This window comes from Capra hircus, chromosome 7, assembly GCF_001704415.2.
Source record: "Capra hircus breed San Clemente chromosome 7, ASM170441v1, whole genome shotgun sequence".
Lineage (NCBI taxonomy): Eukaryota > Metazoa > Chordata > Mammalia > Artiodactyla > Bovidae > Capra > Capra hircus.
In genome coordinates this window covers 63004551-63075390 of record NC_030814.1, presented here as the reverse complement: position 1 = coordinate 63075390, position 70840 = coordinate 63004551, and the positions used below count along the sequence as shown (strand labels likewise).

General features: G+C 50.1%; 1 protein-coding gene across 1 annotated transcript; it reads left to right on the top strand.

Annotated features, from left to right (window-relative positions):
- On the top strand, positions 17624–50909 carry TGFBI (transforming growth factor beta induced). Its single transcript, XM_018050348.1, has 17 exons — positions 17624–17842; positions 22847–22945; positions 32599–32663; positions 33892–34052; positions 34366–34530; positions 34760–34906; positions 36949–37090; positions 40221–40433; positions 41271–41408; positions 42003–42148; positions 42970–43106; positions 43932–44062; positions 46454–46578; positions 48052–48154; positions 48735–48814; positions 49772–49796; positions 50254–50909. Exons 1-17 carry the CDS (start codon positions 17709–17711, stop codon positions 50292–50294), a joined length of 2052 nt encoding a protein of 683 aa, XP_017905837.1. The 5' UTR covers positions 17624–17708; the 3' UTR covers positions 50295–50909.

Here is a 70840-nt window from a genome sequence, read left to right as displayed (position 1 = left end):
GGGGAACAAAGCTCAGTTTCTTTCCCCCTCTGGGCTGAAGTTTCTGTGTGGAGTAGAAATTATACAGCATGCTGGAAACTTTTGTTGAAATACAGGTACTTAAAGTTGGAGGACAGCTGCCTCACCTGGCTCTGGATGAGGCTGGTAGCACAGGTCACAAGTCCCAGGATAGAAGGAGTCTTCAGAGGTCCCTTCCCCAACCCCTCCGCTCTCTGTGCTTGTCCTCAGCCAAGGGTACAAGGTGGCTGTATGCTCCTAAAGACCTCAGGACGTCTCCCAGCAGCTTTTGCAAGCTGTTCCAAGCCTAATACTCAAGAGATTCCTTTAAACACATGCTATCAATTTGCCCTGCTGTGACCTGGGGCCCTGTGGGGGTGCCTTATTACCACATGTCTAGGAAAGACACAGGGAGAGACTGACTCATTTCAATTTTTGTCAAAATTCTTCCTCAGAAACAATACTTTTCTAAAACACCTCTTGAGACCTTTGATTTGGTGCTAAGCAGATAAAAATGCAAAAAAAGTGCTAGCTCTTTTGTAAATCCTATCATACAGCCTTGTCAGTTCAAATTTGGATCTCAGAGAAAAGTGAATTTTGAATGTGACCTACACTGATATGTATCAGAACTCTTGTCTGAAAAATGGGCTGTTAGAGCCATAAGGAGAGTGGGGACCAAAGCACGAACTCAAAAATACGTCTGCACCCTCATGTTCACTGTAGCATTTTTTACAGTAGCCAAGACATGGAAATAACTTCAATGTCCATGGATGGTTGAATGGACACAGAAAATGTGATATGTACATTTATGTAATATGGTGGATTATCATTCAACCATGGAAAGGAGGGAAATCCTGCCGTTTGGGAAAGCACGCATGGACCTCAAGGGCATTATGCTAAGTGAGATAAACACAGACAAATACTGTATGATCTTGTTTATATGTGGAATCTTAAAATAAGACCAAACCAACTTCTAGAAACAGAATAGATCAGTGATTGCCAAACGTGGGGGCAGAGGTGAAAGGGGTCAAAAGGTACAAACTTCCAGTTATAAATAATAAGTCCTGGGGCTCTAATGTACACCATTATGACTATAGTTAATGATACTATTTTGCATTGGATTACTAGTTCTTTACCAGATATGTGATTGCAAATATCCTCTCACATTCTGTGAGTTTTGTTTTCACTTTCTTGATATATTTGAAAGTTGCTAAGAGAGTAGATCTGAAAAGTCCTTACCACAAGAAAAAAAGATGTAACTATGTGTGGTGATGGATGTTAACTTTACTGTGGTGATCATTTCACAGTATATATGTGTGTATATATATATGTATGTGTGTATATATATATCTCAAATCATTATATTGTACTCCTAAAGCTTATACATTGTCGTATGTCAATTATAGTTCAAAAAAAAAAAAGAGTGGGTGCTTGGCAAAGGGTGGGAAATGAGGGGAAGAAGGCCAACAACACTGAAGGAACAGAAGCTGGAACCCCAGTTCCCTGGGGAGGAAAGGCACGTGGTCAGCCCTGCTCAGAAGCACAGGGATGGCAGTGATGTGAGGTGGGGTCCCCCCGTATCCTGTTTCTAGACACTGAATATCTGGCCCTCTGCCTGAATTTTATAAGAGCAAATCGCTCAGTGATTCCCATAGCATGAAGGGAAAACAGAAGAGCAGTCCAAGCCCAAATGCTAATGCAAGTTTCTGCATTAAAAGAGCGTTTATTCAGGTCTTGAACCGAGGCCAGGCCCAGGCTGCCAGAGTGAGCTGGGCAGAAAGATGGAGGCTGTTTCTTTTGAAGTTTGGTGGTCAGCTTTCTGCTGGCTGTGGTAGTGAACGTATCTTATCCCACCAAAGTAAAGCTGTTATTTAGAAGGAAGGGAGCCCACATTTGAAGTTCTGTATTAACATTGCTACAAATGATAGAAAACTTTTTGTTTCTAGGCAACTTTTATGTTGCAGAGACCAAAGCAGCTTGCCTAATATGGGTTTTGTCCACTATCTTTACAGTAGTAATTTTAAAGAGCTTGAATTAAATGGAACAAATTGGCTCGCCAGATCATCCCCAGCTGTGATGGAGATGCCCCGCAATGCTAGAAAAGCTCTCAGGCCCAGTCTGAATTTTCCATGCTCTGGAGTTCTCCTGGGCTTGCCCTTTGCCTGGGAAAGGAGCAGGGCAGGGGGCGCAGTTGTGGACCAGAGGTTCTCATGCCGAGCCAAGAGCCAGGATAAACAAGAATGCGTGCGACCCCAATCTGCCCTTGAAGCCTTCAGCCTAAGGGGGCAGCTTGGAAAGGGGAAAGAAGATAGCTCAATGTGAATCCAAAGTAGAAAATAGTTCAGGCCATGTGAAAGCCATATAAAACATATTTGGGAGATGACCACCACACAGAGGGAGACAAGTGGAGGAGGTCTATTTCAGATGCGCCTCAAAAGATGGGCAGGATTTGGGCGAGCAATAGTACAAAGGATAGATCAAAGTGGGTGAGCATGTGGGAAACTTTGAGGTATGCCTGGGAAAGAGCAAGTCCCCAGTTTTGTTGGTAGACAGGCGATCCTTTGGAGCAAAGGCTAGGTGGAAGAGTCAAGGCCAGCTTGGGAGAGTCTGGCTTAGGGAAAGGGCTGTGGCCACCATGGTAGCCCTGGGGAGAGGAGGTGAGTGTGCAGAAGTGAGGCCCACCAGTGCATCCACGACAGTCAGTGCATTGACTCTCAGCATCAGCTGTACCCGGGGTTACCCAGGGAGCTTCGAAGCTGTGCTGGGACCGCAGGACCAGAGCTCTGGCTTAACTGGCCCCAGGCAGTAGGATTTGTGAAAAGCACCCCCTGAGCAGTGATTCAGAGATGCTGCCAAGGTGAAGAACCCCTGGCTTGTGGCAGATGGTGATTCAGTGAGGTGGGGCTGAATCCGAATCTTTGTGTAGCAAGGGTCTGTAGAACTTGGCCACACCACATCAGCAGAGCACCTGCCTGCAACTTACTCCTCCTGTGAGGAAAAAATGAGGAAACCTTTTGCCTCTTTCACCATTTTGCTCTGGGATGCTGGGTCCCTGCCGAGGAAGGATAGTCATGCTCACTGATTGGTCGTTGACCTTGAAGGGCAAATGAGGACTTTAAGCTGAAACATGCAGACCTGTGGGTCCCCAGGAAGCCCTTCAGGGGGTGTGTGGGCACATAGTGTGAGCACAATCAATTTTCTCAGCTTCCATGTGTACACTATCTGCCTGAGCACCCTCCTACACAATACTGATTCTCCCATCTGCCTCCCCGTTCCCACTGCCTTGCACATCCTCCAAATACAGTATTCTGCATCTTTGGCAGTTACTTAAACGTATGATAGAAAGAAACCTTTAAATATCAACTTCAAACTTTGGCTCTGCGACTCTGCGGTCTTGGCCCTGTCCCACCCTTTCTGAGGTTCCCTGCCTCCTCTGTAAAAACGGGGCCAACCAGCTCTGCTCTGCAGGGTGATTGAGAGATCAAATGAGGGAGCCCCAGAAGTGGCCTGGCCTGCAGCCAGCTCTGGGTGAATGGCGGATGTTATTTGCATGGTTGGCATCTGGAAAACCATCTTGGCATGTGGTCAGGGCTCCTTGAATGTGAGCGCCCTTCCCTCTTATTAATGGCTCCCAGATTTTATCCCCATGGAGCCCAGCTGTCTCATGGAGGTTGGGAGTGTGAGGCAGGAAGGTTCCAACCTCTCTGGTCTCTCCCCTTTTCCAACTTTCTCCAAGAAGACCTCACAATGCATCTCTCCCAACAGGCCTCCCCTCTAGTGAGGAAGCCTCATGATGGACCTTTCTCCTCTTTGATCATTTGGCAGGCTCACTCTAGGTACACCATAAATAAGTCAATGCATCAGTGAGTGAGTACTGGAAACAGGGGTGTGAATGAGGCAGGCATTTCCCCCGCCCTCACCAAACTCATGGTCTAAATGTCACCAGACAATTACAACGCCAATAGATGCCACAGTAGTAAAAAAAAAAAAAAAAAAAAAAAAAAATAGAGGCCATGCAAGCCCACAGAAAAGGCATGAAGGAAGGGAGGGCTTCTTGGAGGAAGTGTGGTGTAAACTAAAATCTAATGGCAAAGTGGAAGCCAGACAGCAGGCTTGTTTCTGAGCAGTGGGTTCATGGGCCCGGAGGCAAGAAAGAGCACGCCAAACTCAGAACAGAAAAGACTTCGTGAACTTGGCTGTGGAGACGAAGGCTGCCCAGCGTTTTCTTCCCTTTTTTGGTCCCCCCCATATGATGGAATGCTCTGGAAAACACAGAGAGTCTTCTACAACTTTTGTGTGTATCCCATATTTGCTCCGCTCTGCAACACCACTGCTGACACTTGAATAAATGCTCACTGGGCGCAGACATGACTAGAACAGGAGGTCTCCTGGAGCTTCTTTGGAGGTCTCCTCATACCTCCTTGAGCCTGGGTAGCAGTGCATGGAACCCAATCTAACCAGGAAATGGGCTAAAAGAGCCCCATGCACTGGCCTCTAAGACTTGAACCCCTAGGAAGCCATGCTGTGAAATATCTTTTCATGCATTATTCCAAGATAGGGATGATATAGGTACATTTCATCTTCAGGGAGTATGTACCCGCAGTGGTCCTGGGACTCAGGCCAGCAGCCTGGGCGGTGGATGAAAGGTGTGGCTTGCGTCAACTTGCCATTCATGTCAGAGACAGGGAAGGGCAGAGAGACAGCAGCAGGGACGGGGGAGCAGGATCATCCATGTAGCCTCTGGCTCCTTCCCTGGCAGGTCCGAACCCATTACCAGCAGACAGTCGCAGCCTTTCCTGCTTCCTCACACTGGCCCTGGACACACACTTTCCCCCTGCTCCCTCACACGCTTCAGGGCTTTCTCTTCAAGTCCTCACAATTTACTTCTGCTGATGACTCAGGGAAACAAGTTCTAGGTCACTGACAAATCAAAGCCAACTGAGAACAGATTATCTTTTGAGGCATGGAAGCAAGGATTTTCTATGATCTTTCGGAGGATTCCCAGTCACGGCATTTTCCTGGAAATCCACAAGTAAGTGCTACTTGCAGTTTAGAAAGCAACAAACTTCATTCCTACGGTTGTCTCCCAAGGTGGTCAACAACCACACAGTCCAGCTTACTCCCTATCTGCCTGTGGGAGAAGGCCAGTGGGATGTCAAACCAATTTATATGCTTCCAGCTTAAAATATTCAGAGTTGACTTTCCCTGTGGTTGGATGAGCAAGGTTGGCAAGTAAAAATCAACAGAAGAAGGAGGCTTTCCCCCAAAAGTCGAAGAGGACAGATGGAAACAAGATGTGAGAAGCCTGGGCTCCACTGGCCTGGCCCCACTGCCTTGGGTCTCTTGGAGCCTGACTGGTACCTTGACCATTATCTGAAGGTCCAAGGCGAAGTTCCCCGTGTGTGGAGATTGGCCACTTGGACTACGCCAGAACCTGCCATTTCCTAAGAACACCTCTTTTTGCTGCTGAAAGAGGCCCAGCTGTCCAATATGAGTCCTTCCATGAGCATGCTCTTTAGGATGTCCTCCCTGTTAAATCTCAACTGGCCTAGTCACTTCTGACTTCGTTTCATGGTGTGTGCATGCTGTGTGCTTCAGTCGTGTCTGAATCTTTGTGACCCCATAGACTGTAGCCCATCAGGCTGCTCTGCCCATGGGATTCTCCAGGCAAGAATACTGAAGTGGCTGGCCATGCCCTCCTCCAGGGGATCTTCCCAACCCAGAGATCAAACCTGCATCTCTTTACATTTCCTGCGTTGGCAGGTGGGTTCTTTACCACTAGTACCACCTGGGAAGCCCTCACCTTAGACTGTAAGCACCCTGAAATCAGGAGCAAGCCTGCTTCCTTCCCTCTCCTCTCAGTAGCTACAGAGGAAACATTTCATCGATGGTAAGGAAACAGTCCTGAGCTAACGACTACACGTATGCCATTTCCCTAGTGATGAGATGTTTGTCCCAAATCCAGCTCCCATCGTTTTCCATCATTTAGGGTACTGTGATAAGGATGCAATTCTTTCAAGAGATGCCTTGCCCTGAGGTTCTTGTGTCTGACAGGAATAAACTCCATGGTCTGTGCCCACTAAACACCCTGCAAGGGCCATACTTCCAGCCCAGCAAGTCCTCTGAAAGGAACACACTAATAGGCCATTTTGCTGGGACCAGTAGCTGCCTGCTGAGAGCTGGGGAGGAAGGGCTTTCATTAGTTACTGTCACCGAGCTGACACTATGCCAGCCCCCACATCTGGAAACAGTTACCAGGAAAGAAGAAGCACGAAAGCCCAGGCCTCATGACCCTGCAGTCTTCCTTTCTGCTGCTCTATTTATTAATTTACTGGTTTGGAATGATTAGCTTGGGTCCCCAGTATAAATTATAGGAACTGAAGTTAAAAAGAGGCCACAATTGTCTCCTCTATGAAAACAGGCCAAGGTCTTTTTATGGGGTCTTGGATGAACTTTGTATCTAAATAAAAATGTTTTGAAGTTGCGTGTTTTGTTGGACTTCAGTCATCAAGCCAAGCCTTTATAAACTCTGTCTTAAGCCTGGTGTCCCTCTCCCCAACTTGGCACAACTCGGCCACATCCGTCTCAAGGACTCCATAGGATTCGTACCTCGTGGGTCTGAACACACACAGCCCGCTGTTTGCACATCACAAAAACACACTTAGAGATTCACACTTCTTGCCCTGCCCTCTGTTCCACCCCACTGCCTTTAAAATGTAAGCAAGTAGAAGGTTTGGAAGGAGCCTGAACATGTTTGCACATCACCAGTGCCATTCGCTGCTGATGGTGCCTTGGAGGTGAAATAGAGCCCCAAAGGCCTAGGGGCCCACTCCTGTGTGTATCGGTTTTGAAATGTGAAAAGGCTCACAAAGAAGACCTGGTCTGTTTTTGAGAGGGACCAAACAGTAAGCCTTAGGATAGTTAGTTGATTTCTCAGTAACGGAGGAAAAAAACCTCAGGATGAGCTTAAATGGAATAATCAAGATGGCATTTTTCTTGGCCACTAAGAATGGGCCCACAGAAAAGCAGTTCTTTCAGGCTCTTCTGTCTCAGGACCTGGAAAGCCCTAACGAGAACCAGAAACTCAGACCAGCAAGTATGTCTCTGGTACTAACACGGTCTCCGGTTTCTGGTTTGATGAGTTGCAGTCCACCTTGGTGACTTGGCCTCTGTTTCAACCAGATGATGAATCACCTCTTCTGGGAAGAATCTCCGATCCCCTGCCACCCCTCCCGCCCTCCGCTGCCCCCGCCCCTTCTGCTGTCTGCACCCCCTCCCCCCGCCGTGTGGTTGGGTACTTCCCTTTGAAGTTCCTTCCATATAGAGCCATGTATTAAGCACTTATTTCATTGTATATGCGCCTGGCTCCCCAACCAGACTGAGTGCCTCGTGTTTAGAGAATGAATGCCTGACTCATCCGTGCCGAGCTCATAGCATGAGTTTAGGGAGTGTTCGTAGACCATGTCCAGAACTACTGTCTTAGAGCAATTTGGTTGTCCATACATTGTCAGAGGTATTTTTCTATATGATGTAAACCAGTAGGACTAACTCACACTGTAGTTCAACTGTGACTTTAGAAGTGTGCTAATTAATGTAGGCAAATCTTTTCTACAGAGCCTGGGGGTCATTTTAATTCTTTTGTCATCCTGGGATTTTGTTGTATTAAATGTTATAATAATTAAAGCGATCATAGGGCTTCCCTGGTGGTGCAGAGGTTAAAGCATCTGCCTGCAATGTGGGAGACCTGGGTTCAATTCCTGGGTCAGGAAGATCCCCTGGAGAAGGAAATGGCAACCCACTCCAGTATTCTTGCCTGGAGAATCCCATGGATGGAGGAGCTTGGTGGGCTACAGTCCACGGGTTGCAAAGAGTCGGACACGACTGAGCAACTTCACTTCCACCATTTGTTTAAAGAATTCTTGGGTACAGATAATTAATATTTTATCGGTAATTTAAAAGGGAATAAAAGGAAAGTTTTTTTTTTTTAATGTGCCCTGCCAAAGTGTTGTCACATGGAGTTGTGCCAAATTACTGGAAGAAAATTACCTTTCACTTCTCACTCTACACAATTTCAGGGTGCTTTAAGAGAAACAGTAACACCTTAGTCCACATTAGTCCACCACCAAAGTGAAATACATTAGGAAAGAAATTGACCTGTGGGCGCTTCCCTGGTTGTCCATTGCTTAAGAATCCGCCTTCCATATGTATAGCTGAATCACTTCACTGTTCACCTGAAACTATCCCAACATTGTTAATTGGCTGTGCTCAGTACAAAAGAAAACCAAAAAATGAGTCTGCCTTCCAGTGCAAGGGACTTGGGTTCAATCCCTGGTCAGAGAACTAAGATCCCACGTGACTCAGGGCAACTAAGCCAGAGACAGAGCTACTGAGCCCATGTGCTCTGGAGTCTGCATGCTGCAACAAAAAGATCTAACAGTCAAAAAATGAAAAGATGAAGAAAATGACTCATCTTGCCCACCAGAGTCAGACAGGGGTCTCTGTGGAAGCATAGAAGGCTGTAAGAGAGGTCTGGATAGTTAAGGCAGAAGGGTGGGAACTTGCCAGCTCCTGCTGCAGTAGGTTTAAGACTCCCATGTGAGCTGAGAGCATAAATGAGCCCTTGGAGCCCAGAGGAGACCTGAATGGGGTGTGGCTGGGGGGACCAGGGTCAGTGCTGCAGGCTCCCTTGGGTATCTCTAGGGTAAGACAGGGCTGCACTTCCCATACATTCAAAGAAAAGTTTCCCCTGTTGCTGAGGCTAGCTGAGGAGCGTTTGTTATCTGTTTAACTCGAATCCTAGAGACTTCATCACAGGGAGACCCTGCAACTGGATGATTTGTAGGAGCTGAAAGTCAAGGCTGCCAGAACATCAGTAGCTGGGCTCCCCACCCCCTCCCTCCTCTGTGCCTGAGAAGCACTGGCCCCTCAGATACACTGAGCGGTAGATACATGGTACTGTTTTTGCAGGCTGGGAGTGGCCGTGGCAAGATTGTTAAGGATTACTATAATAACTCTAGATGATCTGTTCCAAGGAATACTGACTTGGTGAAAATAAGTCGCGGTTCCAGCAGCTCGGCTCCCCTGCCTGTCTAGGAGAGTGGGCAGTGTCTGTGCCCACTGCTTCCCTCACCAATGCTGCCTCCTCCTCCAGAGTGCCTCCTGGGGACTTGCAGGGATTTGCTCAATGAATATCTGTGCAAGGGAGAGAAGGTTCCAGGGTTTTCCAAAAATGTGCATCTACCTGGAGAGGGGCATGATGCAGTGATGATCGGGGCAGGTGCTGGGAGCTAGGCGGTTCCCACTCAAACTCTGTCTTCTGCTTACTGTCTTCCTCACTGCTCTGGCAAGTTGCTTCACCTCTCCTGGCCTTGCCTTCCTCACCTGTACCAGGAAAAATAATGATACCCAACCCACAGGATTATTTTCAGGATGGAATGATTTAATGTATGAAAAGTACTTAGAAGAACACCTGCCATTGGTAAGCTCTAGGCTCAGATTCTTTGTGCACCTGTAGGCACGTGTCCACTCTCCTCTCTGATTGCTTCTCTGCATTACTGTCAAGCTCACAGACATTCCTAGACACAGTCCTACCTGGGGGGGAGCTCAGAGCCAGAGATCTCTGCTTTTGCTGTCCTTAAAAACAGCCATCCAAACCCCTTAATGTGTCTCCTTTGAGCACACACCCCATTCATATCGGTGAAATATCAGGAGCCCTCTGAATGTAAGAAGAAGGAGGAAAATGCTGAAAGAGGCTGGGGAAGAAGTGTTGGCACTTGCTGATGCTGAAAGGCGTGCCCTTGGGCCTGTCCTGTTAGAGGGCCTAGACCCTGCCTGCTGGGTGAGGGTGTACAGAGGGTGCAAAGGAGTTGAGGTCTGTATCATGGGACATATGTATGGGGTGTAATTTTGTCCTTTCATTCCAGGGTAAAGGAGAGTGAGTTTGTTCCAAAATGTTAAAACCAGCGGTCTCAATTGTGTGGCTGTCACCTCACAAGCTGCCCAGCCTGCACAGATTGCTTTCTGTACCGTGGATTTGAATGTCTGGGCTTTTTGGTGGGGGCCGGGTGGTGTCAGGTTAAGAGAAGTTTCTTAGGCACTTTCAGTGTGACTCTCAGAATGGCTGCTACAGAGCCAGCAGCTTCCTCTTTCTGCTCTCTGATGCTGGCGCAACTCTGCAGCTGAGGAAGCGGAGACTTTCTTGTCAACTGACATGGGGGAATGTTCTGTGAACTGGGGTACACCAGCCCCAGAGACGCTGATGCCTTACTGCTAGGGAACTGAACACCTGGCTAGGAAGGTGGGGAGATGACTCGGGACCAATGTTCTTTAAGGCCCATCAGAGTCTCTGCCCGACCCAGAGGGCCACGCAAGTCAGTCTAGCCCAGAGTGTGGGGTGGAGAATGCACCTAAGGCAATGCTAGTTTCTGTCTAGAATCCACTAGAAGAGGTGTGAACTGTACCAGCAGGGATTTAGGCTAGACCTTTCAAAACACAAATTTAATGAATCTGTAAATGTTAACTGGGCTCCTTGCTGACTTATAATGAGGTTATAAAAGAAGCACAGATGTAAATGCATGGGCCAACTTTTGATGGCAGACCCAAAGGCTAAAAGCTAGAGGTATTGGACATGGCAAAGGAGAGTCTCTGGGAAGTGAGAAGGTCATGGAAAGGCAACCAGCTGAAAGAACAGTAGCCCAGAAAGGTTAAGGAGTTTGCCTAAGGACACACAGCTTCACAGTAACAAAGCTGGTCTTGAAGGGGGAGAATTATATGGGTAAGGAGAGTAAAAGAGGAGTCCAGGGCTTTGCACAGAGGATGTAGAAAGGGGCTGTGTGAGCTGTGTGTGGGGATGCTGGAGGAATCATGCGCTCTGCAGGAGCCAGAGCTGACCCTGGGACGCAGGAGAGAGCAGGCGAGATGGATGACAAAGAGGAATTCTACCGAGGACTTAGAGGCCAGGCACAACAGGGGGAGGGCACCACATGGGAAATGTTTTGGTGGAGGGATTATGAGTAGATCAAGTTTATGCTCTCATGTAGCCTTTTCAGCATATTCTAAGCTTTGTTTAATATGTGTGTATTTCTGTTTAAATCAGAAGAAAGATGTTCATTAAAAAAAAAAGGAAAATAGAGATGTCTGGATTTTCTCTCATAAACAACAGAAACCTTTGGGAGTGTCCATGGAAAGCAGTGTTTTTGTGGAAGTGGTGTTTGGGGAAGATGAGACAGCAGTGTTGGGATAGATGGATGGCTGGGGGTCAGAGGAGGGTGGGGGCTGATGTCACGGAGACTGGCTGAGGGCTTCTGGTGGTGAGAGGCGAGGCCTTGGGGAGCTGGGGATTTGAGTGCTTTATGGGGGGACAGAAACATCTAGGAGCAATTTGGAAAGGGTTTTGCTGGCCAGTTGCACGTGGGGGTCAAGGGGCAGGGGGTCGGGGAGAGGCAAAGCTGGAGTCAAGTTTTCCAACCTCTGGCACTGCCACTAGCAAAAAGAAAGTAATGAAAGCGGCTGGACAGAGGAGGCGTGAGGATTGTTGACCTTGGGAAGGTGATGCTTCTCTGAGGCCTTTGCCCTCCATGCTGGAAAACTTGAGGGGAGCAGAGGAAAGGCACGGGTAAGCTTTGCTTCTCAAGTCAACAAGCATCTGGTCAGTTCCCTACAGTGGGCATCACTTCATGAAAGTATCTGCGGTCAGGCGATTGAAGCAACCTCAAAAGTGCCTCTGAATTCTCTCTTAAGATATGTTATATGAGCCAAATCAATGCAACTCTCTTGTGAAAAATCAATTTCCCCAGAAAATAAAGTTGGGTTCTGGCCAGCTAGTAGCACTTGGCCAGCCCTGATTAAGTAAGCCAGTGTTTAGAGAAGTTGTGAAAAATAGCAAGTCAATGAGGACAGTAAACACTGGGGCACCTGAGGCCAGTTTCAGGCTATAACAGTGGTTCTGTCTCCATTGATTGTGGAGCCTGAAACTGCAGGTTTAAGTTCTTACTGTTATAAACCTGTAGATCACACATGCCCTTTTTGAGGACTTTGAAAGGGGAGATGAATTGAAGGTGACCTGGACTGAACACAGTTTCCTTTCCCAGGTCAGTGTGTGGAAGCCACAAAGCACCCAGCAGCCGGACCTAGAGAAACAGCCACTTGCCAGCCACCCAGCCGCCTTGACTGCCATTCACAGGGTGAGCCGGGCTTCTGTGGGAACAGAGATTTCCAGCATGGTCGCTGGTACAAATTTTCATACTTTTTAAAAATTTGGTCAATGGCTATATTTCTTAAAAAGTTTTACATAAATATAATCCTATTTTAACTCATCTGAGCTTTAGCTATTTAACCAAAACCTGTAGACCTGTGCTTCTCAAACTTGGAAGTGCACACAGATGACTTAGCAACTCTTTGTGACCCCATGGACTATATAGCCCATTGGACTGCTCTGTCCATGAGGATTCTCCATGTAAGAATACTGGAGTGGGTGGCCGTTCCCTTCTCCAGGGGATCTTCCCAACCCAGGGATCGAACCCAGGTCTTCTGCATTGCAGGCGAATTCTTTACTGTCTGATCCACCAGGGAAGCCCATTTAAAATGCAGAGTCTGATTTAGTCGGGGGGACAGGAGGCAACGTCTAAGATTCCACATTACTAATAAGTTCCAGGTTGCCGCTGATGCTCCTGTTTGCAAATCACACTGAGCGGCAAGGTTATGGAAAATCCTTGAAAAGCCAAATTTGAATCCCCTATAATCATTCCTTAATTTTAGTAAGCAGGGATATTTCTTGTATTTGTTTGTTAGCTGGATAGAATAATTGCAGTGTGTAAAGTAACGTTCTTCGTGCTGTATGTTGTGCAAGGAATGAAAATTTCCCCTCAATTTTAATCTAAGTACTCTTAAAAATTGGATATCTTGTGCCAAAACTCACCCTTCTTTCTCCCTGGCAAGTAGTAGAGAACTGAATTTTAAGAGCTCTCTGATTTACTACGTGGTGGCAGGTTAGAAATGCTGAGTGTCCTCTGGAAATTATTTCAGCCATGTCATATATCTTCACTGATGCCCAACATCACCACAACTTTGGGGAGGATGGCACAAGGGAGGCCTGGAGTTGCTCAGGCTGCAAATGCCAGCTGTCCTGCCCTCAGACCCAGAAGCAATTTCTTTCCGCATTTCCTTTGTGGAGAACTTGCTGGAACTACTCACTCATCTTGAGGTTGAAGCCCTGTTGTCAAGCACAACAGGGTTATTTTCAAAAACTAAACTGTTCGTGGTGATCTTGTATGAGCCACAAGACGAGAAAGGAGTCATATTTATAAAGTGTCTGAAAAAGTCTAGTAATTATTGTTCCAGACAAGACTCTCTTTCTCTTTAGTTGGTCTAACATGGAAAGAGAAGGGAAACCTTTCCTAAATGAAAGTGAGCAAGGCTAGCCCTGGTTGGTGGCAAGCCATCTGAGATGGGGGACCCCTGTTCCTTCCCCCAGCAGCCATTTTTCTTTTGGAAAAACAACCCCCAGAAGCAGTCTTCTCTGGTGGAAGAACGTGTTTATGTTCACAGGGCTCTGCATTTTCTGCTTTTGGAGAGGGGTGAGTGGTGGGATGCAGAGGTGGAATTTTTTTTTTTTTTTTTTCAATCTAAACAGTAAACGAAGTATGACTGTAATCTCCTGAGCTCGTGGAAAAACTCAAGTCATTGAATGTTAGTTTTACAGATGAGGGAGGTTTTACAAGATTACCTGACGTGCCCGGAAGCCTGTAAGTCTTGCTAGAGGGAGAGCTGGGCTCCCAGGCTCTCACACGCAGGGGCATCTTTCCTAAAACAGTACCGCCACCAGTGCTCCATCCTCAGGGGAGACATCAAGCCTGAGCTTGAACCCCTTTGAGCTCTTCCCCATGTCCTATGCCAAACAGTCGTGTTGAAACGGAGAAATGTTTTGCTTTCATTTAAATGATTATTTTCAGACAATCACACTTCTGTAGCTGCTGACCTGTCATATCATCTCAGTGATCTTTATTAAATAATACAGGTACTGGAAGAGGTAAGCGACTCATATCTGTTGGCCACTTTCCTTGAATTATATCATGTAATCTACCCTAGAGTTCTGTGAGGTAGGTTTTAATATCAATTCTATGAGAAAACTAGCAGCTGAGGCTCAGAGGGGTGGAACAACTTGCCCGAGGCCTCACAGCTTGTAAGTAGCAGGACTAGGATTTGGTCCTTTGCCTCCAGAGCCTATACTTGGCAACTTTGTTTTACCAATGCTGCCACTCAGGCAAGGCTGGCAGTTTACTTGATGGACCCAAGCTGAAACAAAACCATCAGGCAAAGTTGCCAAAGGCTGCTTCCTCAATTCTCAGCATGTATCCTTCCCCAAAGCTTCCTTTCTTTCCTCACCCTGGTCACAATCACCTCGATTTTATAAAGTAGTTCTTTCACAGCAGCTTTGACTAGACTATTCGTGGGGGCTGCTGCATTCTTAGACCTCAGCCCGACTTCCCAGCTTATGATCTTAACAGCCACCCACCTTGACTCACTGAGGAGTCATTGTAAAGGCACCTCTTTCTTTGCACGATCAGATCACTGTCTAAGAACAAAGTCAGCAGAGAGGATTTTTGATGTGGAAATCATCAAACCAGCTTTTCCTATCCCTGGCTTTGCTTTGTGAGGCTCCAGAAAAACAGAAAATGACGATAAACCCCACAGTGAAGAAATGGACTCATAGATAAAGTGGCGCTAAATCCTGGGCGCCTGGATGCTGCACTGAAAGCCGCAAGAGAGACATCCTGCTCCCTCAGAAAGCTGTTTCCAGGGAAGTCCCCTCACTGCAGACTGAAGGATGTGTTCGACAGTCCTCATCAGCTAGCAGAATGAGCCTGTCTGAACACAGACAAGCAAAGGGAATGTCTCCCCCAAAGTGGTGGAAGTCCCAGCCAGGGGGCAGCCTCCATAGGTGGCCGGGGGAGGGACTATCCCAGTCCTCCCTCCAGGGTGGCCGGGGGAGGGACTATCCCAGTCCTCCCTCCAGGGGAGAGAGGGGAGGGGAGGAAAGAGGGCGAATGTCAGGAAAGGACCTGGTTCTCTCCAAGGTCAAATCCACCCCAGAACATCTCCTAGTCCTCAAGGAGGAAGATACATGCCGGAATTAGAATGTTCCAGAAGACATTCCATAGTCTCATGGTCTTTAGTTTCCTGAGCACCAACTGTAGCCTGGGAACCGCTCAGTGACAGGGCCCAGCTTGGACTCTGCCCCACCCAGTGGTGCTGGTGGCTCTCTGAAAGCCTCCTGTCCGGTGGCCTCTTGGGGTCTCCCTGGGCCTCCATCCTGTCAGGGTTTCTACTCTGTTTCCCCTCAGTCTCTCCAGATGGGTGCTTCCCAGGCCCTGCCGTCTCATTCTTCTCTTCTCCCACACACGTGCTCAAGGGAACCTGCCCAAGGCCAGGACTTCAGCCACCACCTGCTAGGGTGCTGACTCCAACCTGCATCCCCAGTGCTCACCCCTCTTCTGAACTCAAACCTGTGAAGACAGCTCGCTCCTGCACATCTCCCCTGGGATGGCCTGTCAAGGACATGTGAACACACCTGGAGACCCAGCTCGCTCCCCCAGGCAGCTAGTCTAGTGCGCACTTTCCCTTGGGTGCCTGTCCTGCCTCTGATCATCCCAGCTAAAGACCCTCCCCCTTTCCCCTCCTTGCTCTCAGGTTTCCCAGTCCTGCTACCCACTGTAACTGCCCTGAACCCTCACCTGTCCTCTACCATCCCCCAAGTCAGGTCCTCCATAGCTTTTACTCTCTGTACTCTGCCCCTCCTCCAGCCGCAAGCTGCTCTGCTCCAGCCCGCTCCTTGCTTCCCCTCTCCCCACTCTGATGATCTCTCTTTATTTTTCCATTGCTTTGACCCCCTTTATCCCTCCTTTCCATCAATGTCCTAACATGTCCAAGCCTCTGTGGACAGTGTCCCCTGTCTTCCACCCTGACTCTCCCCTTCCTTTCTCACACAATCTTCTTGGAAGAGTCGTCCACACTCTGCACAACCCCATCACTCCATCAAACCACCATCATCTGGCTTTGCTCCTCCTGCTTCCCACAGCCAAGTCCCCAGGGCCTGTCTGCCTCACAGCATCCACCTTCAGATCTCTCTGGTATTCAGCGGCACTCACCCCCTCTTTCTGGGGGCTCTCTGTCAGCACTCCTTCCCCTCCTTGCTGGCTGCTCTCTGCCTTGCCTCCCCTCCGTCATCTGTCATCACCCACCTCTTGCTCCCACATGCCTACCCAAAGGATCCACCCACTCCCACGGCTTCAGCTGCCTGTAGCTGAGGAAGACTCCCATGTCTGGATCTCCACCCCAGAACCCTCACTCTAGCCCCAGATCTTTATATCCGGCTGCCCACAGGACACCTGGATGAACCACAAGCACTTAAACTCAGTGTGTCCAGAACCACTTACCTTCTCCTGGTGAATCTATGCCCCCCTCCATATTTCTCATTTTAAGAATGATACCACCAGCCACCGAGATGCCCCTGCCAACAGCACCTTAGTCATCCCTGAGTCCTCCTCCTCCACACTCCCTGGGTACAGCCTCCAAGTTCTGCCAAGGCTGGAACCTCCTAGACACACCTCAGTGCGCTACCCCTCTTCATGCCCACCACCACCTCCTGCCTTGTTTTATGTCTTCCTCTCCTGGTCTGCTCCTGACACTGGCCTGCTCCTCTATCACCCCTGCAGGACTCTGAGCTCAGGCCTGTGTCCTGTGACGCCTTCCCTTCTCTGTTTCTCTGACTCCCCATGCTTCAGCCAATAGGATACCTTGAGAACCCAGAATGTCCCCATTTTGCCTGGTTCCTTCTCACCACTCCAGCCGAGAGAGGGAACAGGTGTCACTTCCTGCCCCTCCACCCAAGGCCGCAGATGCCCCTCTCCAGAGGACTTTGTAGATTGGCCCGCAGGTCTCCCAACTATGAACTTTTTAAGAAAGAACCTGGATCTCATTCACTCATCCATCTTTGTCTCCTGGGGCTAGCAGTGCCAGATAATTGGTGGATGATTAATAGGCGCTTGAGTGAATTACCTCCCTCCCAGGTGACTATTTGTTTACTTGCTCTGAGCTCCTCCAGGACAAAAATCTTTGCTATCTCTTTGCAGCATCTTTCTCGCATATAGTGCTATACAGATGTTTAATAAAACAGGCAATGAGTGTGTACTAAGGCGGCATTCCCGCTCCCCGCCCCCCGCAGTTTCCAGTTGAAGTTTAACAAAACCTGTCTTGTTTTGTTTTGTTTTGGCTTCTGTCAGTCATTAGACTTACTCCTTATCCATCTCAAAGTTAGCAGGCCTGGGGGAGAATAGGGGTGCTTGTGGAATGTAGAAGCAGGTGTGATGGATAGACTGTTGTGGAAATCAGCAAAGCCTGAGACCGGTGAGGCACCTTTGAGCTCAGGACCTTATAGACCTCGAGGAGGGAGTGAAGTAGTGAGGCCCTGTAGTCCTGGGTGCCGGGGAACAAGGGAAAGAGGGGCTAGTTGCGAACGGTCGTCGCCCGGGGGAGGGGCGGGGCGGCAGGGAGGCGGGGGCGTGGGGAGCCCGAAGCCCGCCCTCCTCCCGCTCCCCGCCCCTCCCCTCGGGCGGCTCCCCGCGCTCCGCTTACTTAACCTGCCCGCGGCCGCAGCGGCACTCGCACTCCCCCGCCACTCGCCTGCCCGTCGGTTCGGCGCGTCCTCTCTCTCCATGGCGCTCCTCGGGCGGCTGTTGCCCCTCGCTCTGGCGCTGGCTCTGGGCCCCGCTGCCACCCCAGCGGGCCCCGCCAGGTCGCCCTACCAGCTAGTGCTGCAGCACAGCCGCCTCCGGGGCCGGCAGCATGGGTAAGCGGGCGCCCAGATCGGATCGGAGGGACCCGGCTTCGGGGGGACCGTCGGAGCGGGCTGGGGGCGTAGGGGACAAAGCCCGAATCAAAAGCAGGCCGCTGTGTGGGACGCTTGGAGGGACCAGCCCTGCAGGAGATGGAGAGAGGGAGAAGGAGAGGTGGAGAAAAGTCAGCAGGAGGCCCTGTGTGGAGGAAACGGGTGGAAGAGTTGACCCGGGACCTCCACTCAGGCCGAGAGCGTGAGCGGGATCCCGGGCTTTGAGCTTCTCCAGGCAGATAGGAGTTGGCGGCTGTCTGTGCAGAATCACCGTGGGAAGGTGGCCAGCGCAGGCAGGGAGCCACCCAGCAGGGCACGGGTTCCAGCCCAGCCAGGTCCTTGTTCAGCACCTTCATATGTGACACTGGGACCACACAAGCTGGCAGCATCCGAGGCCCCCAGGCCCCTGGTCACCCAGCCAGGCCCTAAACCCACCACCTGGCACCAGATAGGGGCCTCCAGGCACAGCAAGGGCAGCGTCTGCTCCCCTGCTGGATGAAGAGAGAAGAGTGCGTGCTGGGAGTCACGCACACTGTACAGATGGGGAAACTGAGTCTGGAGCAGCCACATCACTTCCTCAGGGTCCTGCAGTGTGTATGGGAGCTGGGATAGGAACCGCTCTTAAAACACTGGCTGAGTTTGTAAATTTGGGACCTTATCATTGCATATATTCCTTTGAGACACTGAAGATGTGTTGGTTTTCTGGGGGCAAACCCAGGCAGCAGGTCTGACCTGATAAAGACCCTGGCCCAGACCCAGGCAGAGGTGGGCTTGTTTCTATATCCCAAACTCAACCATCCTGCTTGACATATAGCCAGGGTTCGCTGCCTTCCTGGGTGCACCAACTCCTCTGTGACAGTTAGGTAGAACTATATGTGGATAGGAAGGAAATGGCAACCCACTCCAATATCCTTGCCTAGAAAATCCTATGGACAGAGGAACCTGGTGGGCTACAGTTCATGGGGTCATACAACTGAAGTGACTTAGCGCATATGTGGATAGAGTTGTGTCGCAGCCCAAATGCCTTTGGGTCTGGCATTTGCTCCCAGTTGGTGCCCAGACCACCCTTTGACTGGGCAGATCTGAACTTAGATCAGAACTCAGTGTTGGAAGTGATTGGAGTTGACTTCATAGGGTTCTACAAAGCCTTGACTCCCTGCCCTTAGAAGTGGCCCCTTGTTGGGAGTAGCATCCTTGTTCCTCTGCCTGTGTGTGCCTGTGGTCGTGCTTGGCCTTTCAGATGCCCAGGGCTATGGGGAAGGGACTATGTTGGCAGTGAGTCTGGCCCCTCTGCAGAGTGAAAGCCATCCAGGCCATGCTGCAGCCTCATATCCTGCAGGAAAGAGGAGAGCATGGGGGTTGTCCCAGGGTCTTTCAGGAAGTGAGAGACTCACCTTTGACTTCTGCTGGGTACAGAAAGGTAAGGGGGGGCAGGGCAGAAAGACAAGGAGGGAATGAAGCATCAAGTCAAAATATGAGCCACTGGCATGTCCATGGTCTCTGCCCAGCTCACTGTTGGCCTTCTGCCTTTCCTGCCAATGGAGTATGTCCTGTTTGGGTGCCACAGTCCCTCCTGGGAGGTTTCTGTCCCTCTGTATCTTCTTAGGCACTCAGTCAGGAAAAGGCAACCATAGCATTCTCTGTCACCTAGAATGGTGGCTCCCGGCACTCCACAGTGAAGCTTCCCAAAGGTGCTGATGGGTCTCCAGCAGGAACCACCTCTATAACAAACCTCCTTCCCTTTGAAGCCCAGAAAAGTCACAGACCAGCTGGAAAATAGTTTGTTTTTTAATGCAAATGCTCTTTATTATAAGCTTCAGCTATTAGGTCAACTTTCTCCCTCCCCTCCCTTCCCCCACCCTGCAGGCTAATCATCTTGCAGGGCAACTGGAAAAGCCTATAGTGGTCTGTGATGGGCAGAACGGGCTAAGCAGTCCCAGGTGTGTCCCTCCCCACCCCCAGTAAAGTCTGGACACACGGGCAGGGGGACTGCGGTGAACGGTTACAGATGCAGCTGCGTCTGCTCTGATCTAATGGCCCCTGAAAACCCACAGGCTGCCTGGCTCAGCCATGGGGGTGGCACCCTGTGCAAAATGGATAACTTGTTCAAACTCCAGCCCTCTTTCAAAGTGAGAACTGGTGGGAAGGGAAAGGGAAGCTCTTTTGTTAAGGAAATGTAGTGTGTGTGCTTCACAAGACGTGAAGGAAGAAATAAGAAGTGGGTCCTGCTCACCGTTTGGCTTCCCAGGTGGCACTAGTGGTAAGGAACCCACCTGCCAATGCAGGAGACATAAGAAATATGGGTTTGATTCCTGGGTTGGGAAGATCCCCTGGAGAAGGGCATGGCAACCCACTCCTATTCTTGCCTGGAGAATCCCATGGTGAGAGGAGCCTGGCGGGCTACAGTCCATGGGGTCACAAAGAGTCAGACAGGACTGAAATGACTTAGCCAGCGTGCTCACCCTTTATCCATCACCACTTTTACTTTCATCTTCACTACAACACAGTGAGCTCTGTGGCAGCTGTTCCCATTTTACAGATAGAGAAACTGTGGCTTAGTGACGGGGAGTGACTTAGTCCAGAGACAGAAAGCTGTTGGGAGAGTAGAGACTGTGATGCTGTCTTTCGACTCCCGGCTGTTATCTGTGTTGCTATAGAGAAGGAAAGCAACAATACCGAAAGAGAAGTAAAAATGCAGTCACACTTCCAAATGTCAGCAACCAGGACTGGACTGCATTTTCTGAAGCGCTTCGTTTTCAAATCCAAGTTGAATAGCAGAGCTGTTGTGCTTGAGGCAGAAGGCCCAGAAACGGGGTGCTCATGTCAATTAAACTTCAGTATAAATTTCCTATGTACACAGCCCACCCCTCCCACCCTGATGTGAGAGGGAGTGGGTCACAGAGATCCCCAGCCTCCGCTCCTGTCTCAGAGGGCAGCAGCAGTGGAAACTCAGTCCGCGGAGGAATGTTGGAACCACATCCACCAGAGACTCTGAAGGTTCGCCAAACGCCTACGGAGAGTTGCGGAGAATTCATCGACAGTAATTATTTCCTGCTTGGTCAGATAGAACTTCTGAAATTGTACAGAAATAAACAGCACCTCCAGCTGGAGTGTGGCCAGCAGGAACTCTCTCAGGGTTATTTGGGGACTGCTGTAACCTATGAATGCCAGGCAGCATACTGAGAAACAAGGTGGCTTCTGTAAAAGTCCTCTGGAGGCTTGGTCAGATCCAGCAGGGAGTAAGGGGTCAGAGCTGTCCTCCCCCTTGGCTTGAGGCTTCCTCTCCAGCCTCCGCTGCTTTTCCCCTCAGGTCCCTACAGTAACTCACAAATATTTGCCATGCCTCCTTGGCCCACTCAGCTTTGCCTCGGGTGAGCCACAGACTGGACAAGAGGTCACATCCACATGGTGGAAGAGACGGCAGAGAATTAAAGGGTCCGTGTGCCCTCCCTCCCACCCAGTAAGCTGACTCTGAGTATTTGAGAGTTGACCAAGTTCCTGGAAAAGACCATGCATCTCAAATGATGGCTCTTGATTGTATTTGTAAAGTATCAGAGGAACTGATATTAAGAATTGATATACCTGAAGTTCTCTGGTCTCCATTGCTGCGTGCAGGCTTTCTGTGGCTGCAAACAGCGGGGAACGGTGCCTCGTTGCGGTGCATGGGCTTCTCCCTGTGGGGCTTTCCCTTGTTGCGGAGCTCAGGTTCTAGGCACACAGGCTTCAGTAGCTGCAGCAGGCAGACTTGGCTGCGAGTTCCTGGCTCTAGGGCACATGGGCTTCAGAGGTTGCGACACAGGGACTCATTAGCTGTGATTCACGCGCCCTGGAGCTCGATACTTCAGTAGTTGCAGCATGCGGGCTCAGCTGTGGCTCGAGGACTCTGAAGCCGGGCTCAGTAGTTGTGGCACGTGGACCCAGCTGCTCCTCCGGGTCATGCTGGAATCTTCCTGTACCAGGGAATGAACCCATGTTCCTTGCACTGGCAGGTACCCTGTTACCCACTGAGCCACTAGGGAGTCCTGGGAGCAGTATTTTTGACAAGGCTATTCCAAGCTCCTCTGCATCCAGCCTGGCGCTTAGCCCCACCTAGAAAATAAAAGGAACAAATCAGAACACCTGCCCCCAGGGTTCTTGGGAGGGTAGCTGAAGAGAGGTCACACATACCCTGATTAGTTTTGGGTTGTGTTCTTTACCCAGCATCAGACAAGGGCTGTATCACACACAGGACAGAAGAGTATTACCTGGGACACCGAAAGAGGGCTTTCTGGGGGGAGTGGGGCGCAAACTGGGGCCCAAGTAATAAACGACTTAGTTCAGTGAGTGACCGTCTCCTTCTGAGGTCCTGACAGCAGCTAGCTTGGCCATGCCTGCTAGTTTCCAGGGTGGGCACCCCAGATAGGCTGTGTTTGGGAGCCAGGCAGCTGCCTAGGGATGCAGAGGATGTCTGTGTGTGGATCTGCTTGGAGGGTGCTGGGCCCCGGACCATAGGACCAGCGATGCCTGCTGGGAGGCCAGGTTCAATCCTGAGGATGTTTAGGCTCAGTGCGGAGTGGGGGTACAAAGAAAGTCTGGGGGCCTCTCTCAAAGCTGCTGCTGTTCTTAGCAAACACCACTTTCTTTTTAAGCTGGTGTTTTCCATCTATATAACATGTAGCCTAAAAATTTTAAGATGTTTTTATTTATACTTAATAAATGTCAGTGTCAAAGAAGAATGTTTAAATGAAATGATGTCACTGTATGATATATACGTTAACAGTTTTTTAATTTGGGAGGATATTTTTGGGAAGGATGATGGAAGTCTGGATCACGAGGACCAGAATGTACCCCCAAACTGACCGAAATGACTGTATCTTCTCCATATCTAAAATGTTCTGGTGACCCAGGAGGGCCCACGTGGTGGGAAGGATGAGGAGGCAGGTGACATGCTGACTGTTTTGCTAACACTGCAGCTTTTGTTTTTAGCCCCAACGTGTGCGCTGTGCAGAAGCTCATTGGTACCAACAAGAAGTACTTCACCAACTGCAAGCAGTGGTACCAGAGGAAGATCTGTGGCAAATCAACGTGAGTATCTGTAACCACTGATGACCACCAGCCACCCAGGAGGCGACCCTTGGTGTGCGTGGGTTGCAGGTGCCCGCAGGCGTGGGCCAGCCTTTTGGAAGGTGGCACCGTGTGCAGAGCCATGAAGATGCATGTGTACACATGTCAGAGAACTTTGTGCTTGGGAGTGGCATTTCCAGTAAGCTGGCCGACTTTGTTTTACACTTTTAAGGCTCCTAACAAGACTTGGAAATGTTTTTTAGGGCCAACTTGGGATTGCAAGAAACTGTGTACGTGCACTTCTTAATCCTCACTAAATGATACAAATACAATGATTCAGTGTAGAAGCCACCAGCCTCTGACTCTGGGAAAGAAAACCCGTTGGTGAACTTATACAGAGTTCCTGCTCTGCGTTTCAAAGTGCGTGCATGCTAAGTCACTTCAATCATGTCCGACTCTATGCAACCCTGTGGACTGAAGCCCACCAGGCTTCTCTGTCTTAGGGATTCTCCAGGCAAGAATACTGGAGTGGGTTACCATGCCCTCCTCCAAGGGGTCTAACCGACCCAGGGATCAAACCCATATCTCTGAGGTCTCCTGCATTGGCAGGTGGGTTATTTACCACTAGCATTTCAAAGTAAATACTCCCAGAAAGACTGAGAGTGCCTAGAGATATGCACATAATGAGGCAGCATAGCATATTAAGAACACAGGCTCAGACTTTGATTCAAAGGTTGGCTCTGCCACCTACCTGGGCAGTTGGCTTCACCTTTGGAACCCTCCACTGCCTCATCCATAAAGTGAGTGTAACAGTAGGACTACGTTATGGGATTGTTCTGAGGACTGAATGAAATAATACACAGAAGAGGCTAAATTTGGAGCCCGGCACATAGTAAGTGCTCAGTAAATGCTACTTGCTGTTGTTTGCAAATCTCAGCTGCATAAACAGAAGTGAGATGCCAGGGGTTGTGGCCCCCTGTGGTTACAGTAGAGCTTTCTGGTGCCTCTAGCATCATGAATAGCACGGAGGGAGGTGGCGTTCACCATGACTGCCCTGCAGCCTGCGTGTTCTGACAGAATTCCAGGGAAGCCTAATCTGTTTTGGCACCAACCATCAAAAGATCGCAAAGCTGACTCTCTCCTACAGATGGAAAAATGTGCTGTGCAGAGCTCCCTGAGACACTTGTGAGGACCTGGCCTTCCTCTTGTCTGTATAATAAGAGGATTAAGAGATGCTGAGCCACTATCTTGAACCCTTTCCCATATTAGGGGTTTTAAAACATATTGCTTGTGACTTGCTTTGGAGCAGATGTCTCCTCTAACTGAAGGAAGGGAAAACACTCTCTCCGTGAAATGCACATGGAAATAAATATCCCAACTTGTGACACTGATTGTGTCCTAACACAGTTGTCAGTCCTCGTATGGATCAGGGAAATTATGGATCAGGCAGAGGTGGGGCAAGACCAGTAGCATCCCATGAGCCTGTCAAGGGCAGGGCAATGACAGTTGGTTCCCTGCTTGACCAAGCCCAGCCCCAAAGCCAAGAGTTAAGTGAGCTAAGAGGATCCACCTCCCAGATTTAAGGAGGGAACAAACCCCCAGCCAGAATTCTTGCTGTTGTGGACAAGAAGAGATTAGGCAAATTATATGCCACGTGTCCTTCGCTGGTACCCAAGTTAAAAAAAAAAAAATTTCAGTGCTTTTTGACTTTTCCCATGTGGGTATTTATCAACTAAAATAGACAATTAAACACAGAGCCAGGCCCCACATAATTGCATCTTGGAAAATGACCAGAGCCCTGGGTTTTAAGACGCTACCATTTTGTTTGTTCTGGTTTCCCTAAAAGTGGGAGCCACTTATAAGGTGAAGCTTACAGTGGGCTGGCATTGGCCAAGGTATTTCAGTGTGGCCCTGTGTTGAAGCATTTGCCTGACCAGTGAACAGTAGCTTGGGGACATTTTCATGATTCCCCGGCTGACGCTGCTCTGAGTCGCCTTGGCTAATTGGCTCTTGGTACCTACCTCCTTCTCCACTGATGTGTCAGGATGGGCGCAGGCAGCATGGCTGTGTGTTGGCCGAATGTTCTTGATGACGTGATGAGGCAGCACCATAGCGCATGGGGGAGCCCAGGCTCTGCAGGGGGAGAATAGACGGGAGGTGTGGGTGGGGAAACCAGAGTGCAGAGTGGGGCCCAGGGCTGAGTCCCAGCCGTAGAGTGGATCTTACAAACCCACAGGGGATAATCTGAACCTACAACGTTGCTGGGCAGCTTTAAAAAGAGGAAATGGGGATAGAAAATCATGAGTTGATTAAAAAAACCTTATGATCCAGGATAAGAAGGTCCCTCCCTGGAACATCACGTGCAGCAGCAGGAAGGTGAAGCTGACTGGGGGGACAGCCAGAGAACTTGGGGAGGGAAAGGGGAAGTGGATGGGCTCATCTCTGTTGTCCCCGAGAGAGCTGAGAAGAAGCAACCTCACCATTTGCTTGTGCCCCAGGGCTGAAAGCCGTGAAGGAGCTGCCATCCTGGGAATTCAGTGCCCCTAGGTGGTCAGCAGGGGAGGAGAGAGGGCTGTGCGGGCTGCCGACGATGTCATCCTGGTGAGAATGGGCCCTATGGTACATTTACCTGGCTGAGGACCAAGCTGTGAAGTGGGAAGCATGATGGTGGCTGGAGCAAAGAGGGCCATCTCAGCATGGGGCCAGCCTGGGCAGTGGGAATTTCTCAGGGGCAAGGCTGGAGCCAGGGGTGTGTGTTGGCGTGAAAGGGAGCCAAGTGTCACAGGAAACGGGTTGCACAGGTCCCCAGGGGACCCCAGACCCACAGGAGAATGTAAACTTGGAAGCAGATAAGTAGCACTAAGTACAGGATCAAGGCGTGAAGACTTTGCCATTTCAGGTCACACAGGGACCCAGGAGCCTGGAGCCAAGTGTCTGCCGCTGGGAGGCCCTGACTTCACCTCCGACAGAGGAGGGAGGGGCATAGCCACAGTGTGCGCTCAGCACGCCTGTTAGGCCACTGCATCTGTCGTCTGCAGACAATAGCTTGTCTGCGTTCTCCCAAAAGAGTGCTGGTGCTACTTGTCAAGCCTGATGCATGGGTTTTATTACAGGAAGTAGTTACCAGTGGGCCCCTCTTCAGTGATGCAAGTGAATTTTATTACTTAGAAACTCATTTTATGTCAGATCCTAAAGAGCACCAGTGTGATACAGCAGCTCACCAAGCAAAGAGGGTGATTTCGGGTCTCCATCTGATTAGTAACCGTAACATTTTTATGTCCAGCAGCTGAAGCAATGGTGCAGGAAATGGTGCTCAGGAAGCCCAACAGGCCACCTTTGTATAAACCCCCCTGAAAGGGAGGCCCATTTAACAGCCAAGTCAGAGCTGACATCATGGAGATGTAATAATCACAGCAGGAGCCCAGGCATCCTCGACGTGGCACAGGGAGGGCCAGCCCAGGAGCCAGCAGGTGGGGGTGGCCATTCTCCACTCCAAAAGCTTGCCACTGTGTCACAAGCAACATCATTTACAGGCAACAGTAGCCATTCTCTAGAGCCAAGATGAGCTGGCAGGACGCTCCTGTTTCCCCAGTAGCAAGCATGGCTGTGCCCAAAGGCTGAAATATTAACACTTCTTCAATACTGTATTCAGGCTTAGGCATTTCACTTCTACTGAACCCAGCCGGCGTATGGTCTAACTTTTCCATCAGTTCTGTAGAAAACAGGAGAACTGTTTCCTATAGGTCTCATTTGGGCAGGGTACCAAGGAACATCTGTGATGAAGCTGAGCAAGACTCTTCCTTTCCTTGCCCTCCTGTATCCCACAACCTTGGTCCCAGAAGGAAAAACAAGAGGATGATGAGAAGCCATCTAGGGATGGCAAGCTGTCCCCCAGACCCACAGCACCACCTCCTCCCTGCTTCCTGTCCCCTGTGCAATCCCCTGGATCCCCATGGCCAGCCTGCTCTGAAATAACTGAGATTTGACATATACCAAACACCAGGGTTTTACTGAATGCATCTACTGTGCAGGGTTTCCTGATGGTTCTATCCCATTCTAGCAGCAGCTTTGTTGTTCTTGTTCAGTCGTGTCTGACTCTTTGTGACTCCATGAGTCACATGGACTGCAGCACACCAGGCTTTTCTGTCCTTCACCATCTCCCAGAGTTTGCTCAAACTCATGTTCATTGAGTCAGTGATGCCATCCAACCATCTCATCCTCTGTCATCCCCTTCTCCTGCCTTCAATCTTTCCCAGCATCAGGGTCTTTAAACCTTGTTCTCTTGAGTATGTACGTGAGTCCATGTACCATTTGGGTAAGGCCCCATGGTGGGCGGAATGATGTCACACTAATACTGACTACATCCTCACCCTGAATGTGTGAAGACGTTACCTTACAAGGGAAAGAGAACAGATCTGATTAAGTGAAGGCACTGGGTGGGGGTGTGGCGGGAGGCAGATTATCCTGAATTATCTGGTGAGACTAATATAATAATAAGGGTCCTTATGCAATGAAAGCAGGCGAGTGAAAGTCAGAGAAGGCGACATGACAATGAAAACTGAAGTTGGAGTGGTGTGACCACAAGTCAAGAACTGTAGGCATCCTCTCAGATGTGGAGAGGACAAAAATAGATTCTCCCCTAGAATCCTGGGAAGGAATACAGCCTTTGATTTTAGCCTCATAAGGCCAGCTTTTGACACTATTATCCAGAATTATAGGATAATACATTTTTGTGGTTTTAAGTCATGTCACTAAACTTGTGATAATTTGTTAGAACTGCAATGTGCTTAGTCACTCAGTTGTGTCTGATTCTTTGCAACCCCATGGACTGTACATAGCCCACCAGGCTCCTCTGTCCATGGGATTCTCCAGATGGGCCCTATCTATTAACTTAGCTGTGTTATGGGGAACTTATTTATTACATGTGATTTGATCAGTGGTTTCGTGCTGAACGTGGCTTTCAATCAAGTTATTAACCTAATTTTAATTTAAAGTTTATACCTGGGATTTTTTAAGAAGGAGCTCAACGACTGAGAGCCTAGTAAGCAGCAAGCACCTGATAAGTGTTTTCATAGGTTAGCTTGTTTGATTCTCACAATCACCCTTTAAGGTCAGTGTGATCATTAGCCCATTTACAGAGGGGAAGACTGAGGCTCAGAAAGCCTGAGTCATCTGCTGGCAGGTGGAGGTGGCCCAGTTATTCTACTGATATGTGCTGCCCCCAAGGAGAGGTGAGCACAGCGGCTAGTGCTGGCGACATGGGGAGGAGTCAGGTGAGCAGCCCTAGAGGACCTGGGCCATCTGCCCCAGGGCTCTCTCTTCAGCAGAGAAGAGGAGGCCTCCTTGGAGTTTGCAGAGGCCCTCTGGCCCAGAGCCACCAACCTTCTCCTGGTTGCTCGCCCCCAGCCTGGCAGTCATTCTGAACCCCTGTTGCAAGGGTACTCCCTCTCTAATCAGATGGAGAGCATGGGAGCTGAAGAGACACAGCCAGCATCCAGGATCCCCCCAGAGACCCTCACATGCCACATACAAACAGATTGTCTCCCAATATGTAAGTGTATTTTCCAGCGGCTCCATCTCATCACTCACCATCTGGACCCTGGTAAATAGGGTGATAGTAGAGTCTTTGTTGCTGGACAGCAGGTTAAAACAAACCCTTTCTTACCAGGAGTTCAAGAGTTTGATTTTCTCCTGGGAGGCTTAAGAGAGCTCAATCGAGTGCAGAAAATGAACCCCCGTGCAGGCAGGCGCACGTCTAGACGACCTCAGTCTGCATTTGCTCTGCGATTCCCTTGGAAATCATGACGTGCTGGACGGTTTACCTTCAGTCACAGGAAGCTGGCTCTCAGGCCTCATTCCTATTCCGCTGTTGCAGAGTTTCATCAGTCCCTGGGCGTTTACAGCCGTCCCAGCCGCCAAAAGTGCAGCATGCTTGGGGGAGAGTGATTGTTTTAACTTATTATGTTAACTCCTTGGACAGTTATTCTGAGGACAGAAAAAAAAAATAATGCTTCTATCTTTATCCAGTTGTGAGTAAAACTTTGGAGGGGAATGGAGGAGAGCTCTCAAACTCTAGCTCAACTCTTAGACCTTGGATTGGCAGTACTTTTTGTCCCCCCACCCCCTACCTCCCTCAAGCTCCCTGCTAAGTCCTGCACCTTCTCTGATTTTATTCCTCAAATTGGTCTTCTGACGTGAGAAGCTAGAACAAGAAAATTCGTGTTTTACTGCCCTAGAGGATGTTCTTTTTCTGAAGTTTCTGCTTATTGGACTGTGTCAGGCCAATCAGAAGCCAGGAGTCTTTAGTCAGAGCAGCTTTTGCTGATAAGATTCAAGTCAGAGACCAGCAGATTGGTCCCCCCCTATGCAGGAAAGCCAGGGAACTGGGGAGACGCGGATGGGGGCTCCCTCCGGTTCTCACACTTTCCTGCACTCACCCTCAGACACACAGCTGTTTGACTACTCCAGCCCCGTCTCCCACAGCACAGCATGTGTGTCCACAGCGTGTGTGTCCCCAGGGCCAGAGCCCCAGGAAGGTGGCACACAAGGCTGAGAAGAGGGTGTGTCAGTCCTGAAAGATTTGGTCAGGATCGTCTCAATGGGCTGTCTTCTTGGGCTGCAGTTTCCAGCTGCCCTCTTCCTCTCCGCGGCCAGGCGGGCTGGTTCTCAGAGCTTGTGTTGTTGGGATGATCAAGCAGGGAACCAGCCAGCTCTGGAAGTGTTTCAACCCAGAAGGCCACTAGGCTGAGGTGAGAGGCTTGCTCACCTCGTGCACCCAGAAAGTGCTGGGGATGCCAGGCTATGGGTAGCACTCAGGAAGAGGAGGGAGAAGCCAGCAGCATGAGAGGATTAGGAGATGGTCAGAAGGTGTCCCGGCAGGAGCCACCCACACTGGGCCAGCCAGGAGACAGCCTTTGGCTGTGGGGGCGGGGGGTTGGGGGGCTGTGCCCCCACGAGGGTTGGTGTGTCCCTCATGTCCAGAAAGCCCACCTGGAGAGGAGAGGCAGTGAGTGCTGCCAGGGGTTAGCTTTCATCACATCGGAGAGACCCCCAGTGTCCTTTTAATGTTAGACTTTTCCAGTTAGTCCACCTCCCCCCAAATATGTGCACTGTCAGAGAAGGGTCCTGACTTGGTGAACTGCGAGGAGAGTCCTAGATCTGACCCGCCCCAGCCAGAAGCCTTGGAAGTGCCTTCACCCCCAAAACATTTGCAGCTTTCTGACTCCATCCCTCACTTCCTCCTCATGCTGAGATGTCCCTGCTCCCCCACCTGTCTGGCCGCCTCCATTTCTCCTGTCATTGGCAGCCCTCCTTCCCCTCCGCATGTATGTGGCCACCGGTGAGTTTGCTCTTGGGGAGCTGGTTTTCTGTTGTGAAATCCCTGTGAGCCACTGAGCTCTCCGGTGGAGTTTTAGGATGGAACTCTGATGCTGGCACGGTGGAGAGAGAGTCTTTGACCAGCACGACTGAAGGTGCGAGGCATGCAGTGTCAGCCCCGTGCACTCAGGGGATCCCAGAGATAAGGAGTGCTTTGAGAAGAAGACTCCTCCTCCAACTCCAAGGAGCGTCACCCAGGCACTTTTAGAAAGAAACTAAGCTTTGTGAGACTTGACCCCATCCCACTTCCTCAACCCCCACCACAGAGCCCCGGTATTTATCAGACAAAGCCTGAGAGTCCACACATGCATGTCCCCAGTCCTATGGGCTTGAGGCTTGTGGCTCTCCCTACGTTTAATTATGAGACGCTGGCAGACACTCTCCTTCCTTGAAAGAGTGCTTTTCTGCTCCCTAGAAATTATCCCATTGGTTGGAATTGTGAGTGTGAGATTTAAGGAGCCTTGAAGATCATCTAGTGTAGCTTTACCTTCTTTTGTAAATCAAGAAACTGAGACCCAGAGAGAGAAATGACCTTTCAAGGCCACCCTGTGAGTTGCTGATAGATGACAAGCCCAGTCTCCTAATCCTAGTTGCCTTTGAAAGGCGGTCAGATCTCACTTTTGTTGCAGATGATGACTGGTTTCCAAAAATAAAACTGTGAGTCAGTCGAGATCAGTCCTGAGACCACCAGCCTGTTTCACCCTTTTAAGCAGAGCTGGAAGGTTCAAGAGGAATGGGATGGGAGGAGGGCTGAGAGAAAAGTGGGGAAGAAGGAGTCAGAAGGATGGAGAAAGAAGGGCGGAGAAGAGTGCGTGTGATGTCACTCCTCAGAAATGTCCTAGGGGCTTGTTTCTGGCACAGTGACACCTGTAGCTCCCTGGCAGCCTGAGTATCCTAATCTGTCTCTGAGACAGCCCCCTGGATGACAGATGAACCAGGCTTCATCTTCACACGACTCCCAGGGCTTCCCCAAGACAACTCCAATGGAATTAGTGAGAGTAGAATTTCCCTGCTCATTGAGAGCAGCACCTGTTCCCTCCTACCCCCAAAGCCCAAACTTCTGCCCCATCTGCCTGCTTCTCTTCTATCTATAATGCCTTCAAACAGCCTGTGAGAGGCTGTGGTGAGCAGTTCTGTAGTAAACCTGCTGTGATTCAAGGCTGTGTTCTTTCCTGTCCTGAAGGACAAATGGGCAAGAAAGGAAGTGGCTGGACATGGCCGTTGGCTTCAGGTCCCAGGGTTGCCAAGGAAGAGGCTGTGCTCACAGCGTTGGTGCAGGAGTGGCCTTCGATGGGACAGGGGGTTTTGATGCGAAGCTAGTCTTTCTTGGAACACTTCCTTGTGTTGCTCTTTGAAATCCTCGGTCTTTTGGGTTTCCCTGGTATGTTGGGTTGACTGAAGCTTTACATTTCAGACCTCCAGAAGGTGGTGAGTAAACCATGATGGGATGGTCTAAGATTTAGTGTCAGGTGATGTCAAAGTTTAAAACTATAAACTGCCAGTCTTGTTCATCCAAATACAAAGAATCTCACAAACTGGCAATATCAGTTGCCTCCTGGAAGGAAGATTGAGGGATGAGGGGGGATGGGGAACACTTTACTATTGAATCCTTTGTAGATTTTGAAACCATATAAAGGTTTTCATTGATTAAAATTTTGTTTTTATTTAAGGAAACAGTAAGCATCTTAAAGAGCTTTGTTTTTATTATAAAGTTTGGTTGTGAAGATGGAATAAAACTTGATCATAAATATGCTACCCTTCTTGGTTACTAAGTCAGAGAGTTAGAAGTTCATGGGCTAATTTAGTTCAATGACCATCACACAGTACATGTCTACATCTTACAGATGAGGAAACTGAGGCCCAGAGAGGAGACAGGACTGGCTGACAAGGCCTGGGTTGGCTAGTTAGTGGCAGACTCAGAACCAGAAAGCTCCAGAGCTCCTCCTACACCTTCCTGCTGCCTCTCAGCAGTTCTTCCCACTGGGTTCCTCATGAATTATGCTGGAGATGAGTTCCAGGTGAGGATGTATACTAATACCACTGTGAATATGCTGCCACAGTCCCCTGGCTGTATCCCAGGTGCATGCCGTGAGTGACAGCATCACTGGCACCATATACAAAGCCGAGGAGGTGTGACCAGCTCCTTGCCAACGAGAGGTGCAGAGATGACCGAGCGTGTGATCTCCCCCAGGAGCAGGCTGTGTGCTCACCCTATCATGTCCCTTCCCAGAGCGAGGACCAATGACATGAGAGGGGAGGGAAGCCCTGCCTAATACACGTACGTGTCTTCATTGCAGAGTCATCAGCTACGAGTGCTGTCCTGGATATGAGAAGGTCCCAGGAGAGAAGGGCTGTCCTGCAGGTGAATAAGCCTTGTCTGTTGGCACAGATGGAGGGGAGGAGGGAGGGAGAGAGGAGCACCCACGTGAGGGGCAGCAGAGTCTGAATGGGGGTCCAGAGGATGAAGGCTGGAAACAGCAAGTTTCCCACGCTGGCCTTCTGTGCAAGCCAACCTTCTTAACACGCTGGGGGAACAGACTCCAGTCCTGACCTGCCTGTGCCCTCCACACCAGGCGCAGGCTCCTGCCTTTGTTGTTTCTGGCTGCAAGAGATTCTAAATACATCTAGCACTGCTGAGCAGCCCTGCTGGAGAGCAGACAGGGCAGGCCAGGCCTCCGGCTGGGCTGGGCACATCAGGCCATCCCGCCTAAATGTCGGAACCTGGCCCATTGGAGCTTATAGGGACGGGAGTAGCAGGCTGGCTTTCCCAGAGTCAGCCAAGGGTGCCACGAATGGCCATCTGGGCCCACAGACAGTGTGGTGCCTGTGAATTCACCTGTGTGAGATCAGATCCTTTTGTTTAGTCCTGCACACCTCTGGGGACTGTGCAAGGAAGATTTTTTTTTTTAACTTGGAAATCTTTGCTAGTTTCTTAGTTGAGAGTGTGAGATTGAGGTTTAAGAGATAGGGGATGATTTTTCTGGTGCCAAGGTCACAAAGTGGGTGGCCTGGACAGGGGCCATGGCCCTCCTACTGAGTAGCAGGACAGGCAGGAGGTGTGGGATGGGGAGAGAGGGAGCTGGGGGGGCGGGGTGCCTCAGGGCCTTAGTTTCAGCTCCTGTAAAAGGAACAGGAGAAACTCCGGGTGTGAGAGGGAGGTCCTCCAGAGCTTCAGGCTATTTCAGGAAATAGCATTTTATTACTTGCAAATACCCAAAGCACTTCCGAGATCTCTTTCATTCCAGTGGAAGCCATTAGGGAACCAGTTTCAAAAACAACTAGATAAGTCCCTAAGACTAGCTTGTAATTGGGCTATCTGTTTCTGGTGTATGTTCCTACCTGTGTTATCTGATTGCCTATGAACAAAAGCTTTGCTCTGCTGTAGTTAAAAATGACCGATCCCTTGAGCTCACATAGGGAAGCCCTTGGCTGTGGAGCTGTTCTAAGAAGCAGGTGCCTGGCCTCTCCGGTTCCCCATAGCAGGCTGTGTCTGGCCTCCTCCAGTGGGCGTGCTCAGAGGAGGAAGGGTGTGGTCTGGCCGGGGAAGTCCTGCAGGCCATACCTGCTCTACCATCTGCCTGCCTCTGCAGCCCTTCCGCTCTCTAACCTGTATGAGACCCTGGGAGTCGTCGGTGCGACCACCACTCAGCTGTACACAGACCGCACGGAGAAGCTGAGGCCCGAGATGGAAGGACCCGGCAGCTTCACCATCTTCGCCCCCAGCAACGAGGCCTGGTCCTCTTTGCCAGCTGTGAGATGACCTCCTTATGCTCAGGGCTCTCATCCCAGGGACCGTCTTACTGAGACTGTGGTGGCTTCTAGTCTCAGGACACACCTTCCTTAAGCCCTCAGATAAAGCCATGGCACTTGAGCTTTAGCTATGCCTCCCCAGGCGGCTCCCAGGGCTCCAGCCACTCATGTGCCCAGACAGGTCTCAGTGCTCACAGAGGAGAGGGCTCTGGAGAAATGGGAGTCCCCGGGGCACCTTTCCCAGGGTGGCAGGGACCCATCTGCTGAGTGTGGGGCCTGCAGCCCCCTCATGGCAATGCTGACCTTCCTCCTAGGAAGTGCTGGACTCCCTGGTGAGCAATGTCAACATCGAGCTGCTCAACGCCCTCCGCTATCACATGGTGGACAGACGGGTGCTCACGGACGAGCTGAAACACGGCATGGCCCTCACCTCCATGTACCAGAATTCCAACATCCAGATCCACCACTATCCCAACGGGGTAGGGAGTCCTGCTTCCACGGCTCTGCCCCGTGCCCACCCTGAGCCCTCATTTGGTGCATGTGTGGGCGGGTTTCTGGGGTCATGTCCTGCAGGCGGGGTCACCTGTGGACAGTCCTCTGCCTCCTGCACCTGCTTCTCCACATTCTGCCCTGTGGTTTCCCTTCTTGGGGCTCACAGGCTATGCCTCCAGGGTGTTAACTGCTCACGCTCACTCCTTTTCTGGGCAGATCGTGACCGTCAACTGTGCCCGCCTGCTGAAAGCGGACCACCACGCAACCAATGGTGTGGTGCACCTTATTGATAAGGTCATCTCCACCGTCACCAACAACATCCAGCAGATCATTGAAATCGAGGACACCTTCGAGACCCTGCGGGTAAGGGACCACCCTGGGGCCGGGGGAGGCCTGGGGATACACCACCTCCCATGAGGGCCTTCTTCTGTGGGAGGGGTGGAGGATGTCTCTATGCTCATGGGCATTTAGGTGACCGTGGAGCAGGTTCCTCTGGTGCCCATAAGCATGGTGAAGTCACTAAGCCGGCGGTCAGGTTGACCATAGGAAGACATCATAATCTTGTGCTGGGAATGTTCCCCTGCCGGACTTCTCCCTTGTTAAGTTTCTTTTCCTTGACTCCCCTGGAAAGTTCCAAGGTTGTAGCTGCAGCAGTTTTGCAGCCTGGGTGTGCATTGTGTGTTCCAGAGTGGGAAGGCTTCTCCTGCCAGATGCTGGTGCTTACCTGTGGGACTAGAGAAATGGCCTTTCAAGCTGCATGGTCTTCTGGATCACATGTCCCCACCATGGGATCCTTATTTCATTCATACTCCCTGTTTCCTTGGAGCCTAGATCAGCAGAGAGGCCACAAATGTAGACATGGGAGCCTGGGAACTGACATCTGGCTTGGCTGCTGCCTGCTCTGAGTCCCAGAACTCTCTTCCGTCCCCCCTGCCCAGCAGGCATTTATCTAACAACTGTGGTGGCAGGCGGGCGTTCCTCTTAGCCACAGCTGCCCAGAGGAAGTTAGCACAGGCTGCCCCGTCAGGGTTTTTTCCCTGATTCAAGAACTTCCTGACCACAAATGATGCCAAGTGGGAGTGGGGTGGTTCCTCCCCTGGAGATCTCCAACACAGAGAGACAAACACCCCCAGGCTGGGCTGGTGCTTGAGCAGGCTCAGGAGGAGGCTCTGGGGGTTCCTGGGGGACCCCACTGTCCACCCTCTTCCCCTGCCTTCCTTCTGGGTCACTCAAAGTTTGGGGGTCTGCTGTTCCCACAAACTTGATGGCACAGCTTTTGATTAGTGGCGGCTGATCCCCACTGAGTAACCTCCTCTTAGTGTTCAGGTTTTGCAAATATTCCTTGCTTTCTTCTTCCCTTTGGCTCTCCTTAATACTCATCTTTCCTTCTGCTGACATGTACTCATTAAGCCCATGCTACTTCCCTAGTGTGTTCAGAGGAATAGAGGAGAATAAGTCAAAGTTCTGTCTTCACTGGCACTTATGTCCTTGGGGGACACAGACAAGAAACAGACAAGGCCGTCACAGATGGTGCTAAGTGCTGTGAAGTCAGGCAGTGAGTGGTGAGCAGGGGAGACCCATAGGGTCTAGTTGGTCCAGGAAGGTCTGTCTGGAAGAGGTGACTTTTGAGCTGAGGCCTAAACATTGGGAATGGCCAGTTATACGACACATGCGGGCAAGAGCGAAGTTAGTAGAAGGGAGAGGGGGAGTAAGGCTCAGAAGCAGGGCGAGCAAGAAGGCCTGCAGGACTGAGTGAAGAGCACTAGGGAGCCAACAGGTGAGGTAGTAGCAGCCAGGCTGGAGGGGCCAAACCCTGTGGGGCCTTGGAGACTGAGCGAGGACTGTGGCTTATCCTGATAGCAGTAGAATGCTTTTAGAAGAGCCATCTGGTTGCTCCGTAGAGAAGGGGCTATGTCATCCTTACGCTCACAGAGCTCACACAAATAATCATCACCCAATGACTGAATTGCAACATGAGGACAGCAAGCTGTGCAAGTGTGTCTAATAGAAGGTACTTGTTTTCATCAGGGGGTAGTAGGCGGGGCAGGCTGGGGTAGGGATGGAGGGCAATGCCAAGTTGACTATCTAGAGAAATGACATTTCAGTCAAAGCCCAAAGAAGGAATAGGAGTCAGAAAAGCACGGGAAGGGTAGAGGGAACGCTGCAGGGCCAAGGCCCAGGGTTGGAAAGGAGGAAAAGAGGGCAGCAGCCAAGGATGACCAGAGTGGGCAGAGCTCACTGGCAGGACGGGAAGAAGTGAGCCTCAGTTCGGCTTGTCTTTACATCTGGGGCTTCTGCAAAAGCCAGGAGCCCTCCAGAGGTGTACTGGTGAGACCTCGTGTGCCTCGAGTGTGTGGAGATTCCCAGAGCCCTCAGGGAACGCACCATCTGCTCCCTGCCCACAGGCTGCCGTGGCTGCATCAGGGCTCAACACCCTGCTCGAAGGTGATGGCCAGTACACGCTCTTGGCCCCGACCAATGAGGCCTTCGAGAAGATCCCCGCTGAGACCCTGAACCGGATCCTGGGGGACCCAGAGGCCCTGAGAGGTGAGCACCCCTGGGCTGTTGCTGTGCCTGCCTCATTAGAGTAGCCAGACTGAGCCCCAGGCTGGTTCTTGTCCAAGTAGACATGCTGCCTGCCATCCTGTCCCATTGCTCCCGGCTGGGCCGGTCTGCGCAGAGGTTACAGCAGGACCCTGGTCAGAGGGGCCAATAAGAAGTCCAGCAGCCTTGTCTAGGGGGACAGCTGGGGTAAGGAAGGATGCATTGCTGGAGGTCCAAAGTAAGGTCTGGCCAGAGTCAGGAAGAGTTAAAGGCCCAGATGATCAAAGCCAGGGCGAGGCTGCCAGCATGGGCAACAGCTTGGAGGCATGGGGAGGGGGTGGCCTGTCTTGGCATCCTTGAAATGGAATCATCATGCTGACTGACCCTTGAACTCTTCCTGTGTCTGGCCAAGCGCCTCAGGGATAGTCCAAAATTATAATTAAAAACCAGTAACAGTCAGCTCTTGATTCTTCTTTGCTTCCTCTTCATTCTTCATCCTTCCTCACCTTCTCAGGCTGGTGAGTTAGGTGGAACATTGGTTACTCCTAGAGGAGAGTGAAGGAGCAAGCTTGTGTGGGAGGTTAGAAGGGGAGGCCAGGCTCTGCCACCCTCCCCCAACTCCAGGACTCCTGAGACGCTGCCTGTGGGTCCCCGAGTTCCCTGCAAAGGGAAGTAGGCCCCCAGTCCCCTATGTACCCCAACCCTCCAAACACACTTGCTCCTCCCAAATATGATCCAGGGATGACTTCGCTTCTTTTGAGTATATTTAAACCCACCTTTGAAATGTGCTATATAAAATGCCTAATGCATTTCAGACACCCCATAAATGTAAAATGTTCCTTGCAGCTCTATAGGGATGGAAAAGGGCGCATTTCTGAAAGCACAGATGGGGAGCTGTTGTGTCCAGACATTGTGGGGCCAGGAATCCAGGCTGCCAAAGTGAATGCGGTCCAGGTCAGGGAAGGTTAAGCCTAGTTGGTGTGATGGCTTAAAAGCAGGTCACTGGCATCTGATGTGCTGAGTACAATGATGGAGATGCTCCCAAGGTCACAGGGATGAGGATGGCGGGGGGTGGGGGTGGGGGTGGGGGTGGGGTGGCTTCCGCAACCTGAGGGTCCTGAAGGCTTCCTAGGAGATGGGGCTTGGGTGCAGCGCAGCATTTTAGCTTTTTATTTAGAACTGTTTTCCCCCTAAAACATGTTTTGTACCAAGCACCTTTTAATTTTTGTAAGTATCAGAACATCTTTTTATAAAGTGAGAAAACACCTCAGGTTTATCCCTATTGCACTCCTGCCTTTTCCCACTCAGGAAACTGTTTGCTCAAAGCCAGGGCCCCATGTAAGGGGCTGTGGTGGCAAGCGGGGAGGCAGGCAGCCCTGGTCCACCTTACAGAAGGCTATTAGCGGGTTAGCAGACAGGTGAGAAGTGGCCCTGGGTCGGTGTGCCCATTGGCAGACTGGCCCCCAGCCTTGGCCTGGCTCACCCTCTCGTTGTGTCCCCCCACCCCCACCCTAGCCTTCCCTTCCTTTCTGGAGAAGTTCAGTCCCCAAGGCCTCATTCCCATAGCAGACAGGTGAGAAGTGGCCCTGGGTCAGTGTGCCCATTGGCAGACTGGCTTCCAGCCTTGGCCTGGCTCGCCCTCGTCGCGTCCCCCACACCACCCTAGCCTCCCCTTCCTTTCTGGAGAAGCTCAGTCCCCAAGGCCTCATTCCCATAGCGGTCTTGCAGCCCTTTGTCTTCCCCACTGGCTGAAGTGGGTCCGTGCTGGCCTTAATGGCCTTTGACACTTGCGCTGGGTCTCAGAGCTTCCTCCTGTGTGTGACAATGTGGTTTTGGTTCCCACACTCAGGACACATTGAAACTTGCCTCTGTGTTGGGAACACAAGACAGAGGGCCCCCGTGACCCTCAGTCCCGGAACGAGCTCTGCCTGGTGGGCTGGGCACATCTCCCTCCACTGCTCCTTGTAGCCTCTGCATGCCTAGCCCCTGCCCTAACACTAAAGCGGCACTTGAACAAGCACGATCCTATTTTTGATTAATGGGTGGGGTGAGTGGGGCAGCAGAGACCAGCTTACTGATCACCATCCCCAGCCTCTCACAGATTACAGCAACTAAGCAGACCCTGGTGTTCGTGTTTGTCACTCAGTCGTGTCTGACTCTTTGCAACTCCATGGACTATAGCCTGCTAGGCTCCTCTGTCCATGAGATTTTCCAGGCAGAAATACTGTGGTGGGTTGCCCTGCCCTTCTCCTGGGGATCTTTGTGACCCAGGGATCAAACCCAGGGCTTCCACACTGCAGGCAGACTCTTTACTGTCTGAGCCACCAGGGAATTGGGTTCAAACAAACAAAAACAAGATCTTCAGATGATTCAGAACTTCCATATACTACAGTTTTTCATCTTTTCCTACCACACTTCATTTTTATGAAAGATCAGTAGATAAAAAAATCCCGAGGGAAACACATTTGAAGTTTGCCATCTGGGTGGTTCAGACTTCACCCTGAAGTCAGGTGTGTGCTGTGTGCTAAGTGGCTTCCATCGCGTCTGACCCTGTGGACTGCAGCCCAGCAGGCTCCTCTGTCCGTAGGATTCTCCAGGCAAGAATACTGGAGTGGGTTGCCATGCCCTCCTCCAGCAGATCTTCCTGACCCAGGGATCAATCCCACGTCTCTTACATCTCCTGCCTTTGAAGGTGGGTTCTTTACCACTGGCGCCACCTAAGAAGATAATCACTAGCGTTTGTTGGGCATATACTCCGTCGTCAGGCACTGTGCTGGGTGCTTCGATTCAGCTTCATGTTATCCTTACACCAGCCCTAAGAGATGACTGCTGTGCATGCTTCCTCTTGACCAGTGAGGAAGTTGAGACTCAGAGAGACTCAGTGACTCGCCCCGGGTCCCGCAGCTGCTAAGTGGCTGAGGTGAGATTTGAACTCAGGCAGTCTGACCACAGAGCCCTGGCTAGTTTTAGAGGCGAGGCTAGGAAGTGAGGAGGAGAAGGATCCAGCCCGTGTGGTGCCCCAGGCTCATCTGATTGTTAGCCTCAGAGATGATGGAATCCTCCCAGCTGTGGGCAGGCGGCTGAGGTCAGCCTGGGCGGCACTGACTTGACCTGTGTCCTGTGCGGCCCCCAGACCTGCTCAACAACCACATCCTGAAGTCGGCCATGTGTGCCGAAGCCATTGTGGCAGGGTTGTCCTTGGAGACCCTGGAGGGCACCACACTGGAGGTGGGCTGCAGCGGGGACATGCTCACAATCAACGGGAAACCCATCATCTCCAACAAAGACGTCCTGGCCACCAACGGGGTGATCCACTTCATCGACGAGCTGCTCATCCCCGACTCAGGTGAGCCAGGCGTCGGGGGCCCTGGGCCTGTCCGGTCCGCTGTGCCCTGTGGCACCCCTGGTGGTGTGCTAGGGGAATTCAGGGATCTCGGGAGCTGGTTCCCTGCCTGCACCTGGCTCACAGCATCCCAGGAGCGATGACCTGGGCACCTGGCAGGCTTTGCCAGATTTTGAAGGATCTAGAGCTGCAGGCTTGGGAGTCCAGGCTTTATCTTGTGAGCAGGGGAGAGCCATGGAAGGTGTCTAGGGAGGCTCAACCACAGGAGCCCTTCAGAAGCTCTGCCTGTTCTGGTTGGGCACAGAGGGCCATTTGCTGACCTCAGAGCATTTGCTTTTTCAGTTGTGCTTAAGCATCCTAGGGTCACTGGCCCAGGGAGAAAAGAGCGAGTGGACTTTGGCTTGGGTTCCATTCAGCATCTTTGTGCCATCTTGGATTTCCAGGGAGTTCTGCTCCTAAGAAGTGAGAGGATTTCACAGGGGAAAAACCAACCCAGAAGAAAGCTTTCCATGGGTGTGGTCACTGGCATTGTCAGCTCTTCAGAAGCCATGGCACAGACCATGTGCTTTCTTCCTCCCCAGCAGCAGACAGGACCCCGACCAAGGGCTGGGACAGAGGCCCCCTGCCCACCTGAGCCTCACTGCACTTCCCCATCAAGCAAGGTTTTCTGGGGGACCATTCCCCTGATGTCACAAACCTTCTGTGCCCCAGCAGTGTTTTAGAGGGGTTGTTGACTCAAGAGATGACATTCCTGCTGATGTATGTCATACTCTGGGGTGGATGAATGGTAAATGAAAACAGCACTTTTAACTTTTGAACCCACTTTCTCCTTCCTTGTAGCCAAGACGCTATTTGAGTTGGCTGCAGACTCCGATGTTTCCACAGCCATTGACCTTTTCCGACAAGCTGGCCTCAGCTCTCATCTCTCTGGAAATGAGCGGTTGACCCTCCTGGCCCCCATGAATTCCGTCTTCAAAGGTATCGTGGGGAAGGCAGCCTGGCACATGTATCCCTGGGGGCAGCCGCCCATCTGCTGTCACCTCCGCGGCACCCTGCCCGATTTATAGCTCCCCGTGGACCGTTCGTGCTTCCACCCAGCTCAGCCGAAAGCAGATGTGACTTCACCAGAAAGTGAAGAGGCGCTGCTGTTTCGTTTGGCAGAGCAGAGGATGCATGTGGGGATCTGGTCCTCAGAATTGAAGTGTGTGTCTGTCGGGAGAGCAGAGTGCTCCCTTGTCATTTTCTTTGAGAGGTGGATTGCCAGTGTGACAGTCGGGAGGTCATAGTGAGGATACAGCTGGACCACGGCCATGGGGAAGGCAAAGAAGGGCCAAGTTGTGTCCAGGCCTTCCCTTCCCTCTTAGGGCAAAATTCCAAACACATTTGATGATCTCGAACTTTTTTTTCTTTTTTTAATTCTCAGAAGATGCCAGATGTTAAGGAATATTGGCAGCCTTGCTGGATTTCTCAATCTCCACTTCCAAAAGGGGGATCAGGCTTTCTGCCACATGGTCTCTGAGTCTCTTCATTTCCAGAGTCAGTTTCTGGACCTGACCACGCCTTCTCTTGCAGATGGGACCCCTCCGATTAATGCCCAGACGAAGAATTTGCTTCTGAACCACATGATTAAAGATCAGCTGGCCTCCAAGTATCTGTACCACGGACAGACCCTGGACACTCTGGGCGGCAAGAAACTGAGAGTTTTCGTTTATCGTAATGTAAATTCTGGGTCCTAAATCATGCTCTCTATCTCAGCTCCAAGCAATGGAAGTTATATTAGTGTTAAAAAAAAAAGTGCTTAATAAGTAGGAGCTTGCCTGAGAACTTGTTTCTAATAAGGAAGGAAGGAATTTTAGAAAGACTATCTGATATCAAAGTATCAAAATGGGGTTTTGTTGAAAGTGTCTAAGCCCCTTTTGTGGAGGCCTTTGGGAATGAACTGCACATCTGACTGGCCTGGCTGGGTAAGCAGCTGTCCACCCTGACCCCAGAGTGATGAACGAAGGGAGGAGGTATGGAGGGTTTGGATCCTTCTTAGCTTTTGTGAAGAGAAGTCACTTGAACTAACCATACAGCCCTCCTTGATCCAAAAGCTTCTCTTCTCTCTTCAACTGTTTCTTCTCTCTCTTCAAACACATCTATTACCCTGGCATAGCAAACGGGAAGTACAATACAACAGCCCTTGCTCAGGACCAGCCTGCACCATTTGGCTAAAGATGGTTATCATTTGCTAAGATCAGTAGACTCTGTCACTTCATTGGATCACTGTCAATGGCCCTCTCCTGTCACACAGTAGTCTCATTATGAGCCCTGTCTGTAAATTTCTTGGGGCCTCGATGGCTCTTCTTACCTTAAGGAACACCATTTTTATTTTTTTCTTTCTTGGAGAAAGCACATCCTTTTATCCTAGTCTTAAGGCTGTACCCCATATATATTCACTGATCTCTGTGGATGAAGCCACCAGCATATACCCTGAACAAATCGGGAGGCCTCTGCTTTGGGTAGGGGGTAACTTGGCCTTTCTCTGCCCCTTTTACAGAGCCTGTGCATTGAGAACAGCTGCATCGCAGCCCACGACAAGAGGGGGAGATACGGGACCCTGTTCTCCATGGACCGGGTGCTGACACCCCCAATGGGGACTGTCATGGACGTCCTGAAGGGGGACAATCGCTTCAGGTAACTGGCCCTATCCCCAGGGGATTTCTGCTGGGTGGTCATGCTAGGGCAGGACGCTGGGTGCCAATTGTCTGTCGAGCTTCCCACCCTCGAGGTTTAATGAACACTGGCCATGCACCGATGTGACCTCCCTGGCCAGGGATTCAGAAAGGATGAGGGTCACCTTGAAAGCTTAGGTTCAGAAGGGTTGCTTCTGGAGGGTAATCTTCAAGTCCATGGGAACAGGGAGGGGCTACACTTTTATTCCCAAGTTCAGGGAAAGCTTCCCACTCTGCTTTGAAAGTCCCAGGGAAGCCGAGCATGCCTGGCCCTGCGCCTATAATGAGTTGCCCTGTGAAGCGTCAGCTTCCAGGCCCTGGCAGTTTCCTGGCCTCTCCTTCCTGGACTCCCCGTGACGCTCTGATTCCTTGCCCTGCTCCCTCCATTTCTGACCTGTTCACTCACCACTGGGTGCCCTGACATCGAGTGGTTCCTGCCACCAAGTTCAGCCGCCTCCATAAGAACCTGGGAGACCACCCACCCTTTGCCACACCCCCAGCCCCAGAATCACATCCCCCAGGGCCCTTGTGGCTTGATCAGTCTGTAGGTCAGCCCTGCTCTGACCTCTCCCTTCCTCCCTCTGGCTGATGACTTTTGGCTTTTCACTGAGCTCTGCATTTATGGAGAGGAGATGCGGACTGGGATTGCTCCTGTTTGTACAAAACCCAGAAAGGGTGTGAATGCCAGTGCTCTGGGCTCCACCTGCCCACAGTGGTGCGGGATTGGGGCACATGACGACCCCCTGCGCCCACTGGCAGGTGACGTGTTCCGTGTGCGTATCCACAGCATGCTGGTGGCCGCCATCCAGTCGGCAGGGTTGACCGAGACCCTCAACCGGGAAGGAGTGTACACGGTCTTCGCTCCTACCAATGAAGCCTTCCAAGCCTTGCCCCGTGGAGAACTGAACAAACTCATGGGTAAAGACTCACCTAAGTACATTTGTCAACTTTTCTAAAGTAATCATGTCGGTCAGGATTCCAGCAGGAGACCATCGGCTAAGAGTTTGACCGAAAGGAATTTAAGATTATTTGCAGAGGTGTGGGCAGGGTTAAGGGACCGGGAAAGGGTGATGATACAAAGGGGTGATGAGACCTTTTGATGTTTATCACCGCAGACCTGGGGGTGCTTGAGGAAGAGGGTGACTAGGGGAGGGCATGAGCCGGGAGACCCTAGGATGAGGGGCGCAGGACAGCGACTGGAGCCACATGCTGCTGGGGTCAGAGCCTGGCAAGGGGGCTTCAGGGTGCCACGGCCTCCCTCAGCAACCCCCTGGCAGCTGGTTGCATGAAGACAAGGGAGCCTGAATGATGCATTTCACGGCGGTCAGCCTGTCTGGGCAGCAAACAAGACGGAGAAGAGCAGAAAGGAACTCAGGGTAGGTGACAGCCAGCCCAGTCAGCAGGGCACGATCCTTCCCCTGAGGATCTGTGAGAACCTGCTCATGAAGCCATCGCCCTACACCACGTACCCCTCCTCGAGATGAGAGCTTTACCAAGAAGCTAGTCAGGGCCCTGAGCAGTTGAGTTGGGATATCTGAGAGACAACCTAGCAGTTAAGAGCTTGGGCTCCCGGATTATCCAAAAGCAGGTCAAACCCTGACTCTGGCATTTATCAGTTAAGTGACCTCTAACAAGTTGCCTAGCCTCTCTGAGCCTCAGTTTTCCCATCAGAAAATTAAGAGTAGTAAGAATACCTTGCTTAGAGTGTTGTGAGGATTAAATAAACATTGCCTGTGGTGTTGAGTACCCATCCCCCATCAGTAATGGCATCACGGCCATGATGATGGGAGGTGGGGTGGGCTTGCGGTGTGTACGCTGATGCATGCCTGGGAATGAGACTTCCCTCCACCATAGAAAGGTGAGCCTGAGGAGGAGGTAGAAGGGCCTTGCCCAAACTTTGGGGCCCACATCGTCTATAACTACCCCCCACCCCACTCCTGAGTGGAGAATAGAAAGCTCTGGCAGCTGTGAACTGAGTCTGTGTCCTGTTCAATTTTCTTTACTGCTAAATGAATGCTTATGTCTATAGTGCTGACATGTGTTCTGGAGGAGAGAGGAGTTCACTCTGAACGTAAACTTTCCATTCTCTCTCTGTTCGGCAGGAATGGAATATTCCCCAGGTGGCCCAGCCTGCTCGGCTTGCCTTTCATTTTCAGTTGTGCAGGAGCTGAGGGAGGGCTTGGGCAAGGCTCTCCAAATATGCCCTGCCCCAGGCTTGCAAGCAGGATTAGATCCCAGCATGCCGAGGGGTGATGGCACCCATCCAGGTGTCCGAGGTTGACCCAGATGTTAAAGATCTCGAAAGAAGGAGACCCTTGCCACCCCAGGAGCCAACTCAGCTTGGCACCTCCAGGCTGTATTTTTGTGGAAGAGTAACTTGTCAGCTCCAAGTTGTGGGTGTTTGGAAATCACTTGGTACCTGATGGCTCCATCCTATGGCACTCATGTGAATTCGTCAATAACCAAGTGAACTCCCCACAGTGCTTTCAAGCTTCCTCTGTTCTCAATTTCAAGATGCTGGAAATAGCCATCCATGAGCCCTGGGGGTATCCAGCCACTTGGCTGGTAATATGAGTATTGGGGAGGCCATGACGAAGCTGCAAGGGCAGCTGGCAGTTTTAAGAACTGCCTCCCACACTTAATTGGGGAAATGCCTGTGCACCTTTATGAGCAATTGGCTGCTTTCCCCAGTTGGTGGAGAAGCTGATGTGGACTGGAAAGAATGCTGGGACGTGATGAGGAGGGACGCTGTGGAGAGATACCCCCCTCAGCCCTGACCTCATCGGCTCCATAGCTCCTCCAGACTGCAGCTGTCGACTCTTTTTAAGTTCTCCCTTCAGGAAACAGCCGTCTCAGAATATGCATTTGAGGGCAGAATGTGTAAACATTTCACTACTGTGTTATAACTGTTGGGAGCCATGCTGATGATGAAATGTCTCAGATGCCGGTGCTGGAAAGACCCCTGGCTGTCCAAGCAACTATTTAGTCATGGAAACATGAGTCACACTCATAGAGGAGTATGGATTAACTGCTTCTCAGCATCGCAGAAGCGTGTACTTAACCTAGCAGCCCGTCAAATGCACGGGTAGCTTCATGGCCACCGTCATATGACTTGTTCCCCTGATCATTATGGAAATGATGGGGTAGAGGGCTGAGCAAACAGTAGGTGCTCAATAAGTGCTTATTACCTGGGCAGGGGGTTCTCTGTTACAGGGGTGACCACCTGCATCTTCTCCTTTGGGCCCTCCTTGACCACACCAGTTATGAGCCTTAGGATTAACTCTGCTTTCTTTTCCCACGCACCTACAGGCAATGCCAAGGAGCTTGCCAACATCCTGAAATACCACGTTGGCGATGAAATCCTGGTCAGCGGAGGCATTGGGGCCCTGGTGCGGCTGAAGTCTCTCCAAGGCGACAAGCTGGAAGTCAGCTCAGTGAGTGTGTGTGACATTTAAAAGGCTGGCAGTGCCCTGCCACTAGGGCTCTACGACACAGCTCATCCCTAGGATGGCATTAGACACACACTGTGTTTAAGTTGCATCTTGAATCTCTGAGTGCATTTTATCAGAAAAGAAAAGAAAAAAGAGTCTTCCGAAGAAATTAAGGGAGACTGTGCTTAGACATGAACAAGCACTTCCAGATTTGCAGGGGAATAAAGCATCTGATTGATATCTGAGAGAAGCTATTAGATATAATCCCCCCTTAAGGAAGTGATAAGCAATACTTACATGTCTTGAAAGATCCATTCCCACTCCATCACCTCCAAGTCCAGGGCCTCACTGAGCTAAACCAAACCAGCCCAGAAGAAAAAAAAACAAAACAAGTCTTTTCTTCTGATACTTGATCTGTGCCCCTTCCCCCGCTCTGCATGTTGGTGACACCCATTCCCCTTTGGATCCGCCTCAGAGGGTCCCTACCTCCAAGTGAAGCTGCTGGGGCCTCCCTGCCTACACCGGGCAAGGCCACTGACCACCCTGCCCTGCCCCAGCCTGTGGACGGAGCGCCTTGCAGCATGCAGCCAGCTTAGCCTCTGCGCCTCGTGCCTCTCGCCTTGCCTCCAGCCATGCCTGTGCTCATCAGCTTCTCTCGGGAGCGTGGGAAGGCAGGCAGGGGCAGGGATGGCCTGGCCTGTGACTTCTGCAGGCTGTCTGAGAGTCTCTCAGCACCTGGTTTGGGGCCTCGGGGTCCTGTTGGTCTCTGGCTTCACTTCCCCTGTCCCCCTTGGGTCTGATCTGAGGGTCTTTCAGAAAAGCCTGAGACAGATTTACCCTGTGAGAAAATCTGGAGTCAGACATGGAGGAAAAGTGGAAAGAGCCCTGCCCCCAGAGCTGGACACCTGGCTTCTGTCCCCAGCTGTCCTCCTCCTCAGCTTAAAGGTGGCACTTGGCCTCTCTCGAGCTCCCATTCCGTCAGGTGGGGCCTTAATGTCTCCCTCTTCACTTTGCACTGCTGTGAGGACTAAATGAGTCATACAAAAGAGCATTTGTGGACTGCAACGTGCTGAGTCCACAGAAGGGATTAGACTGAAACCACCGCCGCAAGGACCTACGGTATGGCACAGGGAGCTCTGCTCAGTGTTGCGTGGCAGCCTGGGTGAGTGGGGAGTTTGGAGGAGAGTAGATGCGTATGTGTGCGGGTGAGTCCCTTTGCTGTTCACTTGAGACTATGGCGGCTTTGTTAATTGGCTATACTCAGGCACCAAATTAAAAGTTTAAAATAAATAACTACATTGAACCCACTAGACCAGTGGTCTATCACTGGCAGGGTCTATGCCGGTTACCAGAGTGTTCTCAGCAGTTCACATAGGATCTGGCATCCAGAAATGCTCAGTAAAGGTTTGCTCGGTTGAAGAATGGATGGGATAAACAGGCTCCACGTTGAACAATCATTGTCTCTATTTCTCCCAGAAAAACAACATGGTGAGTGTCAATAAGGAACCTGTTGCTGACGTGGACATTATGGCCACCAATGGCGTGGTCCATGCCATCTCCAGCGTCCTGCAGCCTCCAGGTAAGGCCCTAAAGGACCACACCCCCACTGAAGCCTGCCACTGGCCTGGTGTCTGTGCATGGCTGTTAGCACTCAGTAGAAACACCGCTGTCGGCAAAGATGAGAACGAACGTGGAACATGCGGACTGAGCATCCGTGAGCAGCAGGGCTGGGGCTGGTTGAAAAGCGCCTTAGAAGCTCTTGGCTCAGATGCGCTGCACCAGTAACTGAAGGAGAGACGTCTCTCTGCTGAATTGCCTCGCTGTCCCAGCCCCACGCAAACAGAGCCCAGTTGTTTTTCACATGCTGGTGCTGTGAACGTGGGGCAGAGTACACGCCTCCTACAGCATCCTGCCCCGGCTGAGCTCTCTTAACCGCCAACCAAGTAGAGCCCGGCCTCTTCCCTCACTCATGCATTCCCCTTTCTTTGAGCCCTCTCCCCACGGGCTAAATTCCTCCATGAGTTAAGGAAAGTTATGAAGGCAGACTTCATCTGAGGATGTAAGCCAGAAAACCCAACAGTGCCCCTCAGTCCTGGCAGTTATGAAGGACATGCTAATCATATCTCTCTCATCCAAGCTGCCTTTTCTTTTATCTGCAGCCAACAGACCTCAGGAACGAGGCGACGAACTTGCAGACTCTGCACTTGAAATCTTCAAACAGGCATCTGCATTCTCCAGGGTATGATGCCAGCTACGGGGGCCCTTGGCCTGAATAGCTGTGGGTCCTGCGCTTGGGCCCGTGGAGGGGACAATCCTGTCTCCTTTGGCTGTCCGCCTAGGGCTCTTCTGTCATTTCTCCCCACTCCCATTAGAGTATCCTTAGCTCTGGCCTGTGGGGAGTTTGGAATAAAAACCCAGGCCTCCTGTTTCCTTTGTGGGTGACAGCCCAGGCCTTCAAGCCTCTGTCTGTGGGGAAGCTGCAGCTGGTGAGAATCCATCTGACCAAGAAGGACAGCCCATCCTGAATTTTCCTGATAGTGGGCTGGCCTGCTCTGAGCCTGGGCCTCCAGGTCACCCTTCCATCTTCCGTGACACAGCCCAGCATGCTCTGCTGGGCAGTGGTGTGGGTTCTGGCTTCTGGGCCAGCTCGAAGAACCTGCCTTCTTTCCCTCAGTGCCACCTCCCTCTCAGAGCCTCTCTGACTTTCTGTGCTGCTTCTCCTGCTCCCCAGCTTGTCCAGGGATCCCCTGCAGGCTCCCTTGCTGCTCTGGGTCAGGTGGAGTCCCTTGGGAATATGGGGTGTGTTGCAGGAAGTTTGCATTTTAACACACAAGGCTGCAGAAGGTGGTCCTTAACCCAAAGGTCTGGAGCATGTCACTTGGCATTTGGACAGGGGCTCTCTCCTTAGTGCTCCCTGAGGAGGGCTCTTGGCCCAGAGTTCCTGTTCGTGATTGCCACCCCTGTGTGGGCCTAGCTCCCCAAGGCCCAGATGATGGTCTGGGGGGAAGCCTGGCTCTGGGGCCCCACAGGGCCCAGCAGTTCCACAATTCCCCTTCCTCTTCCTCACACCCCGCGCCCCCCACCCGCCCCCCCCCCGTTTTTTCTGAGTAAGGATGGCCATAGGCAAAGCCACTACCATGAGCAAGCGTAGGTCTAACTGCCGCTAGAAACCTTGACATCTTGTCTTTTCTTTCAGGCTACGCAGAGCTCTGTGAAACTAGGTAAGTCTGGTCTGGGTTTGACGTTCTCGTAGACGTATGTAAGTCTTACCCTGAAACAGGCCTAAACCTGCCATCTGCTGTCTGTAGAAAGAATATCACGGTGCCATAAAACGCGGCCTTCGGGGTCAGACACAGAACCCCTGGTTTCCTTCTCCACAGGATGGAGATGATAAGAGTACCAGCCTTTTAAGGTTGACATGAGTTTTTGGCTTTGGGAACCTGGGGATGTTGCACAGAGGCTTGGCAGGAGCAATGGTGAGGATATGGTCCCAAGCTGGGGAATGGAGAATACCTCAGTTCCGATCATCACTGAGTAAGATTGGAAGTTTTTCAAGCCAGAAAGCATCTGCTCTGTGCAGGAGAGGGTGGCAGAGGAAGGCTGTTGGTCCTCTGACAGTGTCCTGGACAGACGTGGGGAGTCTGCACCTTTCTCACCTGTGCCATGTCTCTTTTTCAGCCCCTGTCTATCAGCGGTTACTAGAGAGGATGAGGCACTAGTGTGAAGGACCGCAGGACGAATGCGTTTCAGCAGCTCCCTGCCGCTTTCTCTCGTTTTGCCAAAGAGACTGAATGTTTTTGAAACCAAATTATCACACTTTGATGCCCATGGGTCACACCGAAATGAGATCTGAGCCTTGGGAGGGTGGGGGCGGGGGGAGGAGGGAGAGAGAGAGAGACTTCTCATTTTTGCCCCCTAAACATGGCGGTTAGCCCACTGCAATGCAGTCCTGGATGTCACTGCCTGACGTTGACTTCCAGCAAGGACCTGTTGGAATTTCCTGTCTGTGCTACGTACACTGGAAAAGGGAGCCAAAGTTTCTGAAGCTCACAAAACATGAATCAGGCCATCCAGCGTCACGAGGGCGACGTGGCACGGTGTTTGTAAAGCTCTTTCACAGTTGGAGAAATGGCATCCTTATAAGCTATGAGTTGAATGGCTCTGTCAAATGTTTTTCGCGCCTCCATGTGGCTTGGACCCTTCTGTGTGACCCTGTCCAGTTAGAAAAGAGAGGGTCACTGAGCACACGGAGCTCAGGAGTCCCCAGGTGTGGCAGAGCCATGGTGTGTTTGTAATAATAAAACCACAGAAACATACACGTACATGGATGGGAACGGTGTGCCGGCCTGGGTATTCACAGGGTGGGGATTCTGCCTCTTGGGGCTGTGACGTTCCTCCCACTGAAATTCCACCAGGAGCAGCGAGGTGAGAAGCCTTGAGGGATGGTCCATGGGATGACCACGGCATGGACTTCACAGGTGCACCGTGAGAATGAAAGGACATAGTTCTTATAAAATACTCAGCATAGCGTTAAGTGTCCTTATTCTTACTGGGCTGTCTGGAACTGCTCAGGATTGGGGCAGCGGGAACCTTTTTGTAGTGTCTTTCCCAAAGGCATCCTGCTTTCCTGGAGACTGGGACAGTCCTGCCCTCCCCCGTTTCACTCGGCCAAGGCTGACTTGAGGGACCCAACAACCCAGAGATGGTGCTGCCAGGGATAGGGCCGTGGAGGAGCAGACACAGCCCCTCCCCAGTGGCTCCACGTCTGGGGAAACACAGCCGTTACACGTCATCCAATACAGTCATCCATGCCTTCATTCCTTAGATATGAGTGTTAGGCTTGGCCAGCAGACAAGGCCCTGTTCTCAGGGGGAAGAGGCTCCTTGATCTGCTAATGGCACTGCCTGTCGCCTGCCCATCCACGTGGACTCGGAAGGACTCCATGACAGGCAGGAAGGAATCTGAGCAAGTGGGGGCTCCAGGAAGTGGGAGGAAGGAGGAGGAATTGAAGGAGCTGACCTGGGGGTGGTGGGGAGGAGGTCAGGCTGCGGGGGGCTGGGGAGATGTCCCAAGAGATGAGGGCCAGCCTTCTGCACGTGCTTGGTCCGGCCACCCTCCCCCAGGGGTTCCTGCAGGCTCGCTGCCTCTGATGCCCTGCTCGTGCTGGGGTGCTGCAGCTGTGCTGCTCTGGGACTCCACATCCACACACCTGCATGTCACAAGATGCCATCAGAACCCAAAGAGGCTATTAGCGTAACTTCGAAAGATCCTTTCGTGGAAAACAAAAATCACCACACAATTCCTTAAAAATGCCCAAACCCCACCATCTGTCCCTGTGACCCCAGCCGTGTCCCTATCCCAGCCTTCTCCATAAGGGGGGGCTCTGTCCATTCTACCAGCTGGATAGTCCTCCTTGTGACAGAACCATGCACAGCCATGCCCCACTGCCCCCCTCCCAGCCAAAGAGGATGGACTTCCCTTTTGGGTCCTAAACATCCCCACCCCTGCATTTCCCAGAGACTCAGGCTAAGCTTAGGTGCTGCCATCTGAGGATGGACACCCAGGGCCAAGGGGTCGGCCACTGGATGTTCCCAGGGAAGGGTGAGCCCCTCATCTCTTGTCAGAAGGTAAGAGCAGCCAGGAGGTGGCTCAGGCCACTCTGAGCCCTGCCCGCTGAGCCCCAACCAGGCCAAGAAGGCAGAAGGGAAGGGAAAGGGGCTCCGCTTGGTTCCCTTCACTCCCCACTGTCACTCTGAGGCTCCCAGGCCTCTGAGATGGAGAGGACCACAAAGACCCTCAGCATCGAAGCCCCAGGGCTTTCCAGGCTTTTCCCACAGGAAGCCAGCTCAGTGATGGGGCAAAGAAGGTACGGCTGTGTGGCTGTGCCCCTGCATGCGTGATCTTTTCTGTTTCTTGCATCAGCCCTGTGAAATAGGTGAGGACCTGTGTGTGTGCTAAGTTGCTTCAGTCGTGTCCAACTCTTGTGACCTTATGGACTGTAGCCCACCAGGCTCCTGTGTCCACGGGATTCTCCAGGCAAGGATCCTGGAGTGGGTTCCTGTTTGCTCCTCCAGGGGATCTTCTGGGCCCAGGGAGATCGAACCTGCATCTCTGCTTCTCCTGCGTTGGCAGGCAGGTTCTTTACCACTAGCACCACCTGAGAATGCCAAGGACTCATAGAATCTCTATTTTACCCCTGTGGAAAAGGAAGCCCAAAGAGGTGAGGCAGTTTGCCAGACCACAGTGTAGGTAGGGGCTGAAACATAAACCAGACCCCACGCAATTAACCCCTTGTGCCCCACCCACCCTAGGGCGCACTGAGGAGGAGCCCTGGCAGCTATGCTCAAGAGGGACACAGGTGCTGGGGGGCCTCCTGAGAAGCCCTGAGGCCTGGGAGCTCCTTGCACAGCCTAGACCACCGCTTGCTTACCTGCTGCTGGGGGACCAGGAGGGAGTCAGTGCCTGCTGTGGACACCCTGGCCACGTGGACGTCAGCACAGAAGGGAGACAAGAGGGAGTTCCCCTGTGGAGGAGAACACCTCTGTGCTTGAAGCCATAACTCAGTGTCACGGTCTGAGCGGAGCTGCCTAGAATCTTGTGCTCAGAAAGCTTTCTAAAGCCAGGAAAGAAGGCCTCGGAATGAGGGTTGGGCCTGATGCCCTGCCCCGAAAAGTCAAATGGGGCCGCCTCCCTGGCTGTCCCTGCCTGGGAAGGAAAGGATCACATCCACTTGACAGGGTCCTCTGTTCACATCCCAGACTGAGACAGTTCAGAGAAGAAGTGTAGGGGTGGGGGGGAGTCTGGAATAACCCCCTACACACGCACCCACACACACAACACACACACCCACACACACAACACACACAACACACACACCCAGTGGATGGAGAGCCCCAAAACGGAGCCTCAGGCACAGATAACTTGCTCTTCACATCTACTCCTGGGTGGTCAGAGGACTGGGTGAGGAGGAAGGGAGCAACTGAGGTATGGCTGCCCCATGGGAGACTTCCAGCTCTGGCCTATTGGAGGCAGGCTCCGTAGAGCCACCTACACCCCCAGGCAGCTGCAAGGTCCCTGCCATCAGAGCTCCATTCATCACAGGGGTGGCCGAATTGACACTGAGACCTGAAGAGTGAAGGGCTAGGGAAGAGCTTTTGAGCTGAAAAGACTCCCTGGCACATGCGGCCAGAGGGGAGTAGAGAGGTCATCTGCTGAGATAGATAACTGGGAGTCAGACCATGCCTGACCTTGTGGGCTGCGGTAAGGATTTTAGACATTATCCTTCAGACCATGAGGAACCATGGAGGGTTTTAGCTGAGGGAGAGAGATGGTGAGAGGTGTGTCATGATCAGATTTTTTTTTTTGTAATTGTGGTAAAATACACGTAGCATGGAGTTTACAGTTTTAACTGTTTTTAAGTGAATAATCCAGTGGCCTTAAACACATTCACATGGTTGTGCAACCAATTTGCAGGATTCTTTCCATCTTTCATAACTGAAACTATATCCATTTAACAATAACTCCTCATTCTCCTTTTCCCTCAGCCCCTGGTAACAACCGCTTGACTTTTTGTCTTTCTGAATTTGACTACTCTAGCGACTTCATATAAATAGAATCGTACAGCATTTCTCTTTTTGTGACCAACTTCTTTCACTTAGCATGATGTCTTCAAGGTTCATCCTCACGGTAGCATGTGTCAGAGTTTCCATCATTTTTTAAGACTGGATAATATACCATTGTGTATATGTTACATTTTGTTTATTCATTTTATTCATCAGCAGACAGTTGGATTGCTTCTGGCTACTGTGAGTAATACTGCTGTGAATGTGGGTGTACAAATGTTTGGCCTTGGTTTCAATTCTTTTTGCTATATACCAAGACATGAATAGAACAAAAGCTGCCGCTAGAAGGATAGTAAGGTTTCTGCTTTGGATATTTTACACCGGAGCAGTCGGTAAACATCCAGGTAGGATGTTAAGGAGGCTTTTAGGTATTCAAGCCTCGGGCTCACGGAAGAGGTCAGACCTGAGATGGGGTGTTGGGTGTCATCAAATCCTATAAGTGTTATTCAGAAACACTGACTGGGTGAAATCACCTGCTGCTGCTGCTGCTGCTAAGTCACTTCAGTCGTGTCCGACTCTGTGCGACCCCATAGACGGCAGCCCACCAGGCTCCCCCATCCCTGGGCTTCTCCAGGCAAGAACACTGGAGTGGGTTGCCATTTCCTTCTCCAATGCATAAAAGTGAAAGTGAAGTCACTCAGTCATGTCCGACTCTTAGTGACCCCATGGACTGTAGCCCACCAGGCTCCTGTGTCCATGGGATTCTCCAGGCAAGAGTACTGGAGTGGGGTGCCGTTGCCTTCTCCTAGTAGGGAATATAGAGAAAAGACGGTGCCTGGGACAGAGCCCGGGGCTGGCTCAGCAGAGGGAGAGCAGTGAGCAAAAGGGCCTGAGAAGCTGTGTGAGGAGGACTGGACATCACCAGCAGAGAGCTTCTCAAGAAGGAGGGACCTTCAACCACGTTGAATCATTGGTGTGTCCATTGGATCTGGCCACATGAATGCCATCAATAACCTGGGCAGCAGGACTTAAATCTGGAGAGGGAAAGAGGGGCGAGGAGGATACATTTTCTGACTTGAGTGCTTTGAAAGGATGCTGAATTTTGACTTGAATTTCAATGACTGAGAAGCCTGTAGGGAAAGGAGAGAAACTGGAAGTAATCCATTTGTTCAACCTCATCCTTTATGCTTACATCAGAAGCCCCTCCCTCCATCCCTGTGCACCCATCATCACAGCCTTAAGAACTTATCTGGAATAATCCCCAACTTGCTTTTTGGCTTCCCCTGCTAGGGACTGAGCGGCTGTTAGGGAGGGCCCCTGTCCTACCCAGGGTCCCAGAACCTAGCACAGGGCCTGGCACACGGTATTCAAAAGGTGTTACCCCAAAGCCTGGTTCCCAGAGCTCAGATGTTCCTTTCACTCAACACACTGGGCTCAGGCCCTGGTTGCTCTCTGAAGAGGAAGAGGAGGCTTCCTAGACCCTTGGGGGATCCTGGGTATTTTTCCTGCATGGGGGTTGAAGGAAGCCTGCGTAGCACACTCCTCGGGTCTCTTCCAGAAAAGCAGGTGGTACCCTTGTGAGCATCACCATCCCTGGGGCAGCTTCAGCCCACTTTGGCTGGGAAGGCTCCCTAATAAGAGAGCACACCCATGTGTCAGCAGTTCCAGGTCAGTGGGAACGTCTGAGTCCAGAGGACAGACAGACGGCTGCTTAATCGCACTGCAGAGCCCATCACTTCATCTTGAGCAGGTGACCTGACCCTCTCCCAACTTTGGGAAGGAAGTGTTATGCTTGGAGAGCTACTCCTCCTTCCAGGATCTTCCTCCTCCAGTTCTGCTAGAAGGAAGAAGGTCTGAGAATTGGGAGCAGCAGAGAGAAAGAGAGGAGAAAGACTTCTGATTAAATATCCTCGTTTGAGCAGATATGAGTTTTTGAGTGAACAGATGGAAAGCCACTTTCTCCCCTGTCAGGAGGGCTGGGGAGTCCCCATGGCTTCTTGATGATGGCTCATACAGAACTCAAGTTCAACGAAGCCAGCTGCATGCAGGGCACTTCCCTGATGCCAGCTCTCAGTCAGGCTCCCAGAAGTGGGGATGAGGGAAGCAGTTCTAGAGGAGGAGGAGGAGGTGAGCCCCACCCCAGTGGGGAAGGGGAGGGAACCTGGGGCCAGGGTGTAAACACCCTGTGAGCTCAGTCCCTCCGTCATCGTGCTCGGGCAGCTCCTCCAAACATGCCTGAGAACAAAGGAAGACAGCCCAGAAGTGCCAAGGTGCAATTTCCAAGCCCAGCCCAACTCTGAGAAGAAACACCTTCATTCAGACCCTAGTCGCTTCCAGCCTAGAGCCAGGACTCCTAATCTCCCAGAAAGCAGGGACCCCTGACGGAAGCTGGGGACCCTCTCCTCAGAGAAATGCGCAGGGGCCTCCTGCACAGGTCTGAGGACCACTCCCTCTTGAGGCGTAGTCTAAATGCCTTGATACGGGTCTGAATTCCACAGCACTGCACATTCCTTGAGGCAGCAAGCAAGTCCTCTGCCCAAAGCATCTATCTTAGACACACAGTGAAAGTTAAAGTCTCTCAGTCATGTCTGACTCTTTGTGACCCATGCCAAAGAATTCTCCAGGCCAGAATACTGGAGTGGGTAGCCTTTCCCTTCTCCAGGGGATCTTCATAACGCAGGGATCGAACCCAGGTCTCCCGCATTACAGGCAGATTCTTTACCAGTTGAACCACAGGGAAGGCCATAAGATACACAGTAGGCCGTCAATAAATGTAGACTGAGTAGGCCATCAAAGCACAACCCAGTTTCTGAGGCTGCAACACGGCCCCGTGGCTGTCCCTCTGTGGAGCAACAGCAGCCTGGCAGCAGGAGAGGAGAGAGAACTCGTAACTGTAACCGGGGTGAGGTGGGAAGGCCTTCAGGGGGATCTCACAGTGCAGCCACCTCGGCAAATGTGCAAATGTGCAAATATGCAAGCGTGCACTGCTGAGACACCCTGCAAGTGCCAGGAGTGTGGGAAGACCTTGACTCGAAACCCACACAGCTTTCAACATGGGAGAATTCACAGTGGCGGGAACCCCTGGGAACCTGAGTAATGTGGAAACACCTTTGAAAAAGTGACAGTGTTAGTCACTTAGTTGTGTCTGACTCTTTGTGACCCCATGCACTGTAGCCTCTCAGGATCCTCTGTCCATGGGATTCTCCAGGCAAGAATACTGGAGTGGGTATCCATTCCCTTCTTCAGGGGATCGAACCCAGGTCTCCTGCTTTGCAGGCATCTTTACCGTCTGAACCACCAGAGGAGTCCAGAAACACCTTTATTTATGGTTTATAGTATACATTCTTGACACATTGAACCAGGAGAAATACCCATTATAGGAAATAGATCTTTGAAGGTCTATATCACCCTTTTAAGGAGACTATGGAAATCACACCAGTGGATGATTAAAAGCAAAAGCCCTTTGTCATCTTCCTAACCATGTTTAGCTTTACATCATAGTTTTACATTTAGTTTTGTTTTCTAATGTGTCTATCATTGTCTTGTTAACTCTTCAATCCAATTTGAATTTTATTTCATCTAAGATGGGAATTTCACCTCCAAAATTTTATCTCATCCCCAGGAAGTCAACAGTTCCTTCTTTCCCTATTATTTTGTTTCACCTTCTTGGAGACACATTTGATTATTCTTATCAGCTTGTGTTTCAACCACATTTTCTGGTCTTTGATCCACATATCTGTGTTTGAACCTGGTTCTCACCACTTAAATTGGTGTTAATTTAGTATCTTTTAACATCTAATAGAGTCAGGTTTCCTGGCTTTTGAAGTTAACTTTTCCCTCTTGTAAGATCAATACTTTCTCTTTGCCAAAAGGTTCAGAAAATTTAGAGAAGCAGAAAGCAAAAGTAGAGATGACCTGTAACACTAACAACTAGAAATAGTCTCTGTCACATTATTAGATCCTTCCCGATTTTATTTTTGAGGAAAGTGCAAGCTTATGTCACACACTGTAACCCTCCTTTATCGTGCCCAAATACATTACCAAAGTAAGTCTCGAAATGAAACAGGCCTTGTGGCAGGCCAAACTGCGAGACAGCCTTCGTGACCTCATTACTGCCTCCATGGTGAAAAGGAGGCTGGACCCAGGTGGGCCCAATGTCATCACAAGCCCTTCCCTGAAAAGCAGAGTTTCTCCAGCTGGTGGCAGGAGAGGCAGCCGGAGGTCAGCCATGGGAGGAGCACTCCACGCAGAGATGCCGGTTTGAGGATGGAGGGGCCAAGTGAGAAGTCACGCAGATGGCTCCTGGGAGCAGGGAAGAGCCCCGCTGCCAGCTAACAGGGAAACGGGGTCCTCAGACCTTCAACAGCCCCCACCTAAATGGGCATGACAACCAGTTCTTCTCCAGAGCCTCCAGGTAAGAGCCTGCCAACGCTGTCATTTCAGTACTGAGCAGAAAACCCAGGCAAGTCCACCCTGAATTCTCATAGAATTGTGAAATATCAATAATTGGTACTGTTTTAAGCTGCTAAGTTTGTAGTAACTTCTTAGATGGCAATAGGAATTAACATAGGCATTTAAACCAGTGAACCATTGAAAATAAAAACCCTTTGATCAACTTTCTAACTGTATTTTCAATATTAGAAAAATCATATTTGGGGATAAGCCTGTGAGGCTAGTTTCATTTTCTTTGCTCACTGTCTTTGGGGGCCTCTGAATTGCCCTCGCTCCACAAAAAGCCTGTGTCCTGGCTCCAGATGGGGTCCCTGGGGCTGGGCTTCAGGAGGCCTCACAGGCTCTATGAGGCCCCACTGGGCAGGTCAAGGCCCTTTCTCTGAAGGAGGTGATCTTCTGCCTCTAAAGCTGTCCCAGAGCCACACGAGACCTGCAGAGAGCTTGGGGTACAGACCTGCCTTGGGTTGGCCACATCCTCTCCTCACATGTGTTTGGGCGTGCCCTCTGGCGGGCTAGCGGGCACCCCAAGGGCACCCAGACACACAGTGGAACTACACTTGACAAGCAAATGATGATGCTCATCAGTGGGTATCGCAGAGGCTTCTGGGAATAAGTATCCACTTTGGCATTTAAAAAAAAAGGGTGTCAAGTGCTTAGAATTAAAAGGCTGACTTTTAATTAATTTATTTATTTTGGTTGTGCTGGGTCTTTGTTCCACACACAAGCTTTCTCTAGTTGTGGCAGCAAGGAGGGGCTACTCTCTAGTTGCGGTGTGCAGGCTTCTCATTTCAGTGACTTCTCCTGTTTCAGAGAACAGGCTCTAGGCATTTGGGTGTCAGCAGTTGTGGCTCTCGGACTCCAGAGCATGGATTCGGTAGTTGTGGTTCATGGGCTTATTGCCCTGGAGCATGTGGAATCTTCCCGGACCAGGGACTGAACCCTTGCCCCTGCATTGGTAGGCAGATTCTTAACCACTGAACCACCGGGAAGTTCCCAACTTTACATTTTAACACTCTTAACAGCCTGCAAGTTTCTATCCTATAGCAGCCCAGGCTGGCTGGTAAAAGGAAAATTGGATCACAAGGGCCCTGGAGCTTCTCCAATACCATCTTCTGGTGCCAACCACAACAATCTGAATGCTAGGACACATTCTCTTTTATCATCTTATCTTTGCTTTAATCTACAAAATGAGAAACGGGCTTAGAGAGGTTATGTAATTTACTCAAGGAGGCACCATTAATGGTTGTCAGAATTCTAACCCAACTCTGACTCTTGGCTCTTCTAACCACTACTTTGGGTAGCCAAGGGGGAACCCATACATTCAACAGAGACCCAGGAGCAGTGGGTACTCAATCTTGCTGCCTGTTAGAATCCCGGGGGACTTTTATTTGTTTGAATATCGATTTAGTTAGGTTGCGCCCGGTCTTAGTTGTGGCCTTTGGGACCTTTGTTGCATAATACGGATCTTTTAGTTGCAGCATATGGGATCTAGTTCCCTGACCAGGGACCGAACCCAAGCCCCTGCAACGGGAGCGTGGAATCTTAGCCACTGGACCACCAGGAAAGTCCCCTCGTGGTGGTGGTGTTCAGTCACTCAGTCGTGTCTGACTTTTTCGACCCCATGGACTGCAGCATGCCAGGTTTCCCTGTCCTTCATTGTCTCCTGGGGTTTGTTCAAATTTTTGTCCATTGAGTCGGTCATGCCATCCAACCATCTCATCCTCTGTCACCCCCCTTTTCCTTCTGCATTCAATCTTTCCCAGCATCAGGGTCTTTTCTAATGAGTCGGCTCTTCGCATCAGGCGGCCAAAGTATTGGAGCTTCAGCATCAGTCCTTCCAATGAATATTCAGGGTTGATTGCCTTTAGGATTGGCTGGTTTGATCTCCCTGCAGCCCAAAGGACTCTCAAGAGTCTTCTCCAGTAGCACAATTTGAAAGGATCAATTCTTTGGCACTCAGCATTTTTTATGGTCCACTCTCACATCTGCATATGACTGCTGGAAAAACCATAGCTTTGACTATCCAGACCTTTGTTGGCCAAGTGATGTCTCTGCTTTCTAATGCACTATCTAGATTTGTCATAGCCTTTCTTCCAAGAAGTGAGAGTCTTTTAATTTCAAGGCTGCAGTCACTGTCCACAGTGATTTTGGAGCTCAAGAAAATAAAGTCTGTCACTGTTTCCATTATTTCCCCATCTATTTGCCCTGAAGTGATGCCACGAACTTGAGGGATAAAGCTAGCAAATTGGACAAGCCTTCCAGGTGATTCTGATGCATGGGGGAGTTTGAGAACCACTGTTACAGAAATAGCCACATTTGCTGGGACAGCAGCTCAGGGCTGGCAGAGAAGTGGTATCTGCTTCTCTCAGTCTCTGCTTTGGGCTCCAAAGGCAAAACTTTGTTTCCGCAGGGGGCCAGGTTAGAATGAGCAAGAAGCAGACTAAGATTCTGCCTGCCACATCTGGAACCCAGCATGAATCCCCAGTTTCCAGCCCTGTTGGTATCATTATGCAAATTGCAAAAAGAAACATTCTTAAAGGAAAGCCATTGACTTTATGATTTTAATGAGATCTGGCTCAGCCTGTTCTCAAGATGTCTATTTATTGGTTCACCAACAGCTGCCAGGGAGATGCAATACAGAGTTTGTTTTCTCAACTTAATGCATCAGTTTCTGGAGCCTACACATCCCCTTCTGGAAAGCAGTGGGATGTCCCTGGCCTGAGTACATAGGGGAAGTTAGTCCCTCCCTGAGAGGAGGGAATGGGATTATCCTTCTGAACATTCATTCTTTCAATAAATACATACTGGATGCCTGTTGTATGCCAAGCACTATGCTAGGAAACAGGGAGAAATAGCCCTGGTAGGAAGGCGAGGAAAGTCTCCTGGATGTACAAGAACTTCCCATCAGTCGGGAAGGAGATAGGGAATACTTCTCTGGTCCTTAGTTGCTCAGTTGTGTCTGACTCTTTGCAACACCATGGACTGTAGCCCACCAGGCTTCTCTGCCCATGGGGATTCTCCAGGCAAGAATACTGGGGTAGGTTCCATTCCCTTCTAGGATAATTCTCCTAGAGTTCTTTAAAAAATGCAAATTCCAGGGCAGCACCCAAATGATCCTGACTCAGCTGTCTGAAGCACAGCCCAGGAACCTGGAGCTTTAACCAGATCCTCTTCTGATGATTCTTGTTGGGAAGTCCTCTGAAACAGAGCAGTAAGGGTTTGTTGTTTGTTTTGCTTTAAGTAATTTCTGTTATTTATGTAAAATCAGATGGTAAGGACCGAACAACATCCAGTTTAGCACTCGTGTCCCCCCAGCTTCACCCACCAGCTTCACCCACCCTCTTCAGTGTTGATAGATCAGCTTCCAAGCTGGACTTAGTGCAACAGTTTCCTTCGCACTCAGTTTCTCTCCCTTGCAGGGTTCAAAGTCCTCTGGTTGGTTTGGGGAGGGGGATCCTCTTTCTGGGCCAGGACTATTTTCCCTAATAAGGATATTTGCCTTCAGGCTGTCTGTTGCTCATTCCCTCCAAAGAAATCCCAGGGCTGATCTCCTTCAGAATGGACTGGTTGGATCTCCTTGCAGTCCAAGGGACTCTCAAGAGTCTTCTCCAACACCGCAGTTCAAAAGCATCAATTCATTGGCACTCAGCCTTCTTCACAGTCCAACTCTCACATCCATACATGACCACAGGAAAAACCATAGCCTTGACTAGATGGACCTTTGTTGGCAAAGTAATGTCTCTGCTTTTGAATGTGCTATCTAGGTTGGTCATTACTTTCCTTCCAAGGCGTAAGAGTCTTTTAATTTCATGGCTGCAGTCACTGTCTGCAGTGATTTTGGAGGCCCCAAAAATAAAGTCTGACACTGTTTCCACTGTTTCCCCATCTATTTCCCATGAAGTGCTGGGACCAGATGCCATGATCTTCGTTTTCTGAATGTTGAGCTTTAAGCCAACTTTTTCATTCTCCTCTTTCACTTTCATCAAGAGGCTTTTTTGTTCCTCTTCTCTTTCTGCCATACTAGTGGATAGCACTGTGTATCTAGCACTTTGCAGGCCAGAGTGAGCACACAAACACACACATCACACACATGTAGTTTTCAGATTAAATGCCAGCTCACTGCTGGCTCACAGCCTGGTCCTAGATGACTGACTGACCAACATCTCTTGCAAGGTTGGATGGTGACAGCAAAAAATATATATATAGTGTGTGACTAGAGATTCACAGTCAAGGTCAGAGCCCCAGGACCTTCGGGTCGTGGTGTGGATTATGATATCATACTTATTCAAGTACAATGAGAATGCCTCTGCAACTTTAATACAATCACTGTCACTTATTTTATCCTTACTGCCTTTTTTATGTGTGTGCACTTTGGTCTGTGGACCACAGAGCAAGGCCTTGAGACCTCCAGTTCTTTATGCCTCAGCCACGCTCCCTTGCAGCAACCGTGGTGGTACTCCTGTAGAATAGTTGCCTGCCTCCCAATCCAAAGATCTCTACTCTTACCTTCTCTCCATCTAATTTTTGTCTAGCATTCCTAGGATCCCCAGACATTTTACACAATTTGGTTTAGTGTGGGGCTTCCCTGGTGGCTCAGAGGGTAAAGCGTCTGCATACAATGTGGGAGACCCAGGTTTGATCCCTGGGTCGGGAAGATCCCCTGGAGAAGGAAACGGCAACCCACTCCAGCACTCTTGCTTGGAAAATCCTATGGACTGAGAAGCCTGGTAGGCTACTGTCCACAGGGTCGCAAAGAGTTGGACACAATTGAGTGACTTCATTTCACTTCACTAAGCCCACTTTGGTAGAACTTCCACCCTACTTCACTCACTTCACTTCTGTCACTCAGTCGCGTCCGACTCTGCGACCCCATGAATCGCAGCACGCCAGGTCTCCCTGTCCATCACCAACTCCCGCAGTTCACTCAGACTCACATCCATCGAGTCAGTGATGCCATCCAGCCATCTCATCCTCTGTCGTCCTCTTCTCCTCCTGCCCCCAATCCCTCCCAGCATCAAAGTCTTCTCCAATGAGTCAACTCTTCGCATGAGGTGGCCAAAGTACTGGAGTTTCAGCTTCAGCATTTCCCTCATTTAGTGGCCAGAACCACACTGTGAGGTTATTGATGTTGACCCATTTTGCACATGAATAAACTGAGACTCCGAGTTAAAAAACTGACATGTTAGAAAATCTAAAAACAAGATAAAATCATTCAGAGACAGAACCAATATTTGAACTGTCAGGAAAGGGGAAATGTTATGTATAGAATCTGCCTTTTAAAATATTTCAAATAGTAAGGTCCACTAGACAGAGATCTTCTATTTTACTTTTTACTGTTTCCATATACCTAGCACAGGACCTGGTCCACAGTAGAAACTCAGGAAGCATGTGGTGAGTGAATGAGGAGAACAGAGCCCCAGTATGTTGGGTTGGCCAAAAAGTTTGGGTTTTCAGTAAGATGTTACAGAAAAACCCAAACAAACTTTTAGGTCAACCCAGTATAAACTGTGGTACTGCCAACCTGGGTTGAACCCCAGCTCCCCCTACTTCTTAGCTACGAGACTTCAAGCTCACACTTTGCACTGTTTTTTTATTTTCATGCCTTATGATGCAATAGGGCTTCCCAGGTGGTGACGTGATAAAGAATCTGCCTGCAGTGCAGGAGGCTTAAGAGACTCAGGTTTGATCCCTGGGTGAGGAAGATCCCCTAGAGTAGGAAAGGGCAACTTTCTCCAGCATTCTGGCTTGGAACATTCCACAGACAGAGGAGATGTGGGTTACAGGCCACGGGGTCACAAAGAATCAGACATGACTGAGCACACGTACACGAAACAAAAACCGCATGAAAAATTAAAACCAGTGCAATGAAAGCCATACTTGACGTAATCCCAGCCTTCAGTCCAAATCCCTCCCCAGAGATAATGGCTATTTTTGAACAGTTGGCTGTGCCTCCTTCTGGTTCTCTTTCTCTAAATTGACATATAGTACTGAATACAAACACATAGCTTTGTTTGGGTTATGGCTCTATTTTGCTTGATGTGATAGGACAGTACTACACCAGCTTTGTGGGAAACTGCTGTGTGTCTGAGGCGTGTTCCCACAACTGCATCTGGAGATCTCTCATTATTTATAATAGCTCCCCGAGAGGACAAGAACCATGATTTATTTTGCCATTCTCCCCATAGGACTGGACATTGAAGTTGTTTCTGTTTTCTCCACCAGTTTATAGATAGTGTTCCAGTGAACATCTTTGCACAAGCCTCTTCACAAACAGAGACAAATACTTCTTGAGGATAAATTCCCAGAAGTGGAATTACTGGGCTGAGTAACACACAATTTAAAATTGTAATTGCCATCCAAAAATGGGCCTCTTAATAGTATGTACCTGATGGAGGCCTGGGAAGTTCCGTTGTAAAGATGTGCTTCATTCAGGCCAGGCACACAGTAGGCTCGGTAAGCACTTACCCAAGCAATTGTCAGTGGATCACTTCTCTATTCGGCATTCCCACCCCCTGATCTGAGCACGCCCTGGCTTTGGCGCCTGGAGCCAGGTTGAGGAATGAGAACTGGCCAGCAGACAGGGGAGGACTCAGCGGCTGTGTTCCGGGTGCTCCCCCTGGTGGGCGAATGTCCCCGGACATTAAGCCATCCCCCATCTTTGTAAGCCCTAAAGCAGATCACAATCCTTCCTGCCCAGAACCCTGGAAGCCCTCCTCTTCCTCTTAGACTCTGACCCAGACTTCATCTGCTGGATGTTCCGGTGCCTGCCTTTCTTATAGTACCTCGTGCCCCTCCCTTCTTCCCTTGTTTTGTTGCAACTACTTTCCTTTCTCTGGCTTTCTCAAGCACAACCTTTCTAGCTTTCTCAGTGATCTTCCCACCCTACGAGCTTGTCTGTAATACTAACTCACTCGCTGCCTCTTCAGAGGGCCCTATCGAATACATGCTGTCTCAAGGGCCACCTCTCTCCTCTCCACATACCTCCCCCTACCCCTTACTCTTTGTCAAATCAGCTTGTGTTTTTCCTCCATTAGCAAGTTCCCACTGAAAGAAACCCAGACATTTCCAAGTGTGGCAGAGCACAGTGTCACGAGAACAGGGACCATTTCTGTCTCACACATGATCCCCGCCCCCCAGCGCTTGCCAGTAGCACCTGGCGGTGGCAAGCACTCAGCATGCGTTGACTGAATGGATGAATGAGTAACGGAGTAATACTCACAGGCAGGGACAGAAATGACTCTGAGAGCTCACAGGGGCCAAGGCGGAACGTATTTCCCAAGGTTTTGGCTCTGTTTCTCTGCTAGATGCCCTCCTATGAGCAGTAAGAAACAATTTCCCTGGGGTAAGCTTTAGCCAGAGGTATCATCCTGAGTATCACGGGATAGGGTGAAGGTGACAGAAGGCAGGGGTGGTTTCAACACCTTTTCCTCACTAACCTCGCCTTAGACTGCAAGGTAGGTCATATTCTCTGGATGAGCAAACTGAGACTCAGAGAGGAGAGTAGGGTGTACAGCTGGCATCAGTTCAAAGAATGACAGTTTCTGGTAAGAGAAGGGCTAGGAAGCCATCGTTTCCTCTAATTCAGAAGGACACATGGTCTACAGGAAGTGTAGCCCACACTTATGGCATGGAGGCCCTTGTAAGTGGAGAGATCTATGCCAGAATTAGGCGGTGGGCTCGCCCATTCAGCATACCCTTAAAATCATCGACTGTGTGCCAGGCAGCTCAACCATGATTAAGCGGTTAATTCAGCTTTCCAAAGCTTCACAGTCAAGAGAGAAAATAGACCTGTGTTCTGTAGAATGTCCAAGAGGTATGTTTGGAGCATGGACAAGCAGGGCAGCCATATGGCCAGCTTGTGCATTCCTCAGACGCAGGCATTGCCCTTCACAATGACCACCATGTGAATTATGCTCTCGGAGTCGAGCAGCGAACAACCTAAGCAATTGTATGTAGCTCCTCAAGGGGATGAGATAAGCCATCCGGCATGAGATGATTGGTCTCAGAAAAGAGAGTGGATCTCAGGGGAGCGCCAGTATGTGGGAGTCTGTGGAAGGAGCAAAAGCCAGAGAGGCAGGAGGAGGAGCAGGCTGTGAGAGAGACCAACAGAAGAGGAGTCGCGATGGAGAGGCAGCCGAGAGCACTGAAGCCTCTGAACAGTCCAACAGAAGGGCTCCCAAGTGACTGGCAGCAGGACCTGGCAACCTTGATACGAGCGCTGACAACGGGAGTCCTGTTTGCTGAGAGGTCAATGGGAGATGGGGAGAGAGTGAGAATGTTTAGCTCTTTCTGGAAGTTGGGCTGTGAAAGGAGAGAGGGAGCAAGGGTGGTGAGGGCCTTTGGGACCGAAGGAGAGCTTTGTTTTATGGTTAGTCTTTTGTGCTTGTCTTAATGCTGTTGGGAAGGAGGCAGTCAAAAACTTATGAGACAGTGTCTTTACCAGCATGATTGACAGAGGGAAATAGGAGAGGGGTTAGATTCAAAGTGGGTAAAGCTTCCAGATGATGGCTAGACAGGATTCCAGAAAGCTTCATGGAGGTGAGGTGGTGGGCCCTGTGTGTGTGTCAGTTGCTCAGTTATGTCTGATTCTTTGCGACCCCTCATGGACTGTAGCCGGCCAGGCTCCTCTGTCCATGGAATTCTCCAGGCAAGAACACTGGCATTCCCTTCTCTAGAGGATCTTCCTGACCTAGGTCTCCAGGTCTTCAGCATTGCAGGCAGATTCTTTACTGTCTGAGCCACCAGGGAAGCTAGCCTTGGGCAAAAGGGACCTCTGCCCAGTGCTTACTGCTTTAAAGAGCCCTGCCTACAACACTCTCCACAATGCAAGAAAGAATTGTTGAAGAACCAAAGGAAAATGCAGAGCCAGGACTAAGTAGAGCATACTCTGCTGCTGCTGCTGCTACTAAATCGCGTCAGTCGTGTCCGACTCTGTGAGACCCCACAGACGGCAGCCCACCAAGCTCCCCCGTCCCTGGGATTCTCCAGGCAAGAACACTGGAGTGGGTTGCCATTGCCTTCTCTGAGATCATACTGTAAGTAACCCAAATATCCAAATCACCTGCCAGAAGGGCCCTGATAATCTTCCAGGGTCTTTTTGGGCCTTTTTCTCAGGATATCCTCTCAAGAACAGACCACACCTAAGGGGAAGCCGATTTATTTTTATGTTGCTAGCATCCCTCCAATGCCACACCAGAAAAACTCATTATAAGACTAACATAGATGTAAAATGAACATATATGTAAAAGTTCTAGACAAAATCTTAGCAAATTGAATCTAACAACCTATACAAGGAGTAATATATCATGACTAAGTAGGGTTTATCCTAGAAATGGAAGTTTTGTTTAGCCTTCCTGTAGTTGGCTAACTAACATAGTTCACTATATTAACAAACTTGTAGACACACACACACACACCACATATATAGACGGACGCAGACACGTACACGTGAAATCATAGCAGGTGATACAGAAAAGGCATTTAAAAATCCAATGTCCATTCCTGCTTTTTTAAAAAATATGCAGCAACCTAGGAAGAGCAGGAAACTTCTTCAACCTGACAGTGGGCATCTGTAAAAGGCCTACATCCAATATCAAACCCAAATGTCAAAGACTGAATGATTTTCCCCCTCTAAGATGAAGAACCAAGTTAGGGATGTCCACTCTTCTCACTTTTATTGAACATTATACTGAAGGTTATAGTTGATGTAATAAGTCAAGGAAAATAAGTTATCTAATTCAGAAAGAAATTAACCTCTTCTCATTGGTTGATGACACAATTGTCTATGTAGAAAATTTAATGGAATCTACAAAATCTACTAGACTTAATAAGTGATTTTGACAAGATTATAGGATATAAGATCAGCATACAAAAAGCAATTGTATTTTCACTTATAGCAATAAACAGCTGACATTTTGAAAAATACTATTTCCAATAGCAACAATATTTATGAACTACTTCAGGGTTAATATAATAAACCCTATGTGCAAGTTCCATAGGCTTAAAACTGTAAAACAATGCTGAGACAAATAAAAGAAAACCTAAATAAATGGGAAAACCTACCTTGTCTATGGATCAGAAGATCCACTGTTGTCATTCCTCTCCAAACTTTTTTATAGATCCAGTACTCTCCCAGTCAAAATCCCAGCTAGCTTTTTTAGGTTAAAAGTTGATAATCTGATTTTAAAATTCATATAGAAACGAAAGGAACTAGATTAGCCGAAACAACTTGATGAAGAAGAAAACCCGAGCACTAACACTACCTGATTTCAAGAATACAATTGTCAAAACAGCATGATATTGGTGTGAAGATGGACAAATAGGTCAAGGAGACAGAACAGAGACTCCAAAAATTAACCCAAGCATATATAGACAACTGATTCTTGATGAAGTTGCAAATGCAATTCAGTGAAGAAGTCTTTCCATAGGATGAGGCTGAAATAATTGGTTATTCAGATACAAAAAAGTTTGAGCCACTCTTTCCACCATATATAAAACTGATCTTTTTAAAATTAACTGATGATGAAGCATAGATCTAAATGTAAAATCTGAAAACCATAAAACTTTTAGGAGAAACTATTTTTGACCTTGAGTTAGGCAAAGGTTCCTTAAATGTGAAATCAAAAAGCATAATTCATAAAAGAAAAAACTGATCAGTTGAATTTCATCATGATTTAAAGCTCTGCTCTTTGAAAGATGCTGTTAGGAGATTAAGAAAACAACCCATGGACTGAAGGAAAAATCTCTGTAAATCATATACCTGATAAAGGGCTTGTATACAGAATACAAAAGAACCCTGAAAACTCAATGGTAAGAAAATAAGCAGCTCCTTTTATTTTAAATAGGTCAAAGATTTGGACTGTTCACCAAAGAAGATATGTGGATGGAAAATAATTGTATGGTAAAATATTCTTTATAGATACTTTTTTTTTGTATTTCCTTATTTTTGGCTGTGCTGCATCTTTGTTGCTGCTTGGGTTTTGTCTAGCTGCAGCTGGCAGGGCCTGCTCTCTAGCTGTGGTGTGTAGGCCTCTCATTGCAGTGGCTTCTCTTATTACAGAACGGGGGCTCCATGGCACACGGGCTTCAGCAGCTGTAGCCTATGGCTCATTCATTGCAGGTCTTGGACTCTAGAGCTCAGGTTCAGTAATGTGGTGCCTGGACTTGATTGTTCTGCCGTCTTCCCATTGTCTCTTGCATTGGCAGGTAGATTCTTCACCACTGAGCCACTAGGGAAGCCCAAGCATATGGCAAAATATTTTTCACATTATTAATCTTTAGTAAAATGCAAATTAAAACTATGATAGAGCCCCTTTGACAGCAAGGAGATCGAGTCAGTCAGTCTCAAAGGAAATCAACCCTGAATACTCAATGGAAGGACTGATGCTGAAGATAAAGCTTCAGTACTTTGGCCACTTGATGGGAAGAGCCAACTCATTGGAAAAAGCCCTGATGCTGGGAAAGATTGAAGGCAGAAGAAGAGGGCGACAGTGGATGAAATAGTTGGATGGCATCACCGATTCAATGGACATGAGTTTGAGCAAGCACTGGGAGATGGTGAAGGACAGGGAAGTCTGGCATGCTGCAGTCCGTGGAGTTGCAAAGAGTCAAACATGACTGAGCAACTGAACAACAACAGGGTATCGCTACACGTTTGTTAGAATGGCCAGAATGAAAAAGACTGACCATTCCAAGTGTTGGCAAGGAGGAAGGAACTGACACACTCATGTACTGCTGGGAGGAATGTGGAAAGGTGCGACCACTCTGGTGGGAAAAGAGTTAGACGGTCTCTTAAAAGAAGGAAACATACACATATCATATGATCCAGGTGTTCCGTTACTAGGTATTTATTCAAGAGAAAAGAAAGCATGTACAGAAACAAAATCTTGTACATGAAGATTCCTGAAACTTTCATTTGAAATAGTCCCAAGTAGGAAACAACTCAAATATTCACAAATAGGTTAATGAACAGTCCGTCATATCCATACAGTAGAACACTGCTCAGCAATAAAAGGAAATGGAATGCTGGTACCTGCATCAACATGGATGAATCTCAAAAGTAATTATGCTTAGCTCAGTAAGCCAAACAAAAGAGGTACATACTATATGGTTCTGTTTATGTAAAACTCTTAAAACAAAACAAAACAAAACAAAACTAACCCCTTTCAATAGAAAGCAGAACTGTAGTAGCCTGAAGGTGGTGGAAGTAGACTGGGAGGTATAGGAGGCTGGAACTATACCAGGGGAGGTCT

Bases quoted from the DNA above. Each gene is read 5' to 3' on its own strand.
- TGFBI (XM_018050348.1), top strand. From the start codon at position 17,709: ATGGCGCTCCTCGGGCGGCTGTTGCCCCTCGCTCTGGCGCTGGCTCTG. The intron at 37,091-40,220 runs GTGAGCACCCCT...TGCGGCCCCCAG, and splicing joins GGACCCAGAGGCCCTGAGAG to ACCTGCTCAACAACCACATC. The intron at 48,815-49,771 runs GTATGATGCCAG...CTTTTCTTTCAG, and splicing joins AGGCATCTGCATTCTCCAGG to GCTACGCAGAGCTCTGTGAA.